This window comes from Amphiura filiformis, chromosome 14 (assembly GCF_039555335.1).
Source record: "Amphiura filiformis chromosome 14, Afil_fr2py, whole genome shotgun sequence".
NCBI classification, from domain to species: Eukaryota; Metazoa; Echinodermata; class Ophiuroidea; order Amphilepidida; family Amphiuridae; genus Amphiura; species Amphiura filiformis.
Genome location: NC_092641.1, coordinates 33714862 through 33773918, shown reverse-complemented (window position 1 = coordinate 33773918; position 59057 = coordinate 33714862). Strand labels below are relative to the sequence as shown.

Genomic DNA, 59057 nt, shown 5'->3' with positions numbered 1-59057 from the left:
CCTGAAATTATGTGTCCTGCTTGTAAGCTACACCATGCTTCAAATGGTGTTGATCAAATCTGGCTCTCAAAATGTCTGACCATCCCTAACTTTTGACCTTTCATAATGACATGTGTTATTCTACCAATACCCCACAGAACAGAGACTGTGACTATGAGGTTGATATCATGACATTGCTAAATATGACACATCAGCAGTTGAAGCATGTGCTGACACACACCACTCCACGCCATACATAAATTCTCCCAGTCACATTTCCCCAATATGAAATTTAAAAAAGTAAAATTTAAATTTTGCTTCTTTTAAAATTTGGCAGAGGCGGGGTTCGAACTCACGGCGCCGCTTATAATGCTCTATGAGCCTAGCGCCTTAGACCACTCGACCACTTGTCTTCATGGAATTCATTTGAAACTTATTTGAAGATATAATCGCAACTTCAATATAGGCATACCACGTGACAAGCAAAAGCAGAAAACGTACCATATTTTGGAATTTTATTTGCCTAAATACATTAATGTGTATTAATAGCGCTCAATTGTTGTTAATCCGACCATAAACATGATAAATGCGGCGTCTATATGGACAATATACATGATATCGATTTTGACACGTGCTCTCACGGTGTCAGTACATTTCCATGGTCAGTAAAATACTATAAGCTACTATAATAATAGAGGAACCTACCATTTTTCTTGTATACACGTTCGATGTTTTTATCAATTACATAAAAATTCCATTTTAGACCCCAAATGTTTTTTCAGGAAATAAAAGATTAGATTACCATAAAAACGAAACAGTAATCTTTTGCCGGGTCTAATGTAATATTCACATAGGATTTTCAACGTTTTTCTATCCTTATTCTTGCTCAATTAAAAAATTTTTTACGTATATAAAATTGAAATAAAATTCTCTGCCTCTTAAACGGCATCAAATGCGCCATAATTGGGTATCACGAATCGTTATATATGATGTGCAGTTAATATTCATATTTTCTTTTATACAGAGGATGCTTCAGTTTTGACAGGAAAAATATTTTCTTGAAAACCCTCTCACTTTCGGTTATTTTAAAAGGTAACCACGCTTCCTAGAATGTGCAATAAATTAGCATTAAAATTTTTCTTATTCTAACAGCAAGCGTTTCTAGAATGTATTTTGGCGAAATGTGGTGTGGTGCTGACATGTGCAGGTGAATGAACATGTGGACTCTCAACCAGTCTCTTGTTCAACATGAATTGGGCTAGTGACTGCACATTGGCAGTGCATGTGTCTAAGGTCTGAAAGGTTATGATTTTGGGTCATGTTGTGAACATATACAATGGACATGTACAGCTGAATTTGTCATGTGGATATTTAGACTTTTATCAATAAAGTAAATTGGGGATCATATTTTTCAGATATGGAATAAGGACTTTGAGTGCATTTTAAAAGTGGTATGTGTGTGGGAATTTTTATAACTGGTGCAGTTATCATGTTTTGAAATATACACTCTTTGACAGCTCTATCCGTGCCTGTTTGAATGCATGGTTATACCATGTACCCATACACTAGGTATGGGTACATGGAGACCAGGTATACAATATATTCAAGTAATTCAGATTCACAGAAAATAATGCAAAATTTCTCTCTCCTCGCTCCCCTTACACTGCTTAGCACGTACAGATATAGTGTATAGCGCCTTCTCGTGGTTAGGAAGTCACGTAAAGCCGTTGGTCCCGTGTAGGCCTACAGGAGGGCTCTCGATCATCCCTGTGCATGTAAAAGTGTCAGAGCTATTCGGAAAGAGTAGGGGATCACCCCGGTTCCAGTTCTTGGCGCCAGGAAATTTTTTTCGGGGTGGGCATTAGGGGGCAAAGTGAATTTCAGGGGGGCAAAATCAACAAAGTTTGCATGCAAAATTACCGTAAAAAGTGGAAATTTTCAGTAATTTGGGTTTTTTCGGGGGCAACAGGGGAAGAGTTCTGACTGGGGCGACATTTGCCCCCATGCCCCCGTGGCACCGCCACTGCCCGGTTCTGGTATCTGTACCCCCTTCCCCTAGGTTCCAGGGCAGTAGTAGTTGTGTGTACAGTGATGGTAATAGGTGTGTTTGGGTGATTCTCTGAAAAGGTGAACTTTTAAGTCCCGCGACTTTCGGCGCTCATAAAAGTTTTAAAAGCGGATTTTTCTTTTCTTTTTTGGCTTAGTCATGGACTTTTGTATGTATAAAAATAGTTAAGAACATCCAAGTGGGGAAAAATTAATTTCTTGGAGTCAAAAAATTCTTCAATATCTGACGACCCCCCTGAAAACCCCATGTCCCGATGTCACGCACCGAATTTGAGTGATTTTGTAGTATTTTTGTGAGCAAGTGTGGGAAGTGAAAATTACCACTGACTGGGGTAAATATCATGTCTAAGAAGGTTTAAATGCTTAAAACCACTTCTAAAGTCAATTTTATGGAATAATTCAAAAATTTGTGTCAAAAAATTGCTGTCCCTTAGTTTTGCATCATTGCCGTCACATTGGCATCAAAACGGCTGGAGGTGAAGACCAAATATCAGAGTTCAATAATTTTACCCTGTGCGCTGCCGTTTACAGACGACGAAAAACATCAACCCGAAATAGCTGCACATTGGCACTCTTTTCCTGCCAATTTTGAGGGTATCTTCAAGTATACAGGCGCGTACCTTTATTCAATATCATCTCCAAACGTTTCTGATCAATTTGATATAAGTGTTATTGTTGAATTTTCCCGGAAAATAATGATGGTTGAATATGTCCCACAAGCTGTTGTGGTGATATCCCGGGGCACTCACATGTTAAGGTGGTACAGGTATGTGCGGCGCTCAAGGGTCCCTTTTTCCCCGGCCTTTTTCAGGCTCTCCGGCAGTTCCTTAAGCCCCACATTTGGATCTGCTCTAGTTCTTTGAGCCTCAAACATTGACAATTGTAGCTCTTTAAGCTCAAATTTGGAAATAATTTAGACATTTTTAGCTCAACAGCCTATAATTTGGCCCTAATTTAAGTTCTTCAAGCCCCTATTTTGCCTGAAAATCAGTTCTTAGTTCCCAAAGTTCGGCGCGGAGCGCCGCACACCCCTACCAAAATTGAAGTTGAGTGCCCCCCCGGGGGTGATATGTAACACGCTGGGTAAGCTTTACCCTGCTATTAACCGTAAGCAATGTCTGAACCATCATCTCCGCTACATCAGTTGGCGTCACAATTTGCCGTGGCAGAGATGATTCTCTATAGGAATTTGTGTAGAAATATCATCTCCGTCACATCACCAATCACCATCATCTCCATCACAGCACCGGATCTTGAGTCTTGAGATACAGCGAAGTCCAGTTTAGTTTATCAGAAAATGCTTACCAATTCTAAACCTTCTCATCTGTATGAATTTCATTTTCAAGTAGTGTGAAAACATTACTGAAATCAAATTTATCGGTGCAATTATGATGGAGATGATTCTCTATAGGAATTTGTGTAGAAATATCATCTCCGTCACATCACCATCATCTCCATCACAGCAATGTCATCTCCATCATAATTGTTGTTGACCTTTATTTGACCTTTGACCCAGACAACATGGAATTTACTATTTGGAAATGTAATTGATATTGTATGTGTTTACTATGTCAATAGAAATTTATTTAGTTATTTCAAGCAAAATTATGAATATACTGAAGTTTGTATAAAAAAAATACCAACAGACATGACTTTTTCCGTACAGCCTGCCTCTCATTGTCCCAACTAAATGACAAAAGTACAAAATCATATTTTATTTAAATGAAAAAAGCAAACATGAATCAAGCAACTTGCAAGTTATCCATAAAACTCATAATTAAGAGTTTTAACAATTTTTTTGTCCTTTTTTCCTTTTTGGCCTAAATGTGACGGAGATGATGCTCACCTTGCACAACCTGCAGATTACGCCCTCTATAATATAGAGGGCGCCCCTAAAGATTGCGCCAAATGTTGTTTTCATGCACTAGAGACTTACATCCTTACAGATATGTAAAGGAAACATTTTATAATCATTTTCAAATTCATATTTGCCTATCTTCCAATAGTACACCTTTTCAGAGAAATACCCATTTATGTAATGTTGTGAAATGGTGATATATACATGTAAAAAAAAAATCGAATTCGAAAATTACACTGCCGTTGCAGTGACGCGTGAATTGTCGAATTTATACTGCCGTTGCAGTGGTGCGCCTGAAAAAAAATAGGCGGGATTTCCTTGAATTATTAATTATTATTATTACTAGCATGACTTCGTTTTTAATAGCATGACTAGTAAAGCATATCATTATACCAAACATGTTGACGTAGATGAATCCAATGATTTTGATGGGAATCATGGGATGGTCCACACAATCAGCCCCAGCCCCCAACTCAACACAAAAGTTGACAACCATGAGTCAAATCTTTCAAAGACCTTTGCAATGATTTTTCATCATATTTACCCCTTTTTCATGCAAAATCGAGGACAAAATTTGGCCAAAAACAACCCCTTTTTTGTGGTTTTCAATGACTAGAATTTCAAACACCCTTTTTCAATGACTATAATTTCAAACACCCCTTTTCAATGACACTATAAAATATTGACATAAAATTACTGGATTTTCTCAAGTACCGTACCCATTTTATCCAAATTTCGCAGACAGTACAAATTTAATACCCCCTATTGTGTTGATTTCACAATTAAAATTTTGCAGACAGTCCAATTTAAATACCTCCTATTTTGCCAATTTCCAATGGCATGCCAAAAAAAATGCAAACATGAAACAAACAAAAAAATGCTTGCCCCAGGCGCCCCACTCTGGCAAAAATTGCTTTCCCCCTTTCTTGGCCTGCCAAAAAATCTTTGCCCCCCCCCCCTTTTGCATATATATGCAAAATTTTTGGGATCCCAATTTGCAAACCTATAGGCCTACTTGTTATAGGCCTCAAAAGCTGGACTCCATAGGCTCAGCCTAGTGCATGTCTGTAAACATGTTGGTTATTTAGGGGCCTATCATTTACGGTCCCAAATTTACAAAAAGTCGGCATCAATAAAATAGCGACCCACCGATACACCTTACCCCATAAACAGGCTAAAATTGTATTGAAATTGGTCTTTTTGTATAAAATAAATACGCTATCTGTGATCATCTTGTGCCTCCCTACATTTTGGTTATCAAACATTTTATGACACCCCTCATCTATTTTTCTTTCCAAAAATATATGACCCCCGGTATATTTGGGACCCCTTCCAAAGAAAATTACAGCCCCCTGTGGTTGGTGGTGTCACTTGTATTCAGAGTATATCAACTACGTACAAAAAAACAAGGAAAAGGGGTCTTTTATGATGGCTAGACACGATTCAGAAGGGTAGCAAAAAAGGGCACCGTAATCACACAGTTGATACTCAAAAAGGGTGCTTCAAGTTCAATGCAAAAAAAAAAATTTAGTTGATAATTATGTAAAATTCAAGGTGAAATTCCACTCACAAACTGAAAACTTAGAAATTGCTTTTTTGGCCTGGCTCTCATTGTTTTCTTTCCGATGCAATTGGGCCATGCATTGACTGGTCCTTTTTTGGGGGGGTATAAATGTTAGGAAAATACTTGCTTAGGGTAGGAAAACAACTGCAAATTTCTTGCTTTGGGTCCATTTTACACAAAGGAAAAAGGCAACTTGACTAAGTATTGTTGTAGATGTAGATGAAAGGAGAGTCCTTGTACAGTATGCAGGTGATATACAACTCTGTTAGTGGTGCTGGGTGTTTAGGACCTCCGACCAAGTCAAGTCCGTGACATGTATGCAGTGTTGCCAGTGGAAAGATGTAACCACTTTAACATCACACGACGTGTTGCCACACGTTGCAATTTCTCAACATATGAATTGGGTGGATAAAACATGATGTTGCATTTCAACTTTTTTTGTTGCTGATTTGAGGGGTTATATAAAGTAAAATTGTGTCTATTGTTTTAGAAAGCAATATTACGGTAGCTCTTTATTTTGATACTGTTGAAATTATGGTTTCCTTTGAGGGTCCCTTAAAGAATAATGATAAGTAAATATAAAAGTATACATTTTCACAAAGGAAATGATGCATGGAGTCAAACTAGCATGGCACTGAGATTTCTGCAAAGGGGCAATTGTCTCACCTGAACAATGTTCAGAATAAGACTTTGTAATCGATGTATGTCGGGATGTGTCCGACTGTCCATCTGTGTTTCCAGCTGGAGCTTTATATTTTTACCGCAAAATATGGTACCGGTAATGAAGTTGGTCAGTTGCTAGGGCCGAATTTACCTTTTGGGGGGCCCTGGGCCAGGTCAGAATTTGGAGGCCCCCAAACTCACCGTGAGGAAGGCATGTGCACTCAAGTGGCCAACTTTTGGTTTAGTGGCGGTTACGAGCATATTTTGTTTCGATTTTACTCCCGGATTTTACTAGGATGTTTGCGCGAAAAATTTCAATTTTAGACTATTTTAGCCCAAAGATGAAGGTGAATTTTGCTATGTAATCCGCAGCGTTCGAAATTTTGGTTGTCCGGTTGCCCGGGACAACTAAAAAAGTCACCGGACAACCAAAAATACTGATTCGGTTGTCCGCCGGACAACCATAAATCTAGCCAAAAGTCACATTTGTAGGCCTACGGACAACCAAAAACTTAGACGGACAACCAGAAATTGTAATCTGGTTGGCCGTGGGACAACCATTTATTTTTCCTAAATTCGAACACTGGTAATCCGCTATATAGTGGGGGCCCCCAAATGTTGGGGGCCCTGGGCCCGTGCCCATCTGGCCCAATGGTAAATCTGGCCCTGTCAGTTGCATAATTTATGTGCACATATCTCTGAATCTCATATTTGGCATATATTTTAATTCTCTCTTAATCACACTGCATGTCAGGGGTGTAGCCAGCATTTTGGTCAGGAGGGGCAAAAAGAGAAAATTGGGGCACTGATGAAAAAAAATTCCCGGTTGCATAATTTGGACCTGGTATTATCAGTTTTTGAGTTTGCGAAAAGGCTTTAATGGGACAATGTTCGTGTGTAGCGTGCCAAAATTGTGCATTTTACACAATTTTTGCCCACGATCTGGGTGAAAATGGCTTTATTGTGACAATGTGCGGGAATTAATGGATATTTTACACTATTTTGGCCCATGGGCGGGGGTGAATTTTGGGGGAAAATTTGCCCCCTTTTCTTTTCTTTTGCCTTCCCGATTTTCTCTTTCATTTTTTGTCAGAGGGGCACTTTTCTCTTTCATTTTTTGTCAGCCCCCTCGCTGGCTATGCTACTGCTGCATGTAGAAAGGGCCAAACTTGCAGGGATGTAAATCTTCCAGAAATAACCGGAAATTTGGCCATAAAAAAAAATCTGGAACTGTAAAATTTTTTTTTTTTTTTTGCATTTCCGGAACTATACATGTAGATGATGATAATTCGATGATGACAATAGCCAAAAACACTTTTTAGGAGAGGGTGATACCCTGCAGCGTATTCCCTGGACAAACCCCTCTTTAACTGTATTATAATACTGGACACAAGCTTGTGGCCACCTCTCCCAGGACCAGATGGATTTTCAGGAAATGGATAGAAAGAATTTTTCTTGTTTGGAAACTTGGAAGTGACAGGTCATAAATTTCTGCCAGTTTTGTGACCATTGAGATAAACGTTAAACAGATGGGGTCCAGGGCCCCTGTTAGGGCCCCTGGTAGCGTCCAGGGGGAAAGGCCCCAGCAGAGATGCAGGGAGTAGCGCCCCCTGAAGCTCCAGGATTTTAGAACTTTTCAAAACTTATGTCAAATCAACCATGCAGGTGTCCCCATCAGGTGGCCCTCTCAGATTTGGATGAAATTCCATCAGAATAATAATGAACCCATACAAAAATTTGGCCTCATAGGCCATGTCGTTTTTGAGAGTTTGGCCCGGACCCTCCTTTTTGGCACTCGCGAGTGTCATTGGTGATTTTTACTAACTTTGGTAGCTCATAACTTTCTGTTCTGAACAGATATTGAGCTGCAAATATGCATTCTAGCTAACCTGATGTCATATTTTCAGAATCTGGCTCTAAATTCCAGATATCTGCTTTCCTTTTTAAGTTATGAGCACTCAAAGTTGGTAATTTATTCAACCGCAAGTGTGATTTTGTCATTTTGGGGGCCCCCTGGTTATCTATTATTGATTTAAAAATGCATTGGCTTTGTACACATTTCTATATTTAAAATATTAGTGGGTTCAGGTGTGATGTAGGTTGCGGTAAGGTGTGCTACTTATAGGGTGGGTTAGGGTGTGGTGGAAGGGTTGCGTGAGGGGTAGAGTGGGCGAGGTGGGTCAATTTGGTGTCATCTGGGGTCAAATCACTACAATGTATATTGTTGCAGGTATATGAAATTTGGTAGGAACAACCAGTGAAGTGAGACAAAAATGTCACGGTCACTTTGGGGTCATCCATGGTCAAATCACTAATATATTGTTGCAGGTTTATGAAATAACTACTGAGCAACCACTGAAGTGAGACAAAAAGTGTCAAGGTCACTTTGGAGTCACGGGTCATCCAGGGTGAAATCGCCATATATTGTTGCATGCTCATGAAATTTGTTATGAACAACCACCGAAGCAAGACAAAAAATGTCAAGGTAACTATAACAGGATGAGACGGATGGATTGCGGGAGATGGACTCAGATGGTTAAGATACAAGATGTTATTATTAGGGATATCGTCATGATCACATATTCATGTACAGCGCCATATTTGTTACAAAGCCTCATGGGATACCGGTGTTGGGCGGTATCTCTACAGTAACTTTGGGGTCATCCAGGGTCAAATTGCCATATATTAATTATTACAGGTTCATGAAATTTGGTGGGAACGACCAACGAAGCAAGACGAAAATATTATCAAGGTTATCTTGGGTTCATTCGGGGCCATGCCGGGTCAAATAGCCGTAGATTGTCACAGGTTCCTGATATTTGGTGGAGTGACCACCGAAGTGAGACCCAAAATGTCAAGATCATTTTGGGGTCATGCGGGGCGAAATTGCAAAAGATTGTTGCATTCAAAATCAAGTTCAGCACTTTTCCCAAAAACTGCTTACTTTTTCAGAAATCTGCCATGTTAGTTTGATTCCTTTCATTATTTCCTTTCTGAAAATGTATACTTTCATGTACTTATCATTAGTGCTTTTAAAAGATACAGTACAAAACAATGTCTAAAATGTCACATTTAGAGTGATTGTGCTCCTAAGAAGAAACAAAAGAGAATACCAATTAATGTTCAACCATTGAACTTTTTGGATAAAACTATAATAAAATGCAAGGTAAGGCTCTAAAAGGGCTCAGGAAAACAATACAGAAATGTTAAAATATGCAAAATGTCCTGCATGCTACGCTCTTATTATTTAGACCATATCAGGTTTGCAGATTGAGTTCCCAAAAATTTGGCATGTACAAAGGTGAAGGGGGGGGGGGCAACGATTTTGTGACAGGCTGAGGGGGGCAACAGTGGCGTAACAAGGGGGAAGGGGGGGCAACGTGTCCCGGGCACCACCCTTAGGGGAGTGCCAAATTGACCAATTCAGCATCAGTTCTGCGCCCCTCCAAGCGATGAAAGTCAAAATTTTTGTGCGCATTTCAGCACAAATTCAATTGAACATTTTAGGAACGATATTCAAATTCTAGTAACCAAAATGAATAGTGGTAGGCCTTATTTGTCTTTCGCGGGCTCTGTGCGCAATTCTTTCAATAATTGAAAATTCTCGGTCGGTTGGGGGGTATGGGTGCCAAATTTGTTTCTTGCCCCGGGCGCAAAAAAATCAGATTTTTAAAAATTTAAATCGGATTTTTTTTATTTAAATCGATTTTTTAATTTTTTTTTTTTTATTCCAAGAACTGCTATACCCATGATAAAGTCAAAAGAGTACCAGTGGAATGCTAGTCGAATGCACAATCCTACCAGGTATTTACAAAAATTCAAAACATGTTTTTACATGCCAACTTGAAAGAAAAAATTTGGTAAAATCATGGGGAACAAACCTGTTGAATTCTGCACCTTGAAGATGAATTTTTAGCAATAGATGAAGTGACATCATAGAGGTATTTTAAAAGAATGAAGTAAAACAGTCAATTGAAGTACGAAATTAACTTACATTTATCAAAAATGGTAAAAAATGGAAAAAGTTGATTTAAATCAGTTTAAAAAAAATCAATTAAGTGATTTAAATCGTGATTTAAATCAATGATTTAAATCAGCGTGATTTAAATCAAACAACCCTGAAACAAACACCTGGATTTACAGTGTAGGGGTTGTATAGCCCTACATGTATTAGCTTTAAAAAGAAACTGGGGATGTCCCTGTTTTACACCATTTTACACGTATATATATGCACCCCCACATTGTACACAAATGGTAATACTTTGTATTTGATCTCTATTCATCAGCTAGGATAGGGAAAGATGGCAGACTCTGATTATGCATCTCCAACTGAAGGCACACCAGGAACCAGTGAACATCAAGATGAAATACCAGGAACCAGTCAACATCAAGATGAAATACCAGGAACCAGTCAACATCAATATGAAATACCAGGAACCAGTCAGCATCAAGGTGAAATGCAAGCAACTGAAATTAAACCAAAGAAATTAAGAAAGAGTAAAAAAGGAAAACACAAATCAAAAGAATCCAAACGGAAATCTAGAAAAAGTAAAACAAAAGAAAATAAGTTGGCAGAATTTGAAGACAAATCAACAAAACGTAAGCGCAAAGAACAGAAATTAGACAAATCAGATGAAGAGAAATCAAGAAAGAGGAAGAAGGAACAGAAATTGCCAGACTTTGATCAGAACTCAAAAGAACGCAAAGAACACAAGTCATCAAAATCGGAAAAGAAATCATGGAAAAGAAAAGGCGAAGAACAGGATTCACCGCATCTACCAAAATCACAATGTTGTAAAAGGAGATGCATACATAACATTGAATTGAACATAAGGGAAACCCTTCTCCGAGAATATCATGAGCAGCAGAACATTAGTGTAAAAAATGGACAAACATATCTTTGTAGGTACATTTCTCATAGTGAAGCAAGGAAAATTAATGGAAAGCAGAGAAATTCAACATATTATTACAACATTCCAGCAGGTGATGGTGGAGAAATGAGATATATTTGTCAGAAAGCATTTAGACAAATCTTTGATATGGACACTGATTGTGCGTTGCGATATGCAAGAAGGCAACTTGGTAAGTCTCATCATTTTACCTCTTCTTAACATGTACTTTTCTTTGCTTTTACATTGTTATTCAATGTTATTTGAATGCAGATTAAGAAAAGAAGTAAATGCTGTTGTCTACCAGCTGATGTTTATTAGTGAGCCCAGTTGGGGGTTTGAACACCAGTTTTATATTTTGGCACCAAAAGATCACAAATTGAAAACAGCATTTCACATCTCTTAAGAAATATCCCCATATTTTAGGTACCACATCTTTATTTGGTGCAAGTGTCAATTATTATCCTTTTAAAATTCATTACATCACCAGGGTATGAAAAAAAGAGTCATCGGTACCTAACTGGACACCAATAGTGCTATAAGACCAAATAAGGGGTGGTGCCTTACCCATGTATTATAAATTTACCCCCTCCTTGAGTCAGCCCACACTTTAGGGAGAGCTATATGAGCTCATTTTATTTTAATTATCTCAAAGAACCAAAATCCACCCTCATTTTTTCTTCCTCTGCTCTCAGTCACAAAAACCCTAAATTTATATGGCCCTACTACATGTATCTCACCCATCCAAAAGCACTACAACAACTTAAAAAGATATTGATCATTCATTTGATTGCATCTCTGTCAAAAGCAGTTAAGAAACTAATTTTGCCTACAATGTTGCAAATGATTAATTCTTCTTCCGCAGATGGTAGCAAAATCAAGCAAGAACCAGAGGAGGAGGAGGATGTAATCCTTATTGAGACAGTCCCCAGGTCTTCAGATAGCAACAGGTGTCATTGCATCAATTCAACTCCAGTACATTTCAATGCTCCTGCTTGTATGTATTATTTTTCTTAATCCAATATTCTTAAAACTTAACACCTTTTTTTTTTTTTTCCACATTATGAGATTGTCCAAGGGTCATGGGTTCGTCTGACAAGTCATCAGATAAGGCGGGGGGGCACACCCCCATTTGCAGAATACAATCTACAGATTTGAATTTGTTGGCCTGATGTAGATTCTGTTTTGAAGACAAATCACATAGTAGCTGTTTTTGATTTAAACTTGATCCAAACACAAGGAATTAATTCCTACCTCGGATTTTTCAGATGGTACTCCATCTTTCATCAGCGATTGAGTGACTGTATCAGATCACAATCTTTTTGACCTTTGACCTGATAACAGACTCGTAGAATCCTGTTAGTTTGATCCGGCCCCTGTCTTTGTTGAGAGATGATTGACTTTGATGTGAACTGCTTTTTTGACTCCCATGTTGGAACCACCTGCTGTCCTCCCTGTCGAGTATGTGAACTTTGTCCAAGTTCACGAAATGTCCAGGAGACTTGATGTGAATGTAGTTTGAGACCTCTGATGATGTACTACTGGGCCCAGCGTTCGAAATAGGGCCGGTCAGCCGGCCATTGGCCTGTAACTTTTTGGCTTGGCCGGTAACTTTTCTGACTAGCAGTGTATAGTTGCAGGCCCGGCTGGCCGGTAACTTTTTAGTTACAGGCCCAGCTGGCCTGTAACTTTTTGAGGCATATTTCAAACAATGACTGGGCCTCCTATGTTCATAAAAACATGTTTTCAAAGAGCGCTCGACAGCTTCACCAATATCATAGGCTTCTTTGCACTGGTGGTTACAGTTTTGCCCCGACATGTAATGTCCTTCTTATCTCTCTTGTCATTGTGCTACACAAGGGTTTGTCTTAGTGTGCAGGTTGGTTCAGTTATTTTTGTTTGGTGTGGGCATGGAAGTACTAGACTAGTGTCTAGTACTTCCTTGGTGTGGGCCACCATAGTGTTGATACCTTGCAAGTTTTGCATTAGGTTGTTAATACACATTTTTCTCTGTTATGTCAGGTAACACATTGCAAGAATTCCAGAGAATGACCAACTGGTACTTGTACAGGATTACAGGAGACACATTACAAGCTCTTTTTGATCAACGGTACAACTCTGTTATATCACTCCAATCAATAGCAGAGGAAGACCTCCAAAGTTTTGTTCATCTGCACAGGGCCCAGATATCATTACTAAGACGATTCATGCAATCCCTCAACTGTCAACAGCATCCACCAGTCTATCCAAGACCAAGATCAGAAGTGCCAGTGGAAGTCCCAGGTGTTCCCTTGTCAACAGCAACAAGAAGACCTGCTGCTGCCACCATTTCAACACTCCCCTCAGAACCACTTAATGGTAATTTGAGAGACAGTGTGAATCCATCCAGAGTTGCCATAGAAACCACAAGACAAAACCAAAAAATGCCTGGTAAGATAGTTCTGCGTGTTCTTTTTTCCTAGCATAAAATGATATTTATACGCACACATTAATGTTTTCACATGCTATAATTACGCTGAAATCGCATATTGTAATCTGCTGTTTACATTGAAACTATTAGTTTCTCGTCCCAAAATTGATGCTTTTAACCAAGCAGATGACAAGAATCTTAAGATTTGGAAACAAAACAAATATTGACTGCTTTTTATTTGGTGCATGGTTAAAATTATAGGCCTGTGGTGATCTCAAACCCATGACTATGCCCCGAGGCATACCATGCACCTCAAAGCAGTCAAATTTGCATAACATGGCATAAAGAGGTAATGCTATTACCATTAAGTGGTTCTGAGGGGAGCCTAGTGCTATAGATTGATGATGAAGTCTTGCTGACTTTGGCGACAAAAGTTCATGGGCTCAAGGCAAGTGTATTGGCGAACCTGCAATGATTTTACCAGGCTTTTGGCCAAAGGGATCACTTTACTCCTGCTGAATATCTTTTTCAAATAATTGCAGTAATTTTAAAGTTATTTTCAATTGGTTACCAACATGCCTTATCACAAATAATTTTCATAATTTAAAAGAATATTTTATATTCAACAGACAGAATAAGATTCAAAGCTTTTCCAAATATATAAATATTTGCAAATAATTATAAATTAAATCTTGAGCTCTGCCAAATTGTTGCATGTTTTTTTTGGACGCACTGTAAAGCTACAGCCTAGGTCCTCTATCCCCTGGTAGAACTGGACTCTATATGGGTAGAACTGGACAAAAAGATACATATTATCACAATAGCAAAGAATGCACTTTGACAACTTATATGCGCAAAATAATTGAAAATCCATTTTTATATTAAATTTTCTGATTCAATTCCTACCACAAACAGGAGAAGATTCATCACAGATATCAGAATCTGCGATGTCACCAGTTGATATGCAAGTACATCCATCACCACCTGTGTCTGCAATTACTGAGCCAAACATCCAACCAGTAGAGCCGCTGGATGGTGAGTCTCAACCTTACCAGCCATCGTATGTACAACCACAACATCCTGAATCACCATGTGATTACTTGAATGTGGAGTCTCCATATGCATGTTATTTATTAAAAATGTATTCATCACCATCACCTTCACAGGCTCCAGAGTCTCCTTCTACAGCTGCTCAAAGTCAACAGAAAAATGGTGAGATCAACTTTACATTAGCAAATGCATGATCATGTTTTCTTGTATAGAGAAAAAATAAACACATAAGCAATGGTCAAATAAACATATTTATACTCACAATTTTTTGAACATGATTAAAATGAATGACAATTGACAATTAAAGACGGTTGGTCAATGACATATGGGAAGATAAACTTGGTAAAGGGCAGTTAACTTGGCCAAAAAAAATATGTATAATTATCATTGTATGGTGATGATATGCCAATAAATGAGTTTGTGGAGCAGGTAGGCAAAATATGTAGAATGTCATATGTTTTTGTCTCTTTTTCACTTCAAACTCATGTACTTTCTAATACGAAATGGATCCAAAATTGAGGCATCTCTGACTGCAGATGTTTCCTGTTCCTTTTTCCTAACAGGTCAAATTGTCTCTGAGACATTACCAGTACTTTCCCCAGGTGGTCTTACCGAGATACTGGATGGCTCTCCAAAGCCTAATTCACAACAACAGCAGCCTTATGGCAGAGAAGATGAGATCTTCTTCTCTGCTTATGGTAAGGATTTAATTACCCATGTTGGCATCAATAGTTAATGGTATGTGACATGTATGAAATAGCACTTTTATTATCAACTTTTTTTATTCATTTACTATGTGTCCCAACAGTGACAAAATGATTAGACCAAGGACATATATATCACAATCATTTCAAAGACACCTCTAGGCTCAATATTAGAACAATATTCAAGTTCATGATTGAGTTTAGTTTCAATTTTACAGCAAAGATTCATCTTAATAATTTGTACAGGTGTAAGTTAATCTAATCATGTTGATGATCAAGTAGAACTCAAAAATATGCCATGGAAATTGTTATAAAAATTGATACTTTGTAGGAAACCTTGTGCGAGAGTGCCTAGGGACCGTTCACAAACACTTGTTAGAGGGGCCTGAGGACTGCTGTAAAAAGAAAAATTTAAATTTTTTTTTCAGGGCCCCCTTTTGGCCTTAAAAATTATATGTACGTCAACCCCAGAGAAAATGTGTAAAATCACATTCTACAAGATAAAATTAAGGCCCCCTTCAGAGTTATACAAATTTCAGGGCCCCCTTTTTGCATCCCCCCGTTTCAAAGGCTTGTGAACGATCCCCTACTTTCTGGCGCATGTATGGGGTCCCTTGTTCAGTCATGGCTCTGAATATCCATATTAATACTGTATAATTATTAGGCCCTTTATCGATTGTCGAAAGTATCGATAGTCGGAAAATTCATAGACTTTCGACATGTTGGTACACTCAATGGTAGTATATCGATAGATAAACAATATGGCACACATGCTTTATAGATTATCCCAAATTACCGTCTCTCAATTCTAAGTAGACTACTCTGTAGTCCACTTGACCATTGTGCATACTCTGGATATTGTATTTAAGCTTAAAACTCTGATTTAATTAATCTGTGCACAATTGATAGATTTTCACAACTGATCTTTTCAGTCACCGTACCCCCTCTGTTTGTTAGCTTCCCAAGTGGACTACTGACTTTGGATTGCGGTTAGCATTTTTAACACGGGACTCTATGGAGAGTTAGGCCAATTTCTGGCCTAACTAAAATTGGTCATGATGTAATGCATCTTTAAATGAATCTGGCTTGTGATTGGTCGCCCAGATCTCGTTATTGTTTAAATCCTCCCGACACATACCATTACCATTAACTATACATGGTACACAACTATCTATGGAATGCGGCACTTTTGTGCTGGCGCGAAAGTTGGTGGATGAAGGTACGCATCCAGCGCGTATTGTGCCACCACGCTTAGTCTTGTGGTTAGATTTGATGATAAACAAGTATGAGTGACAGTGTGTTTTAGAGAACGAAGTCCCGGGTAAAGTTCTGCTTAAAAGTGAAAGTCCATAGTCGATTTTTAACTCCGGACTTTCGTGATTAATACTGGTAGATTCTAAAAGCAGAATTGTTCAGTATTGAAGTGCCAATATAATTATGACATTATGATATGTTGTATTCAATAATATAAGCCTACGTACACTTTACTTTACTTTACTGTCACTAATATAATTATATAAACTTTTTCATAACAATTTATACTAGTATTTTGATGTAATAAATATCAGTATAATTTCGAGTTCAACTGAATGCTTTCATCATGATTAATAACATGCTTTTATTTATCAAAAATGGACTATGGCATAGTCTAAATTCTAAGTTGAGCCATCATGTCATCTCAAACCCCTCCAGAAGATCCAAAAAAAGACTATACACATGTTGTTTTGTTATATAGGGGGCATATTCTGTTGTATAATAAACATTGATTGAAGAAACATAAATTGCATCTTGAAAATGTGTCAATATATTGTGATGTGCCCTGAGTAATTTGATTTAATTATTTAACTTTGTTTACAAGCTGAAAGTATTTCATGAGATAGGAAACCCCCTTGCACTTGCAAGAGTTTGTGTATTATGTCATGTTCTGTGGTGAATTCCCTTTCATTCATCAAGTGATCAAAACAAACTGAATCAGAGTTATTAATATCATAGGGGATTTTCCATATTACTCAATATTCAGTGCATATAGTTGCACCATCAGGGGAATCCCTGATAACAGATTGTGAAATGGACATGTGGAAACCCCCCAGGAAGTGATGTAATGTGAAAGGTTAATGTGTATAATTAATCTTGGGAAATCCCAAGATTGCAGCAATCTGTTGTGAAAATGTGATGGAAGTAATGGCTTATTAATAGATGATGGGTTTTGCATGAGTACTGGTCAGAGGAGGCTTAAAGGCATTCCTACAATGCACTATGATTGGGAAATTTGATCAATATAACCTAATTTTAAAGGCAAAGTCCCCATTGCCACACACACAAAATGGTCATTTTAAAACTGCTGCTTAACGAGCTAATAGTTGAGACTTAGGACTGATATTTGATTTTCTTACAGGAAACATTCATATTGTCCCACTGCATTAATTTTATTCCTAAGTCTCGATGTTATGAATGTTAAATAATAGGATGAAAACCCCAGATATTTGCACACAATTCCAATGCAAGGCATGATCAACTGTACCATATGTGTACAAAAGCCAGACATACAAGGTCAGAAACCCCATTGGGTTATGGGAATGTCTTTAAACATCCTCTGAGTACTGGTATAAAAGCTGGAGGCTTTTGTTTGGACTTTACATAATGTCATGGCAGATTGTGAAACTCCACATGTGTGTGATTGTGATGGTCTTCATGCTTCAAAAACGAAGTACCGTATTCATAAGCACCCAGGGCGCTTAACAAAGTCATTTTGGGTGGGCGCTTGTTTTTTACCTGGTTTACCTAATTTTTTTGTTAGGGGCGTTTATTAGAGAAAAATTTATGTATATACATGTAAATGGGTCTTGAGACGTTCTAGTAGCTGTTCTAGTAGCTTTTCTGATGTAGAAAATGTATTGGAAGTTTACACAGGACTTCCAGTCCTCCAGCTATTTTACTGTATCGACGTCTATCCGTCACTTCAACATTGATGGTACCCTTTAGCAAATTGAAAATACCCTGGGTGGCGCTTATTGGGGCATGGGCGCTTATTGGAATGAATATGGTACATTTTAACCAGTTTACATAGCCAATAATTGAGCTATTTTAATACAGCAACGAAGGAGATTGCGAGTACACAAATGTGCTCTTCCTCATCAAAGGATTAAAGTTCTTCTATCAAATTGCTGGAGTTTGCTGGGTTTATGAAAACCACACATCTGTCAAATACAGCGGAGCTGTGCTAAAGAAACCTGTTCCCTGGAGAAAGAGTGATTGGTGAAAGAAACACCATTTTTGGAGAAAGCAGCGCAAGGAGATGAATATTTGGAGAAAGCAGTGCAAGGAGATATATTTTGGAGAAAGCAGCGCAAGAAGATAAGTGATTGGAGAAAGCAGCATCATTTTCGTGTGAGGATTTCATACGCAAGGATATTTATAAACGCAAGTGTACACTGGACTTCGCTGATTTTCCGGGACAAGTGAATAAAGATATATTACATCAGTCATCCAGAACATTGCAAGAACTCTAGGATCACCAACAAGAAAACCGCTGGTTAAGTACTGATAGAATAAAACTGTGATTGTGTGATTTTATTATATGCAATTGTTGTTATATGTACCAGTCATACTTTGTTTTCAATTAAAGACTTAGATTTTGTTAGCTTAATCAAACAGTGTATTTGTGTTGTGCATTTGTGTGAGTTCGGGTAAAAGGTGATTTTGGCCTTGAGTCAAGTACGACTCATAACAATATCGATACTGTATCGATATGTTGCATAATTTGCTTCCGATGTATCGACTTCAAAAAACTGTATCGATAACAGGCCTACTCTTTCCATAGTCCGATCTGCTAAAATCATTTCAATAATAATATAATTATACAGCAGCCAAAAAGTTATCACTTGAAAAAATATAAAATAAATAAATAGACATACCAATTAATGTACAATAAAAACATCTTGGTACTAAATACCATAAGGCCAAAAAAGAAAAATGGTTTGTCTCAAAGCTCACAAGTGGTTTGAAAACAAATGCGAAATGCGATTTATTTCCCCAACATTTTGGCCCCCAAATGTGATTTTTGGTCAAAAATCACATTTTTGACCAAAAATCATGTTTTTTACTAAAAATCATGTTTCTGACCAAAAAAAGATTCTGAAGACATATAATAATGATAAAATTGGATGGATAATTTTGCATGATACCTGAATTTATCAGTCTCGCTAGAGTTTTCAAATATCACGCTCGACTTCGTCTCGCATGATATTTGAAAACTCTAGCTCGACCGATAAATTCAGGTATCACACTCAATCCATCCAATTTTCTATCAAACTTGGTTTGGTGATTGGATATGGTGGCCTGATAAGCTGTATAGTTTTGTGTCATGTTATTTGCATATTTATGAATATTGATGAGCTGATTTGCATATTTTGCCTACATTCTCATCAATCCACTCTGCAGCTTAAATGCAACAACGGATCATCTTCTAACTTGGTCTTGTAACTCTTGTGATACATGTAGTACATGGTGGCCTGATGTGCTGGATAGTTTTGTGTCATGTTATTTGCATATTTATTAATATTAATGAACTTATTAATATTGCATATTATTTGTACATACAAACCTTTGTTGTTTACACACCTTTGTGTGGGGCCACCTTAATTACGAACCGTGTAATTCTAGTTTTGTGGTATTTTGAGAAAAAAAGTCAGATTTTCAGCTTTAATTTTTCCAGAAAAAATAAAAAACTTTCTTTTTTTTAAATAAAAAATTTCCGCATTTCTTTTTTGTCAAATCGCGCGATTTTACAAATGCGCGCGCAACCTTTTTTTTGGCCTTATTATTAAAGAGTAAAGTATAGTTTGATGTATATAGTTTCTATTAAAGAAATGATTATGTTTTATATTTCAAAATTATCTAACAAAAAACAAACAAAAATATGTTTTTAGAAATATTAATATTGTTTTAACTCATAATTCTCAAAACAAATGTTTTGTCAAAAGAAGTTCATGCTTAAATGTAGATTTCCTACTCACTGGGCCGTGCACTTTAGTTGCACAGTGACCCATCCTCTTGCAAGCATCAGATTTTTGATGATTATTCAGATTTTTTGATTTAGCAAATTGGTGATAGTGACAAGTTACATTAGAAGACGAGTTACATTAGTCATGTTTTTTAGCATGGAGAAAAAACAAACACCAATGGTCAAAACAATGGTTAAATAAACATTTATTCATAACATTCTTTGCATATATGAACAAACGACAATGAAACAATATTATGACTTGAATTGGCCAAAAAACTTTCTTGGCAAAATATGTACAATATCTTTAATTTTGTCCATGATTTTTAACAAACCAGGATTCAAGCTCATCTTTCTATAACAGACAAAGATCTTTGGTGTAAGATATTCATGAGTTAGACTAATACATTACAAAGACTCCACTTTGAGGAATTAAGCAGCTTACAGAATAAAGCTGTATCATGATAAAATTTATGTGATAGGCTAATTCTGTGCAGTTTACACAAAGAATAAACCCAAAGTTGAGGCAATCATTTTCTTTTTTCTTAAGGTCAAGTTAAGAATGTTGTGTCTGAGATATTACCAGTTCTTTCCCCATGTGGTCTATCAAAGACTCTTGGTGGCTCTCCAAAGCCCAATTCACCACGAAAGCCCTATGATGAGGATTTACGTATGGTGGCATTACTAAATAATGGTAAGCAAAATGCATGAAATGGGAAATTTTAATTATCATATTGCTGCCCTTTTTATTCATTACAGGGTCCTAAAATAAGTATACTGTATGTCACATCCCTTTAGTTTTCAAAGACATCTCCATATCAGTATAACACAAAAGTTCAATGTCCAATATAGAGTTTACAGGAAAGATGGTTATTTGTATTAGTGAAGGGAAAGATATTGTTATCTAAAGCCTGTTGATGGTCAAGTAGAACTGCAAAATACCATAGAAGGTGTCACATGAGTATTCTTTTTCTTGTGCTAGATTGTCTGGTGAATCTATGGGTTTAAGTGACCATTAACTTGACACTGCATACCTGCCAACTCAACTACTCCGATTTTCGCGGAGTTACTCCGATTTCCTGAGTTTTAATATTTTTTTTTAAATTTCTTTTCCAAAGTTTTGAGACTTTGGAGAACCACTGGACCTATTCTGAAGTGCTAGGATCATTCACAGATGATTTGAAAACAATTGGAAAAAATTACAAAAAAATTACAGTTTGTTATCCTTAATATGCAAACCACTAACTGATGTTTACCTCTTCATCTAGCACATATTATAAAATGCATGGAAAACCAATGCATGTATAATATTGTGATAGATGAAGAGGTAAACATTAGTTGGTGGTTTGCATATTAAAGATAACAAACTGTAATTTTTTTGTAATGTTTTCCAATTTTTTTTTTCAAATCATCTGTGAATGATCCTAGCACTTCAGAATACGTCTAGTGTTTCTCCAAAGTCAACAAAAACTTTGACATGTTTTTTGTTAAATGTTTTTTTTTCTGAATTTTTAACTTTGTATTGTGCATCATATCAGTGTCCTATCAGTCACGTAGGCCCTGTTATAAAGCCGAAAAAATCGCTTCAACGAATGATCGTTATGTACAAAAGTATAGGAAACTGCATTTTTAAAAGCACATTTTCTATGTGAAGGAAGCATATTTTTCAAACTTGTAAAAACAAGTCCCAGAATGTTTTTTCACATTTTTTCAAAGGTTGCAGTCATCAAATATGTGTTGAAATTGTTGCCAGATATGGAGTATAAATCCCTCCTCAAATGCAACCTTCAGAATAGGTCTAGAGGTTCTCAAGTTGCCAAAAACTTTGAAAAAATTAAGAAAAAATGGATTTTTTTAAAAAATTTCACCTTTGTATTGTGCATCATATCAATGTCCTATCAGTCACGTAGGCCTTGTTATATAGCCAAAATATTGCTTCAACTGATGATCGTTATGTACAAAAGTATAGGAAACTGCATTTTTAAAAGCACATTTTCTGTGTGAAGGAAGCATATTTTTCAAACTTATAAAAACAGGTCCCAGAATGTTTTTTCACCTTTTTTTCAAAGGTTGTAGTCATCAAATATGTGTTGAAATTGTTGCTAGATATGGAGTATAAATCCCTCCTCAAAGTGTATAAAAGCCTAGGGCTTCATTTTCACCTTGTTGTTTTTCTATAAAATGTGTCTAATGTGAAGGGGCTTATATGGGTTTTTACAGTGTAGAAACCCTCTAGCTTTGGGGGGCTTTGCCCCTGGACCCCACCAAGGGCCCTTAAGCGGGCCCCTGGACCCCCCCATCAGAGGCGATACTACGGGCGCTTCGCGCCCTACGTTCGCCATGTACTCTGTTTTCTAGGTTTTCAATGTTGGCAGGTATGTGACAGTCATCTCAAAATGAGGTTCCGCCCAAAAAAGTGTGTTTTTGCGTGCGCCTACATCTTTCATAGTTATGCATGCTTTGTCAAATTACATTTACGCTTTGCCCGGGGGAGCACTTATATTTTTAGTTGTATATCACCCGCGACCCGCATACAAAAAAGCAAGTAAAAGGGTCTTTTTTCACAGTCGGGCGTGATACACGAATATCTCGCTTAGGGTATAAAAAAAATATGAGGAAAAGGGTACCTTAATTGCAATTACTAGAAAAGGGTAGCTGAACTCGACATCAAGATGCCAACAAAAATGAGTTGAAATGAAAGTATAATCTGGGTGTAATTGTACTCAAAAACTCCTCAAAATGTGTGCTTTTTCGTTAGTTTAATTTTCTTCAAGCCTCTAGACTGATTACTATATACATTTCCTTTGGAGGCCTGCGGATCGAGGATTACGTAATGGTCAATTCAGCGGTATGCATGAATTGTGTACAGCGTGGTGTGATCAAGGCATTGATTGTTGCCAGCACAGAGGGCTACGGACGTCAAATTTTCTGTAGGCTTATCAAAACTTGTGTTCAGTTATCTCTTTTTGGATTGTGTCCAACATGTCCAATGGCGGTATGGCCTAGGCCCTATGGGACCTGCTTGATGATAATTGTGATAGCTTGGGTTATATCTGATCCATGCCACAGTCCGTCCAGTAATTTGGGTAGATGGGAGATGCTCAGAATTCAGATAATTCGAATCCTCTGATTGTTAGGACTTTGGTTCCTCAGGGCTAAAGAATTGTTATTCGCAGCATTTGGCCATGATGTTCACTTAGCATGGCATAGCTTTATTGTTTAAGTTTAGGTTATACTAAACACAAGTGACGTAAATGTTTTCTGTTCTCTGCATAGAAATATTATCTATGTTGACAGGCGTTATATGGCTTAAGGCTAGGCCTATATTAGGCCTTTTTCTATGAAGAAATGATTTCTTGAGCAGAGCATAGTGAAGGATAATTTGGACCTATATACATGTAGGTCTTGTTATATTATTCTTTATGAATCTCAGACCTATCAGTAGGTCTTCTAGCTTCTTACGAAGGTTTAGGCGGGTCTGACCGTCTCGATGTCTGTCCGTAGTTCAATATTCCCCTGGTAAGATAAACTGTATCATTGTGTGTTTGTTTTGCAAGTTGATAGATCCTAGAGAAGTAGGTGCAATTGGAAATGATTTATTTCCGATTGAGCTTGCAAATTAGGAAATAATAGCAATTTAGGTGTGTTTATCATGACCCATAACAGCAAAATACTTGCTTAGGGTAGGAAAACAACCACATAGTATTTAATTTTGCTTTGGGTCCATTTTACACCAATGAAAAATACTTGCTTTGGATACTTTTTGAAAGTCCTTGTATGTGGGTGATATGTAACTTGAAATACAAGTGGCGCACCCGAGATGCTTTGCAAAAAGCCTTCTGACACATTGCTAGAAAAGTGAGAAAAATAAAAATGCACCAAAAATTGTCCCATGCAAAGGGTCAATTGCAGTATTTAAAACAAAGATATGCCATGGTTGGCATCATTCCTTACACTGATTGGGTCAGAAGACATGAATTTGTTAAAAGTTTTTGATCAATGTGTTTTCATTGTATATTTTAATTTATTTGTATCCATATGTTTATTTATTTATTTTACACATATTTTTTCCAACTGAAATTCTCTTAAAACTTTTTGGCTACTTTATTATAGTATTATTGAAATAATTTAGCAAACCTGACCAAGAAAAGAGTTAAGTGTAGCTCATGTACATGTATAGTTTCTGTGACAGAAATTATGAACACAAAACTAGTTTGTAATTTTGTTCGGAAATATATATTTTGTTTTAACCCATAATTCACAAAACATGAAATATGTTTTGACATTGGCATGTCAGGATAAAAAGTTGATTCTCCGATCAATTCTCATTGGGACATGCACTTGTGTCTTTTCCCCCTCATTGTATTTCTGCAGAGAATATACCAAGAATACCAAGTGTCTCCCTGACCCCAATTTCAAGACCAGCATCTGCATCATCAACAAAGTCTTTATTGCCACAAGACCTTCAGAATACATCACCAAGAGAACATTTGAATTCACCATCCCCGGGGGTCATGTCTCAAAGTTTATCACCAAGAATTATGCTAAGCTCTCCCTCTCCAGCTCCGAGACTTGAATCGGCATCCTCAATTAGGTCCCTGCATACTCCAGACCTTCAATGTGTGTCACCAGGCACCAATGGTAAGTACAGAAATTGATTAGATTTACAAGTTGTTTATTAAGAAAACCAACAACAGACAAACAAATGTTATATTTACATGTAAACACCAATTTAAAGCCATATGTGAGAAGAGTATGATATTACCTCTATGGTGCTATATAGTTTTGTTTCATGTTATCAGCATATTTATGCAAAGAGGTTATTTGTTTATTTTGACCTAAATCCATTCTGCTGTTTAAACGCAACAGGCAATGAACTTCAAATGTGGTTGGGTAATAGAATAAGATGACCTCGGTTATGTGATGTATAGTTACATGTTACATTATCTGCAAGCTACAATCCAGGAAAAAAAGGTTGGCACACTTTGCCTGTCTTTTGGTATATCTCTGCCCCCGCTCCCCCAATTTGATGTTGGACCAAGCCATGTTGTCAACAGGTCTGTGAGACCCTCCAACATTGAAAGATGGGGAGTGGGAAAGGGGGGAGTCTGTACTTCACATATATTGCATGCACTTGCCTCTCCCATTTTGATAGGGCAAGCATTTCAATTGTTTAGTGCAAGTGTGCCAACTATTTTTTCCTGTATTGTAGCTTATTTGCTTATTTTAACTGCAATCATATTTACTAACTGGACTGCTATAATGAAAGTGATATAATTATGTTGAATATAAATTAGATTAAATTAAGACTGTTCAACTGGACTCACGGTTTTTGAGAGGCAACAGTTTCACACCTTATCCTAGGTGCATCTTCAGGCCGTCTGTTGGTCTCTCGGCAATTGGTCACTGACCACTGGCGAGATGGTGTTGCCAGAGTTTGTAGATTTAGAGCCAAACTTCTTCGGAATGTTCTTAATAACGGAATTGTAGGCCCCCGCCAAGTTGTGACGCAGGCCGCCTCCTCTGTTGAGTGAAGGCTGTTCTTTCTTGACATAGATCGCTTCCTTTACTCCCCTTTCATACCACCTGCGCTCTCTGTCTAAGATCACAACATCTTTGTTGTCAAAGGTGTGATTCGTGCTGTCCAAATGTGTATATACCGCAGAATCCCCACAGCTGGTGCTGGCACGTCTGTGTTGGTACATACGCTTAGCCAAGGTCTGTTTTGTTTCACCAATATACAAGTCCTGGCAATTGTTGACCTTGCATTCAATAGCATAAACAATATTGCTCTGTTTGTCTTTGGGTGGCTTGTATTTTGGGTGAACCAGCTTTTGTCTCAAAGTGTTGGTAGTTTTGAAAGAGACGAAGATCTGATGTTGGCTGAAGATCCTACAAAGTTTCTCCAATAGATCTGACACATATGGGATGGTAATGTTCTTGCGCTGAACCGGCGTGTCGTCGTTTGGCATGTCGCGAGTGTCAGCGTCGTTGGAAGCACGTTCCTTAGCAGGAAGCGCTTTGTCCCTGGCTGAAATTTGATATACTTTTGATACACCACTTTTGATACGTATGAAAAATGTATGAAATAAAAAGTATTTGAATTGGAACCCTCATTTCATACACTTTTATGTATCAAAACTGTATCAAATTAACATTGCATACACATTTTATACATATCAAAAGTGTATCAAATGCCAAGATAATGTATCAAAAAAGTATCAAATGAAATGTATCATTTCATTTCATACATATTTGATACATAATTATATCAAAAGTGTATCAAATTTGTAACTGTATCAAATCAGGGTTCCAATTTAAACTGTATCAAATTAGCATTGAAATTTTTATCCTTTCATTTCATACACATTTCATACATAATTTATATCAAAAGTGTATCGAATATGTTACTGTATCAAATCAGGGTTCCAATTTAAACTGTATCAAATTAGCATTGAAATTTTTATCCTTTCATTTCATACACATTTCATACATTTCATACATAATTATATCAAAAGTGTATGAAATATGTAACTGTATCAAATCAGGGTTCCAATTTAAACTGTATCAAATTAGCATTGAAATTTTTATCCTTTCATTTCATACATAATTATATCAAAAGTGTATGGAATATGTAACTGTATCAAATCAGCGTTCCAATTTAAACTGTATCAAATTAGCGTTCAAATTTTTATTCTTTCATTTCATACACATTCCATACATAATTATATCAAAAGTGTATCAAATATGTAACTGTATCAAATCAGGGTTCCAATTTAAACTGTATCAAATTAGTGTTGAAATTTTTATCCTTTCATTTTATACACATTTCATACATAATTTATATCAAAAGTGTATGAAATATGTAACTGTATCAAATCAGGGTTCCAATTTAAACTGTATCAAATTAGCGTTGAAATTTTTATCCTTTCATTTGATACACATTTTATACATAATTTATATCAAAAGTGTATGAAATATGTAACTGTATCAAATCAGGGTTCCAATTTAAACTGTATCAAATTAGATTTGAAATTTTTATCCTTTCATTTCATACACATTTAATACATAATTATATCAAATGTTTATGAAATATGTAACTGTATCAAATCAGGGTTCCAATTTAAACTGTATCAAATTAGCGTTGAAATTCTTATCCTTTCATTCCCATACATATTTGATACATAATTATATCAAAAGTGTATCAAATATGCCACTGTATCAAATCAGCGTTCCAATTTAAACTGTATCAAATTAGCATTGAAATTCTTATCCTTTCATTTCATACACATTTAATACATAATTATATCAAAAGTGTATCAAATATGTCACTGTATCAAATCAGCGTTCCAATTCTAATGCTGGCCAGCGGGACCGCCCTATTTTTGATACATGCCGTTTGATACGCTTTTGATAGGTCTGTCACACTACGACGGACTGGATCAACGTACATCACCGAATACAAAAATATTTTATTCGTGGAAAAATCACCAGTCCGGCAGAAGATTTGGTGGTTTTTTGGGTCCGATTCCCGTTCGTCTCTCTATGCGTTGTGGCGCTAATAATCCTGCAGGCGTCTTATATCCGATCGTTCAACGTCCGACAAATGACCGGATTTGGGGTCCGATTCCCGTTCGTTTCTCTATGCGTTGTGGCCGCTAATAATCCTGCAGGCGTCTTATATTCGATCGTTCAACGTCCGACAAATGACCGGATTTGGGGTCCGATTCCGTTCGTCTCTCTATGCGTTGTGGCCGCTAATAATCCTGCAGGCGTTTTATATTCAATCGTTCAACGTCCGACAAATGACCGGCGAATCCGTGGCATGTGGCACCAACAGGGACGCCCACCCTATCAGAAAAGTGGGGAGGAGAGGGTGTTTGAGAGGGTTTTGACCCCTTAGAGGCAGTGAGGTAGCAAGCACTTTTTTCAGAGGGTGAAAAAAGTGGGGAAAGCCAACTTTTAAGGGGGAAAACTTTGACGAAAATGGTCAAATATTGGCTAATAAGTACAAAAGGGCTACAAATCTGATATATCAGGGCAACCAGCGTCCGGGGGCAATAGACGTGAGAAACCTTTGGACAATGAAGGCCCAATTGAAGCCATTTGTCATTTTTTGGAACAATTTTAGCACTATTATTGGGTACTATTTTAGTTTGAAACAGCCGCAAATTGGTGAAACGAAAGCCTAATTGAAGCCGTTGAAAAGTTTTCACCATTATGATTATTGTATAATATAAACAATTATTTTAAAAATAACACGTGGATGTCCATAGCAGAAGCAAAAAGGAAGACTTGTCCATTTTTCAAAATGAAGGTGCAATTGAAACCATTTGCATGGGCACTGTAGGGCCTATTTACATTATTAGGCCTAGGCCTATTGTGTAGAAATTTAGTTTTAAAATGGAAAATTTGGAAAATTGTTTTTGGTGCATCATTTTTACACTATTATTGCCTTAAACAAAAAAACAAAGAAGGCCCGAACTGAATTTGCAAAATTTAAAATGTTACACTGATCCACTGACATCACTTAGATAAGACTTCAGACTCGTAATTTCAGGTAATACATGCATGGATTGATATGTTAAAGTCAGTTATAGACCTAAGTCCGTCTTAATACTGATTTTTGTGACAAAATGTCACGGGCCCTACATATCGACGGGCCGGCAGTATTTTTTCACAGGCTTTTGGACCAAGGAACCACATTTAAGCACTGCCTATATAATAATCACAGGCCTATACTTAGGCTTACTATATACTATCCTGGGCCTACTCAATAACGTACAATTTAACCTTTTCCATGTTTTCTCTTCTTTTTTCTTTCTTGTCAATCACTAAAACTGGTAGGAATTTGATATTGCGCCCTCTACCCTTCAGAAAGTGCCCCTCCCTCAATACTACTTACATGCATGGTCCTACTAAATTACGTGCAATTTAACTTTTTCTCTTCTCTTCTCTCTTCAATTTTTCTCACTTTCTTTCTTTTTTCTCTCCTTTCCCCCTTTTTTCTTCTTGTCAGTCACTAAAGTACTGGGGCAATATGATACTCGTCACACACCCTTCAGAAAGTCCCCCCATGATCGATGCACATGTTCGCCATAGGCCTACATCCGGCACAAGCGCCTGCGAAACCTTGCAAACACCTGCGGTATATAAGCGAAAGAATAACGAACAATCCCAGGGTATTATACAGAACAGTACGAACACACATCGGACAACTTCCGAACATGTGTATTCGGCACACTCCGTTCAAGTTTTTTGCATGCACAAAACTTGAAACGTATTGTCGACGGACTAAACAAACATCACCTAACACGAAACGCATTTGGCGGATAATAGCAGGACATATGAAGAACATAAAACGAACATTGACGAACACTAACGGATTTGCTAAAATACCATCCGTTTTTTATACGGAAGACCGATCCGGTGTAGTGTGACACTAACACGGTCTGGGTCAACGTACATCACCGAATGCAAAAATATGCTATCCGGTGGTGAAGGCCTCACAGGAACGTATTTACAACGAACACGGGCCGAGTGCAAAAGTAACGAACAAAGAACAAACATGAACGAAAGGAGAACGAACAAACTCCGCAATATGCGGCACCATACGAACACACATCGGATAAATACCGAACATGTGTATTCGGTACACTCCGTTCAAGTTTTGTGCATGCAAAACTTACCGACGGACTTAACGAACATCACCTAACACGAAACGCATTTGGCGGATGATAGCAGGACATAAAAAAGAACATAAAAGCGATCATTGACGAACAACAACGGATTTACTAAAATACCATCCGTTTCTTGTATGCGGAAGACCTATTCGGTGTAGTGTGACAGAAGCATGATAGTTTTTTGATACACTTTTGATACAGTTTTTTATACACTTTTGATACAGTTTTTTATACACTTTTGATACAGCTTTTTATACACTTTTGATACAGTTTTTATATACTTTTGATACAGTTTTTTATACACTTTTGATATAGTTTTTCAAATTTCAAAATTGGTCCAATCAAGCTCAAATTCAACAAGAATTATCATTACATGATCTAAACATATTTGCAAACATTAATGACCCCAAAGCTTAAAGTGAAGGGGTCAAAGGTCAAATTTTGAAATTAGTCTAATCAAGCTCAAATTCAACACTGCCCTCTACTGGCAATGCTGACTTCTAGCACTTTCCCCCATCACGGAGCAGCTCAATGCACTTTCCCTATCAACGTTCAAAATTACAATAATAGGACAAATTGCAAAAAGAAGCAAAACCCAACCAAAATGGAACATACATACATCAGAGGGCCTGCTTGGAAAGCAGTGCTTGTCACTGAAGTTGTTACCCTCAATAAAGAGACAAAAGGCTACCAATAACAAAAAGATTCAGCAGGGTTTTTTACTATACAGGCATGTGCTATATTCATGCTTAATAATATATACATATAGAGGCCCTATATAATATACATGTATAGTAAGCTTACCTTATCAGAACAAAGTCAATAAAATATCCTCTTTAATCACAGTCCCTGATTACAACTACATTGTAACCTAATGTGCAGTCTACAAGCATGTTTGTATCTTCATTATGATAAATAAAACACCATAATTTGCTCTAAAATACAGTACATTTCCAAATGCAAATCCTGGTGTTAACTGCATGCATGCCACATGGGCAAATTTGAAAATGATGAGTCATTATCTAGACATGTGATCAGTAATTGATACAGTTTTGATACACTACAAAAGGTCAGTTTGATACACTTTTGATATAGCTCTAGCCACTTTTGATACATTTTTGATACAGTTAGGTGGTATTTGATACAGTTTTGATACCCTATATTTTCAGTTGATACATTTTCAATACACCCTTTGTATATCAAAACTGTATCAAATACCACCTAACTGTATCAAAAATGTATCAAAAGTGTATCGAATTTGAACTTAGTTAATTTTGGTCATGCTTGTGGTGTATCAAAAGTGTATCAAATTGGACTTTGCAGTTTTTTAGTGTATGTAAAGTGTATCAAAATGAACTTAGTTCATTTTTGGTGCTAGATGTATATCAAAAGTGTATCAAATTGGACTTAGTCAAATTCTGGCTGCATACAGTGTATCAAAAGTGTATTAAATTGGACTTTGCCTGTTTTTTAGTGTATGTAAAGTGTATCAAATTGAACTTAGTTAATTTTTGGTGGCTAGAGCTATATCAAAAGTGTATCAAATTGGACTTAGTCAAATTCTGGCTGCCTACAGTGTATCAAAAGCGTATTAAATTGGACTTAGTTTATTTTGGGTGGCTAGAGGTATATCAAAAGTGTATCAAATTGGGCTTTCATAAACTGACCTTTTGTAGTGTATCAAAACTGTATCAATTACTGATCACATGTCTAGATAATGACTCATCATTTTCAAATTTGCCCAGTGGCATGCATGCAGTTAACATTTGGAAATGTACTGTATTTTAGAGCAAATTATGGTGTTTTATTTATCATAATGAAGATACAAACATGCTTGTAGACTGCACATTAGGTTACAATGTAGTTGTAATCAGGGACTGTGATTAAAGAGGATATTTTATTGACTTTGTTCTGATAAGGTAAGCTTACTATACATGTATATTATATAGGGCCTCTATATGTATATATTATTAAGCATGAATATAGCACATGCCTGTATAGTAAAAAAAACCCTGCTGAATCTTTTTGTTATTGGTAGCCTTTTGTCTCTTTATTGAGGGTAACAACTTCAGTGACAAGCACTGCTTTCCAAGCAGGCCCTCTGATGTATGTATGTTCCATTTTGGTTGGGTTTTGCTTCTTTTTGCAATTTGTCCTATTATGCTGTAATTTTGAACGTTGATAGGGAAAGTGCATTGAGCTGCTCCGTGATGGGGGAAGTGCTAGAAGTCAGCATTGCCAGTAGAGGGCAGTGTTGAATTTGAGCTTGATTAGACTAATTTCAAAATTTGACCTTTGACCCCTTCACTTTAAGCTTTGGGGTCATTAATGTTTGCAAATATGTTTAGATCATGTAATGATAATTCTTGTTGAATTTGAGCTTGATTTGACCAATTTTGAAATTTGAAAAACTATATCAAAAGTGTATAAAAAACTGTATCAAAAGTGTATAAAAACTGTATCAAAAGTGTATAAAAAACTGTATCAAAAGTGTATCAAAAACTGTATCAAAAGTGTATCAAAAACTATATCAAAAGTGTATCAAAAAACTATCAAAAGCGTATCAAACGGCATGTATCAAAAATAGGGCGGTCCCGCTGGCCAGCATTAGAATTGGAACGCTGATTTGATACAGTGACATATTTGATACACTTTTGATATAATTATGTATTAAATGTGTATGAAAGGAAAGGATAAGAATTTCAACGCTAATTTGATACAGTTTAAATTGGAACGCTGATTTGATACAGTGGCATATTTCATACACTTTTGATATAAATTATGTATGAAATGTGTATAAAATGAAAGGATAACAATTTCAACGCTAATTTGATACAGTTTAAATTGGAACCCTGATTTGATACAGTTACATATTTGATACACTTTTGATATAATTATGTATGGAATGTGTATGAAATGAAAGAATAAAAATTTGAACACAAATTTGATACAGTTTAAATTGGAACGCTGATTTGATACAGTTACATATTCCATACACTTTTGATATAATTATGTATGAAATGTGTATGAAATGAAAGGATAAAAATTTCAATGCTAATTTGATACAGTTTAAATTGGAACCCTGATTTGATACAGTTACATATTTCATACACTTTTTGATATAATTAAGTATGAAATGTGTATAAAATGAAAGGATAAAAAATTCAACGCTAATTTGATACAGTTTAAATTGGAACCCTGATTTGATACAGTAACATATTCGATACACTTTTGATATAATTATGTATGAAATGTGTATGAAATGAAAGGATAAAATTTCAATGCTAATTTGATATAGTTTAAATTGGAACCCTGATTTGATACAGTAACTTATTCGATACACTTTTGATATAAATTATGTATGAAATGTGTATGAAATGAAAGGATAAAAATTTCAATGCTAATTTGATACAGTTTAAATTGGAACCCTGATTTGATACAGTTACATATTTCATACACTTTTGATATAAATTATGTATGAAATGTGTATAAAATGAAAGGATAAAAATTTCAACACTAATTTGATACAGTTTAAATTGGAACCCTGATTTGATACAGTTACATATTTGATACACTTTTGATATAATTATGTATGGAATGTGTATGAAATGAAAGAATAAAAATTTGAACGCTAATTTGATACAGTTTAAATTGGAACGCTGATTTGATACAGTTACATATTCCATACACTTTTGATATAATTATGTATGAAATGTGTATGAAATGAAAGGATAAAAATTTCAATGCTAATTTGATACAGTTTAAATTGGAACCCTGATTTGATACAGTTACATATTTCATACACTTTTGATATAATTAAGTATGAAATGTGTATAAAATGAAAGGATAAAAAATTCAACGCTAATTTGATACAGTTTAAATTGGAACCCTGATTTGATACAGTAACATATTCGATACACTTTTGATATAAATTATGTATGAAATGTGTATGAAATGAAAGGATAAAAATTTCAATGCTAATTTGATATAGTTTAAATTGGAACCCTGATTTGATACAGTAACTTATTCGATACACTTTTGATATAAATTATGTATGAAATGTGTATGAAATGAAAGGATAAAAATTTCAATGCTAATTTGATACAGTTTAAATTGGAACCCTGATTTGATACAGTTACAAATTTGATACACTTTTGATATAATTATGTATCAAATATGTATGAAATGAAATGATACATTTCATTTGATACTTTTTTGATACATTATCTTGGCATTTGATACACTTTTGATATGTATAAAATGTGTATGCAATGTTAATTTGATACAGTTTTGATACATAAAAGTGTATGAAATGAGGGTTCCAATTCAAATACTTTTTATTTCATACATTTTTCATACGTATCAAATGTGGTGTATCAAAAGTATATCAAATTTCAGCCAGGGAATACACCATCCTTATTCCTCCAATTGTAATCACAGTCCGCTCACGATCCATCTCACCAGTGGTCAGTGACCAATTGCCGACAGACCAACAGACGGCCTGAAGATAAGGTGTGAAACTGTTGCCTCTCAAAAACCGTGAGTCCAGTTGAACAGTCTTAATTTAATCTAATTTTATATTTGATTATACCTGGATGAATGACAACCTTCACAAACGTATAATTATGTTGAGCTATGTTAAGCCATATGAATTTTCACTTTCAGATACAAATGGGCATTCATATTTGAGTAGATGTAAAGTAAACTGAATTTATTATTCAGGATTAAACAACACCGTGGTATATTAGAGTCATGCGGTAGCATGACCAGCAAGTTTAAAAAAAAACGACTGATAAAGAAGAATAAACAGATGCACCATGAGACTATATTTACACGGAACAAAACGCTATTGTTCTATGATATTTTTCGCTGGGTACAAAATATATCTAAAACCATGCTAAATCGTATTTACTGTCCAAAGTGTCATATTTTAACAACTCTTTATTTCAAATAGTTACACCAATCTTACAGTCAATCCGATTGTTTGATAATAAACAAACATTCTTGCTTTATTTCACGCGGTATTTCATAGCCAAAATTAGTGGCAAATCATGGCTAATCATACTGATATCCACAATCTTTAAGTCACTGCTACAGCCATACATGGCTGTCACTGTCGCACTAATTTTTCAGATTCACTTTCAAATATACCCAGGCATTTTCCTGGATACCCTACATACAAATTCTGGACCCCATTCGCCAAAAAATCAAGTTTTTCACAATTCTTTTATTCTTTCCGGACCACAGCATATATTCATATTAATAAATACTCCACTTTCACACAGCGTAATAACGGGACGTTCCCGTGGCGAAGTGGTTAAGGCCATGGACTTCTAATCCATTCATGCATTTTTGCTCAAGTTCAAACTTCCCACCACTTTTTTTAAATGTTTTATTAATCAATTTATTGTCGTAAATCAAGAATAACACCATTTCGAACATCCATTGCTATTGTGATATTATATTTTTTTTTACATGTTTGATTTTTTATTCACATTTAGTCCTATAGGCCTAGGGCCTACTTTCACCATCCAGATGTTATCACCATGCCTGACTATCATGGCATGGCATCTTCGTCATTTAAAACACATTTATCAGTGGCTCTGTTCACAGCTCAGACTGAAATTATATTTGATATAAATATTATAAATTAAAATCACAAACCGCGAAAGATCGCCAACAACTGCCGCTGAATATTGATATCCAACTAGATTTCCCCACAGGGCTATAAAGAACCACAAACCTTGAAATTTGGATATCCAACTACATTGCCTCGCAGGGCTACAAAGAATCACACTCCACGAAATATGGATATCCAACAAGCTTAAACTATAAATTAAGCTCCCGATACAGGGCAGGACTTAATAAGGGGAATTAAAAGAACAAACCGCGAAAGATCGCCGACAACCGCCGCTTAATAGGGGTATCCAACTAGATTGCCCTGCCGGGCTACAAAGAATTACAAACCGCGAAATTTGGATATCCAACCAGATTGCCCGCAGGCCTATTGATTATAAAGAACCACAAACCGCGAAATATGGATATCCAACAAATTAAGACCACAAACCGCGAAAGATCGCCAACAACTGCCGCTCAATATTGATATCCAAGTAGATTGCCCCACGGGGCTATAAAGAACCACAAACCGCGAAATTTGGATATGGAACTATTGCCCCACAGGGCTTCAAAGAACCACAAACCACGAAATATGGATATCCAACAAGCTTAAACTACAAATTAGCTCCCGATAGAGAGCAGGACTTGATGAGGGAAATTAAAACCACAAAACACGAAAGATTACAAAGAACCACAAACCGGGAAAGACTAGATTGCCCGCAGGCCTAGCGATTATAAAGAATCACAAACCACGAAATACGGATATCCAACAAGCTTAGACTATAAATTAGCTCCCGATAGAGGGAAATTAAAATCGCAAACCACGATATTCAACTATATTGGCCCGCTGGGCTACAAAATTTTGGATATCCAATTAGATTGCCCGCAGGCCTATCGATTATAAAGAACCACAAACCGCGAAAGATCAACAACAACTGCCGCTCAATATTGATACCAACTAGATTGCCCATGGGCTATAAAAGCCACAAACCGCGAAATTTGGATATGCAACTAGATTGCCCCACAGGGCTACAAAGAACCACAAACCACGAAATATGGATATTCAACAAGCTTAAACTATAAATTAGCTCCCGATAGAGTGCAGGGCTGGATGAAAACCACAAACCACGAAAGATTGCCGACAACCGCCGCTTAATAGGAATATTCAACTAGGTTGCCCGAAGGGCTACAAAGAACCAGAAACCGCGAAATTCGGATAGCCAAGTAGATTGCCCCGCAGGGCTACAAAGAACCACAAACATTAAAACACGATTATCTGGGGCATTTAGACGCTTCCGTAGTATAGGCTTAAACATAATGCGCATTTACCAGTTCCGACATGAAGTAGGCCTAAATCGGATTTACTCTATGTGTGTCTCTCTGGCATTGTCAGCATTGGGTGTGTGTTGTTCATATTTACATTTTCTTTACATATTTACGTAGCCTTGAATAATTAAAGTATATTAAAATGTTTATTGATCATTGTGTACGCCTCTGAACATTACAGTCACGCGTGATTTGAGCAAGTAGTTTTAAAATAAACAACTGATAAAGTTTTGTTTAATTATTTATTGTCATGAATCAAGAATAGCAACTTCAAACATCCATTTTTCGTTTTATTCGCTTTATGGTGCACTTCGTAACCTGATGACTTTCCAAGCTTGGAGCTGCTTGGCTACATTCATAAAAAAGAAAAGAAATCTACCAAAAAAACGTTGACAACGTAAAGAAATCAGCAAGTTTAAAAAACCCACCTCGGCTCACTTTTTGAAACTTGGTCCCATTTGTAAAAGTTACTGATTTAAACTTTATCATATTTATATCAATTTAAAACATTTCCAGAAGTGTTAGGTATCTTTAATGTGCAGATGCGATATTAATTTGTAAGCTTTCTGGAACGACCTGAAAGGTTATTATCTTGTTCTTGCATGGTAAGCCAATATCCTATTGAGTTTTGTTTTATAATAATCATGATTAACATGATTAATGATTGAATTAAACGAATAACAAGTAGGCTTGTAATCTTGTTGGAAACGCTGTATTCTGTTGAAATAAAATAAAAACACTGATTTGCTGTTGGTGTTCAAAATGGGACCAAGTTTCAAAAAGTGAGCCGAGGTGGGTTTTTTAAACTTGCTGATTTCTTTACGTTGTCAACGCTTTTTTGGTAGATAAATACTTAACAAGAAACATGAAATTCTACATATTTCTAAAACAATTTTTCTGAAGTCAATAGAATTGTTAAAAACAATAATGGCATTAATATTTTCTACTTACAGCAAAGCAACGAATAAAAACCACTGCAAGAAAAGTTGGACCCTGCGCACCAAGAAGAGTACTTGCACATATTTGCGGATATAGAAGCAAGTTGATAGGAATAAGTAAGTTAACAATGGATATAGGCTTTTGTTTGAGCAATAAGAAAATAGACAATGTGCAGGGCTGCAAGCAGCCCTATATTTTAAAGATTTTTCTATATTTCCCTATATAATTTTTAAAAGCCTTATAGTCCCTATATTTTGTCATCAGATTTTAAATAGTTTTGCAGAAGGTCTTATTTATTGAGTGTAAATGCCTTTTTGACACCATTTTGTACTCCAAATTCATAATTTCAGGTTACATTTTTGCCCTTCAATTTCAGTAAATTCACAGAACTTCTTGGGCCTTTGCCATATGAACCCACACTACTTCCCATTCCAGAAAAATACAGCACTAATTTTTTGGGGATTGACATAATATTATCAATTTCTGTCAAATGAAACATAGCTCAATTCTAATCATTCACTAACTGGAGATAAAAGAAAAAGTTCATTATTTTACTAATTTCTTGAAAAAGCCAAAAACATGCATTTTCAAAAATCAAAAACTTGGAACAAATCTAAGCATTAACAATCTTGAGTATGTGCTGAAATTGTTTGTGTTACTTTAATAAAATAATTAAGTTATAAGAATGAAACATGTTTTCCAAAAATTAGAATGCGTAAATTGAAATTACATACAAGTCTTTAGACTTGATTGTCACAGCATGTGAAAAACACCCTAAAAATACATGTTTTTGACTAGTGAAATTTTAATTTTAATTGCCAGTTACTGTCTGTTCAATTAGCTTAGATTCTTGAATTTTTAAGATATTTGAAAAAACAAAACATTGTGGTCATAGTCATCAAAGAAAAGTGTTAGCACAGCCTTAGACCTAACGTAATTTATACTTTTCAAATTCTAAAGTTCAATTTAAAACCCCATTTCTTTTCAATTTTGGTCTTATTTTCCCGCGATATTTTCATAAAAAGCCATAGAACGTCGGGTACCATAAACTTTCTTGAATCAATCCATTTAGAGCAATGGGGACGAATGTCACAATGCGCAGAGATAGTATTTATTCGATCATCCGCATCAGGAAGTATTGTCCAGCAAAATGCAAGTATGCCTAATTTGTGTTGAAACATTACGTTATTATATATGAACTAAGGTTTTCTAATATGTGTCCATCCATATCAAAACGATGCACTTGTCGGCTGCTACATGTGTCTCATTTCACATAATAGCTAGGAATAAATACCAGACTCATTTCAAGTGGAGGTCACTTTGAATCATCCCCAAGTCACATGGTTAAGGAATGTTCTCTGTATACCTAAACCATTTTATTTGGAATGATATAAAGTGACCCCCACTTGAAATGAGTCTGGTATTTATTCCTAGCTATTATGTGAAATGAGACACATGTAGCAGCCATAACAAGTGCATCGCTTTTGATATGGATGAACACATATAGGAATTCCTTATGTATTTATTTATTTATTTATTTATTTTTATTTATTTATTTATTTATTTATTTATTGTTTGTGCGAATGGGTCTGAGAAGGTGTAGGCCTGTAGGTTTATTATAAAACTACACATTTATTTTCAATTTGTTATATTTCGTTTTGTTTGTTGAATACAAACTGAAAAAACTGTGAAATAAAAGAACTTTTGTATATACAAGAAAATATTATTTAAAACAATCAGGTCACAGAAAACAATTCTTGTAAAGTCACTGTATCTGAAAATGTCAAGCAAATGCTGATATTCTTGGGAAGGAATGGTGGTATTAAACAAAACTCAATTTACATTGTAAACTAGTTGAAATAAGAACGAAATCCATAATTTTACTGTCATTGTTTAGGGGAAAAAATGCTCAGAATAATGTTATGCATAAAATATAATCGCACCATATAATTTCGTGTAACAAAAACCGGTGGACCATCATCACCTATAGAACCTATCCAATAACCGGAACGGTATAACAATTGAAATGGCAGGACAGATTGGTGGACAGATTGTTTTGCTAAATTGGATAGAGTCTATGCCCTAAATTGAGGATGGACCGTCCCACTCGATTTGTAAAAAGGTCGCGAAGCCTTTTGGTGGACCCAAGTAACTGCCTAAAATGAGGCAAAATTGAAAAGAAATGGGGTTTTAAATTGAACTTTGGAATTTGAAAAGTATAAATCATGTTAGGTCTAAGGCTGTGCTAACACATTTCTTTGACAACTTTGGCCACAATTTTGTATTTTTTCAAATATCTAGAATCTAAGCTAGTTGAACAGACAGTAGTGCTAAATGAACAGTAGGGGTTGATCTGTGTTTTTGGCAGAAGTTGATAATATTTTTTTAATCTAAAAAAATTGTATTGTATTTTTCTGGATTCTGGGGAGTAGACCTTTTCACAGTTCATGTTGAGTTTTTGCATCTGAAGTTAATCCCATTCATCCTGATGCCCACATAGCATTCACATAAGCACTACTCTGACATTTAACACAACCTTGCGCCAGGTGTAAAACCCTGTGTCTGAACACAGCTAATATTAACTTCAATTCTTCAACATGCATTTTGCGAGATAAATTTTGACATTGATATAATGCTGTATGAACAAAACTGTTACAAACAATGAGTATTTTTTGTTTTACATCTGTTACATCTGTTGCAAATGTTTAAAATTCCTATACATGTATGCCTAATGTTGCCCTTTTCCCCTATATTGGCCCTATATTTTTTTTTTAAACTTATATTTATCCCTATATTTTTTTTGCAAGTGGGCACTTGCAGCCATGAGTGTGTTTAATAATATACAACGTGCAATATCATCAACAGGGGGCATTATATATTGTGGGATAGACTTTTACGACAGGAGTTCATAACAATTAGTGGGTTTGCTTTGGACAAGTTTAAAACTGTCAATTTCCCTAACATCAGACAGTTTAAACTTGTCCGACGGCAAAACTAATTGTTATGTTTCATGTGTGGGTCACACATTTTTAAATAGGTACCGGAGGTGAACACTTCTTGATGAGCACACTTAATTCTGTGTGTACATGGCCAGGGTTTTCTTTAATCATTTTGCTGAAGGGGTATTTTCTATTTTTTTGGACTCTTTCAATTGTGAATTTTTCCTTGAAGGGGTCCAAAACATTGCCCAAGGGGTAATTTTATAATAATATTATTTTGAAGACATTTTTAACAATGTGTGAGTGTTTGGAGCGGTGGCGGATCTAGAGCAGTCAGAAGGTGCAATTTTAGAAGAAAATAATAAAATATAAAAAATACCCCCTGAGAAGTAAGAAACTTTTGCAAAATGAAAATCTAATTGAAGTGATTTGATGGACCATTTGTAAAATATTTGTTTAAAAAGCCAAAAAACTGTGAAATGGGCAGTCCATGAATCCTTTCGTGGACGGCAAGTTTTCCCTATTATTGTAAGCCTATACATTGTGTTAAAGCCATATTATAACATTTGCCGAGGAGGACGCCCTCACTGATTTTTTAAAATTCATTTTTTTACATGATTATATTGTACTTTATTAAACCAATATACCCTGCAAAAATCAAGACTATGTGCTGTAGTTTTGTCAAAATCCGAGATTTTAAATAAAACGCCGGAATCGGCGTTTTATTATTACGATGGAATTATTAGTCGAACGCATGCACGATGTTCATAACACACAGTACGTACACGGCGTGCAGGAGGGTGAGCTACACAACAAAGGGTCATACCATAACGTGACCGAAGGAGTGGTACGTATTGGCGACATATGCGCTGGTAGTAAATTCCAATTTTCTTTGCTTTGATGTAGTTGTTCGGCTCAAAAATAAAATTAACATTTTATGGCAAAGAAATGCTAATCTATTTTGTATGAAAATGTTATAATATGGCATTAAACATAAAAATTATTGGCAAATGTCGAAAGCAGAAGTGAAAGTGGCCATTTGTTTATTCACTACGCAGAGGGATATTCCCCCTAATCAGAACGTGGAAAATTTTGCAACTATGAAGACCTAATTGAAGCAATTTGGTGGACCATTTTGGCACTATTGCTGTGTAAAATTTAAGTTTGAACAGTTGAAAAAGCCGAAAATTTGTGAAACAACGGTCCATGAAGCCTTTCGAGGGCACTTTTTCGGGCCCTGCATATCGGGAGTAGGTAAATGCCAAAAGCCGAGAATAAATGCACAATGTCGGGTGTTCTCTATTCAAATCTTTCAATATTTGAACGAGTACGTTTTCAAGATTTTGTACTCGTTGGACTTTGGATTTGAAGGGGTCCGCAATGTGCCTGAACGCGTAAATATGTGTGTTTTGTGCGTTAAAGTAAACCCTGTACATGTACATGGCTATATTTTTATTGCAATATAAAGGTTACTATTCTTATAGCATGCGAAGGAAAAGACATAGTTGTCTTTTCAGTGTTAAATTGTTGTTCTCTTAATCTAGTTTTTATGTCTTTCAATGGCTGATACAGTACCATATTAAAGTTATTGGATAGTATAACTACCGGGTGTCCCCAAAAAAGTTACATGTAGATTTTTGAAAATAATCTAAGTTAATGTTAACAATTTTAAATATCCTTTTCATGACATAATCTATGTACCCTCTACTAGTACCCCTGTGAATGTCAAGTTCACAACCTACGTACTTAATCCGCATTCCACAAATTCCTGAGCAAGCTCTTTATGTGACATAATGCAACACAAGGTTCATTATACCACCATCACAGCCACCGTGCATTTGGCGGGGCACTTGAGTAGGCCCAGCCATAGCATGGCAAATGCATTATTTTATTCTGATGAACAAAGAATAAAACTTGTTCACTTTTATTTCTATGACATTAGATACAGCGTGCAGAATTGCTTTCACCAAAATTGTGTTCTTCTCTAATGACCACCTTACTTTATTTATAACCACCAAGAGTCAAGAAGTTCTAAAACTATTTTATTTCAGTGTACAATATTTTATTTTTCAATATGTTTCTTTTGTTCAATAAGTTCAACAATGAAAAATAAGAGAAACATAAAGAACAAAGAACAAATCTGAAAACAAAGGTGAGCGTGTGTTCAACTTTCGTTGTGCAATATTTTGATGGTTAGCCACTCTTGACACCCCTGTCATCTTGCACTCATAAGTTAAGTTGCTTTTAAGATACGGAATTGACATTGGCAAAAGCTGTATTTGTTCTCAAATGGGCTGACGATTTACATTTTTATTTTTTCAGATGACTTGACCTTTTGAGGTCATGGAGGGTGATCTCGAACCAAAGTTTTAAAACACTTGTGGAAATCATTGTAGTGACTTTTTGTGAGTGGGAAAATGGCCTTTGTTTCGTTCAAATTGGGCATTTTGTCCCCTGGACATGGCTTCTTAAGTTTTCCTGTTTTTGCCCATTTTAGTGTATTGTAAGGTATAGTGTTGTCACACAGGTTAGCTGATAATAGTTTATGGGTGGCTTCAAAACTCAACCGCCGGTTGACCGGCAGTTAGTGGCAGTTGAACCGTGTTCCATATTGTTTAAAACAATACAAACCGGGCCTAACCGGGTAGAACCGGGCGGAACTGGTGAGCAACCGTCGGATAAATTATGTGATTTAACTCAGCGGGCTGCAACGTTCATTGTTCTATTGTGTCCGATTAGAGCGCTGACATATTGGAAAATGTTGCCAATCAATATTCATGAGAGTGTACATTCAACATCCAGTTTTCGAAATTGGGTGACTTGTGCTTGGCAGGTGCGAAATACATCTGACTAGGCATTTTAATTACATAACGCATAATGGCATTGATGTCATCAAATGGCTGCTTAGTGCTATTATGCGTTTAGTTTCTATAATAATTATTATTACATTTATTTTCCTTTCTTTTTATCTATGCCCGTACAACGGGGCATAGATATTGTATTTGTTGTGTTTAGTCTTCGGCTTCTCGTTCTCCTTCTCCTCCTCCTTCTCCTCCTCCTCCTCCTCCTTCTCCTCCTCCTAAAGACTACTTCTTTGCACTCCTCTAGCTCAAGAACCAAAGTAGCCTTGGGGCCCATATTTGGTATACTGATGGCTCATGACCCCTAGCAACATCCTAGGGTACCCCTGACCCTAGAGGTCAACGGTCATGGGCTACAGGGGGCAATATGTGTAAAATTTCCAACAGCTCTAGCTCAAGAACTAGCTCAAGAACTACAGCACCCACAGGGTTCATACTTGGTACAATGATGACCCATGACCCTTAGATATTTCTGTGATAGCCTCGATTCCAGAGATCAAAGGTAATGGGCTACAGGGAGCAATATATGTACAATTAGCTAATTAGCATAAAAATACTCAAATTTTGTCCAAAGTGTATCGTCATTGGTACCAAAATGTGGAAAATTTCATATGCAACAACATATAGGCGATTTAGTTTTTCATTGGACGCTTCTGTTTTGAGTTATATGCAAATTAGCTAATTGGCATAAAAATGCTCAAATTTTGTCCAAAGTGTATTGTCATTGGTACCAAAATGTGGCAAATTTCATGAGCAACAACATATAGGAGCTTTTTTTTTTCAATGGCCGCTTCTGTTATGAGTTTTATGCAAATTACCTAATTAGCATAAAAATGGTCAAAATCTTGCCCTAAGGTAACATTGGGTAGGGGTGTTACGCTGCCTTAAGGGGATGTCATGGTGGATCGGGGTGTCATGGTGGTTTAAGAAGTATCAGGGTATGTTTAGGTGGTGAAGGGGTGCTAGGGTTGACTAATGAGTGTCATGGTGGGTTAAGGTTTGTTAGGGTGGAAAACACAGGCATAGATATTCGTGTTTGCTCAAACACAACTGTGCCATCTAGTCTTTCTCTGTACTTATTCTTTCCTAGGCCTACACTAACTTTATCACTCCCTCGCTCATCCTTCTCTCTCTTCCCTTCTTCCCCTCTCTTTCTTTCTTTTTGTCCTCTCTCACTCTCCCTGTCATTCCAATAATATGTCCTTATCTTTCTATAATTTTATTTACTTCTCATTATTTCTTTTTCTTCATTTTTCCTCTTTCTCCCTTACTGTGGGCCCCTCTCATTCTCCATATCCCCTCCTCCCCTCTTCCTCCCTCATCCCCTCGCAAGACTTCTCACAGGGGTGTATCTGCCCCTCCTCCCTTTTGGGTACACCACTATATTTCGATGCCAATCTCCTTCTTAAAATGAAATTAAATGGACATTGTGAAAAAAACCCTTTATAGGCCTATACTTATACTTGTATATGCAGCGATTACCATTATAGAGTACTATAGAAATGTGGACGGCATGGCAGCCTTAATACATTCTGATGTGTAATCGATCAGCAGGGCATTCAATTTATTTAAATGAAGCGCCTAAAGTCAGGTGGGTAATAAAAGGATTACATTGTCAACAAAAGCCTCCTTTATAGACTTCAGACCCACATGAGAACAATGGTACCACTTTACACATGACTGTATTGTGGTCACTTATTGATACTCGCCTGTTGTGTAAAGCGTTTATATGATGCCGTATCAGTGACCAATTTAATGGCGGAACCCCTTTGTTCGAAACAATGGTACCACTTTCATGAATAGCCTACCGGAAAATCTAATCGGCATCAAAGGAACAAAGCATTACGTAATCTATTTCTTGATTTAACTTAAAATAATCATTTTCAGTGCTCTCAGACTAATGATTTTAACAAGAATCAGCATTTATAAAAAATAATTGAACAAAACTTTGTTACTGATGGAATATTCAGAGATGTTTTATGGTTTAATCTCTATAACTATAGTTTAGCTGAAATGTGGTGGGAAAACATCTTGGCTCCCTAATCCAACCCCTTCCACAACAGTATTATTAAACATTTCCTAATTGAAGAAAATCAGTGTAGCAGGGATTTTTTTCCAGGGGGGCAAGCCTGTATGGGGCGGGGGCCCAAATCCACCAAATTTCCCTGCACTGGGGGGCCCTAATTGACAATTTGTGCCAGGCTTATTGATAATAATCGTATGGTATTGCATATCGTATGGATTCCCCATCTCTCTGCCCCTCCTCTCCCTCTCCCCCTCTCCCTCTCTTTTTTCCTCTCTCTCCCTCCTTTTTCCTCTTTTTTTCCTTGCACTAGGGGGCGGGGGCCCAAATAGGCCATTTTTGCCAGGGGGTGCAATTGCCCCCCATCCCCCAGCAGCTACGTCACTGCAGTGTAGGGAATCATTGGTAGTGTGCAATTATGTCATGATCTTGCAAAAAAATGATTTGATGTAAACTAAAAATGGCCTGCTGGCGGGGAGGGGTGGATGTAACTTACACGTGCATGATTTGGCATATTTTCCCTACACCTTTTTAGGGCATAATATAGACACAGTGCCAGTCTGCCAAAAAATCATTGCTACCCTCTACAATTGACCCTGGGGGTACACATAATTATTGCACCACCCTTTATACCATGTGGTGGAAAAAACAAAAAGCATTGCGTACCACCTTCCATGCGTATTGGTGCAACCCACAAATATGGCATCTATATTATGATGTCATTGTGATGTCAAATGAGGGTGTTGGAGATTTAAAAAAATTTTTGGATAGCAAAGGAATGAAAATACTCTCCGATATATATTGATACCATTTTGTAAAGTTATTTACAAAAATAACATGGAAATAATATGGTTAACCTTGTGCTGAAACATGCAAAAAAGCTCAATATCTTCAGACCCCATGTCCTGGGGGGTAAAATAACCGAATCGGATTTTGCCACTAACACAATGCCACTACAACTATTTCCACAAGTTTTGAAATAAACCTCACAAAGTGGTTCAGAGATCACTCCCTTGGTAAGCAAGTCACTTGCTTACCAGTCGTTTTTGTTATGCTAACTTGAAAACATTGAAAAGTTAACTTAGACATATGTGGTCCAAAAATTCTTGCCGCACCTTTTTTGGTTCATTTACATGCATGTTTCAGCTGGGACTGTTACGTTTGTACATCGGTATATGTATGACCACTTTCGGTTGTATATACAAGTTCCTTGTACCTTATAGACGAATCCAAATACACACATTCCTACACCTGACTAGCAGCCTTTAGTTGGGTCCCTGTCGGCTACAATGCATCCAAAATGTGAAATGATTCAGCCTTGGCGGAAATTTTAAACTGCATTCTATCACCCGTTTTATACCTTCCGCGAAAACACAAGTAGACAAAAGAATGATTTACAACACAATACAGTTCCAACAGTTGTGTAAATAAAAGCCGCCTTACACCTAGAGAAGGTCGAGGAAGGTTAATAGAATAATACAATAGAATAATATATACAATAGAGGTAATCCCGTCGCATCTATTCATAGATGTACAAATGGATGAACAAAAGGACTATGTATGAATAGATGCGACAGGATTACCTCTATTGTATATATTATTCTATTAACCCTCCTCGTCTTTGCATCTTCTCTAGGTGTTAGGCGGCTTTTATTTGCACAATAGGGCGCTCAAAACACCAGGTTGGTGCTAGCGGGAAACCAAAGATGGCCGACCAAATCGTGACCATGACTTGGCTCGTTGGATTCGTCTATACATTAAATTTAATATCAATGCATTGTTATGTTAATTCAAACAACATTCAAGGTTGAATCATTATAATTGAAAATCCTAAAAATCCATTTTTGTTATCAGCTCTGGAATATTATTGTAATAAATATCAATGTTTGTGGTCTGCATGAAATGGAAAAAAATTGGTCACAATACCCAAATGAGAATAAAATAAAATCTTTGCATATATCCTGTCATATTTTTGAGATGCATGGTATTGAATAAGATTGCTTTGTCTTTCCCCAGTAATTGACATTCACTTACACATATCATTACTTTTCAGATAAAACACTTTGTATAGCATGCATAACAGGTAATATTACTGAAGTATCCAAATGTCTGCACCAAAGAGCTGATATCAATTCCAAATATGACTGGGTATGTTTGAAAGCATCAATAAAATAAAATAACTTAAGTTTATAGTGCATTTGCAAAGAATTTGCTGTGTGAAACTGTTGTAGTAGTTTGCATGAAATAACATGAGAGTACACTTTTAATGTTGATTTTTTTATCTTCATAATAACTGAAACATCACTTTTTGCCCTGCTAGAGTATCAGGACAGTATAAGTTTTTGAATGGTAAAATCAATGTTTGTACATGTAACATGATTTCTTTTCTCAACATTTTCAAATAGATAAATAAATATCTTCATACTGATCTATGATTGAAATGACTTCACTTAAATTAAATTCCAGAGATGAGTCATACTGGCTAATTTTGATGTATAAAAATGGATTAAGTTGATTGACAAAAAGAGTTAGTTTTTGCTATTATAAACACTGGCAGGGAAAGGTATATATGGAAAGGCAGCAAATGCACAGAGCATTGGTGAAATGTTGCTCTATTCAAATGATGATGTAGGTATGAGGTTCCGTAGTCGGGTGGCTGCAGCGTAGAAGGCCTTGTCACCGTCGTTTCTGTAGGTTCATGGATTGCGTAAAAGGAGGCTATCATCACTGGAATGCAAGTTTGGTCTACCACATGAATATCTCTAAAGAACTTTGGTGAGGTAAGGTGGAATGAGGCCATGGACTCCTTTGAAGGTGATAAGCAAGATTTTAAATTTGATTCGCTGTTCAATTGGCAGCCAGTGAAGGTGTTTGAGTAGCGGTGCTGATGGATGTAGTCTTTCGGTAGGGTGCATCAAACGCCCCTCATGTCAATCAAATTTTTTGTACCTAGTTTTAAAATGTGCCACTTGTTAGAATATTAACCTCCGCAAAATTTAAATTCATTCCGAAGTCGTCTATGGGGTCCACCAGGGTCCCAAAGTTTAGGCGAGAACTTTACAGTAAACACCGCAATTATACATAAGGCAGCAATTTTAAGTTTTGTTATTTACAGTTTTACAATGATGGCTGCCATATGCATTGTTGCATTAAATAATGGTATTTATAGCTATATTGGATCATTTTTACAGTTCCTAGGCATTTAATAAGGGATTGAAAGGTGTTATGAGAAAATTACTGTTTAAAAATATAATAGCTGCCATATGTATCAACAGGCTTAATTACAAATTTTGCTGCTATATATCAATTTACAATATATTTTGAGAACTAAGTTTGGGCTGCCTCTTAGAAATCTGAGCTCAGCATGAACTCTCCACATTCTGCAGCATCATTCAACAAATTGATGGCACTAACATTGACTAATGAGGACTTTAGGTTGAGACCAAGTGTAAACATTGTCTGCCCAGAATGAATGGTCAATCTGCAGGATTTCCATTGTGAACCAAGAGTCCTTGCCTGCCAAATTGGCCAGACTTGTTGATTCAGTGATGTTCTTAGGGAACTCCAGCTTTCCAAAGCCTTTACCAATAGTGAATACTTGACTTGACCATTGCTTCATCAGGTTTGACAGCTAAGACAGCTACTAGTACTAGCCAGGGCTTGTCTTTATCTATGCCCGTGCAACGGGGCATAGATATTGTATTTGTTGTGTTTAGTCTTCTCCTTCGTCTTCGCCTTCTTCTCCTCCTTCTCCTTAAGACCACTTCTTTGCACTCCTCTAGCTCAAGAACTAAAGTAGCCTCGGGGCCCATACTTGGTAAAATGATGGCCCATGACCCCTGAAAATTTCCTAGGGTACCCCCGACACCAGAGGTCAAAGGTCACGGGCTACAGGGGGCAATATGTGTAAAATTTCAAACAGCTCTAGCTCAAGAACTATAGCGCCCTCAGGGTTCATACTTAGTATAATGATGACCCATGACCCCTAATGTAACCTATGGTAACCACGACCCCAGAGGTCAAAGGTCATAGGCTACAGGGAGCAATATGTGTAAACTTTTAAAACAGCTTTAGCTCAAGAACTATAGCGCCTCAGGGTTCATACTGGTACAACGATGGCCCATGACCCTTAGATATTTTCTGCAGTAACATCGACCCCAGAGGTCAAAGGTCATGGGCTACAGGGGGCAATATGTGTAAAATTTCAAACAGCTCTAGCTCAGGAACTACAGCGCCCTCAGGGTTCATACTTGGTACAATGATGACCCATGACCCTAGATGTATTCTATGTTAGCCGCATCCCCAGAGGTCAAAGTCTAAAGGGTTTAAAAAGCAAAATAGGTACGACTTATTAACACAGTGTAGCGCAATAGGTAGTATTTTGTCAGCCACCTGTGTTTGCAATGATAAAGGTCTGAATCGTACATCAAGGAAATTGATCACTTGACAAAAACTCCCTTAAAAGGGAATGTGTAGGCATTTTGATTTTTGATTTTGGACCACCTCAAAAGGTTGTCATGATGGGACAAGGGGTGTGGTTGATTATGGGATGGGATATTAGAGAGAGTGTGGTCCAGTCTGGTGGTGTTTTAGAGAGTGTGAGGGCCTGATGGGGTATAAGAGAGAGTGAAGGCTTGGTAGGGTTTTAGAGAGAGTGCGTGCCAGTCTGGTGGTGTTTTAGAGCGAGTGAGTGTCTGGTGGAGTATAAGAGAGAGTGAGGGTCTGGTGATGTTTTAGAGCGAGTGAGTGTCTGATGGAGTATAAGAGAGAGTGAAGGCTTGATGGGGTATTAGATTAGAGAGAGTATGGGTCAGTCTGGTGATGTTTTAGAGCGAGTGAGTGTCTGATGGGGTATAAGAGAGAGTGAGTGTCTGGTGGGGTATTAGAGAGAGTGAGGGTCTGGTGGGTATTAGAGAGAGTGTGGTCCAGTCTTGTGGTGTTTCAGAGAGAGTGATGGTCTGGTGGAGTATAAGAGAGATTGAGGGTTCTGATGGGGTATAAGAGAGATTGTGGTCCAGTCTGGTGGTGTTTTAGAGAGAGTGGTGGTCTGATGGGGGTATAAATGAGAGTGAAGGCTTGGTAGGGTATTAGAGAGAGTGTGGGCCAGTCCAGTGTAATGAGCATTACATGTATATCAAATGAAAGCTTAAAACAAGTGCTTTCACATGGTGCTCACCAATTTTTCGTTTATTTAGGGGAAGGGGTTAGGTGTGGTCACGGGCATAGATATTCGTGTTTGGTAAAACACATTACTGTGGCATCTAGTTCTTGTTGTGGTACATTTGCACATTTTGGTGAGATGCCACAAATGTTGTTCAGGGCTGTGACTGCACTTGCAGCAATAACATAATTGATATCTGCATACTTCAGTAGATGTTACAAGATGAGGTCGTTCCAAGGCGCATCAGCAGCACAAGAACATGTCTTCTACCAGAACTGTGCATGATGGTTACAAATGTGACAAAATCCTATATCTTGGGCAGCTGATGTCTAGTTGTCACTGTGGAAGCTGCTCAAAGTGATGCTGCATCTTGGAAATCTTCAACAGAATAACAGTTTGGCCATCCATCTTTGCCTTGTGAAATGCCCCTGGTTGTTTGAGTATGATGGAGGGCTGACAACCAAGGAAGAACATGCACAGTTCAATAAATTCACGATAATCATCTTGTACACATGATCTATTTTGGATCTTAAGACATTTCCAGTGTCTGCTTTCCAATGCGCCAACAAAGTCTGTTTTGCCCTGCTGAACTCAAAAAGGTCTAAAAGTGCAAGAGGCTGATCACTATTATGTGGCAGCAGGTTAAAGTTTGTATGAAATCTTGAAAAAAGAGCATGTGATATCAGTTGACCTGGAACTTGAAGTCTCTAATTGCAGATCATTGAATACATGCGCGACTATGTGGCATCTACACCCAGACCACAAGAGAGGTTTTTGCAGTCTGTTCTGTATTGCCACACATGTTGCAGACAAATATTGGAAACAGTTGTGTCAAATACATACCATCTTGATTTATATGGAACCATCATAATTCCAAAATTCCACTTACTACTGCTCACTCTGTGCTTGTTTTATTATCAAATTATTGCTGCAGTGCATAATAATTAGTATTGATAATACGGCAGCTATTATTGTAGCCATTACTTGGCTTAGTATAAAGCTGCCTTTAGCTAGATTTCTTTTGTGACAGGGATTGTCTGGGTTACCTTCATGTCATGGTTTTATACCAACCACAAGTAGTTTATAACATGAGGCAGCTAATACTGTGTACTGTAAATATCTAATTTATAATAGCTGCCTTAAGGGACGCAAGCAGTCTGATACAGGATTTCATGCCTAAACTTTAGGCCCACGGTGGACCCCATAGACAACTTCGGAATGAATTACAATTTTGTGCAGGTTAATATTTTAATAAGTGGCACATTTTAAGACGGTACAAAAAATTTGGTTGACATGAGGGGCGTTTGATGCACCCTATCTTTCGGCTCTAAAAACAATTCTTGCGGCCCTGTTTTGGACCTTCTGCAACTGCTTACGGTCTTTGATCGAAATCCCAAACATCAGAGCATTGGCATAGTCGAGCCGGGACAGAATCGGAGCACAGACAAGATGATGGTAACTTTCTGTGGTAATGTAACGGCGAATCCGGTAAATGTTTTTGGGCCTTTTGCATTTTTGGGGGGAGGGGCCTGCTCAAACAGCTTGATTTTTGTTTCGATTGGCAGGGATGGGCTTCTCCAAAGGCGTTCCAGTTTTCAGAAAGCTGCCCAGGCTAGTGCTTTTTTTCTTTTTAGGTCTCCAACACTCGAGCCCATCTTGGAACCAAGTCTGTGACATGATTGATGATACTACGTACCATAGAACTTCAAGTGCTGCTTGGGCGTTACAGTTTGCAGTAAGTCTTAGGTGCGCTGATGACAAGGCCTAGATCTGCTGCAGTTGCAGTCCTAGTAAGCTGTGACTGGGCCCAGGCTATGGAAGATTCCAACAGGGCAATATCATCAGGAAAATCCAGGTCATTCAGCATCCTAGCAGGATACCTGCTTGACCGACGTGGGTAGGTAACAATTCCAGAAGTTGATTTCTTCAGAAAGTAGTCTACCAGGATATGAACAGGAATGGTGCCAACACATCATCACCATGCAGTCACTCCAATTTTTACTTGGTAAGGCTCCGAGATACTTCCATCTACCATAATGGCACTATTGGAGTCCTTGTAGAGCACCTGGATGGCATTGACACCACCTTTGGTATTCCATAATGCGGCAGCACTGAAAACATGACGGACCTGTTGATGGAGGCGAAGGTTTTTTTGAAGTCCACAAAAGTGACTGTCAAGGGAAGTTGGTACTCCTTGAAGCCTTCATGATCCTCCTCAAAATGTGTATTTGCTGAGCACAGCTGCGACCTGATCTAAGGCCAGTACGCTTCTCAGTAAAGGATCAATGTGAGGCCGGATCCTGTTCAAAAGGATCTTGTTGTACACTTTTGCAATGGACATAAGTGAAATACCACGGTAGATTGTCATGAGAGAGAGGTCGCCTTTCTTTGGTAGAGGAATTATTACATTTGTGACCCATTGACGTGGCGGTGAATACTTCCAGCTAATAAAAGTTCTTTGCCGAGACCAAAGGAAAAACTTATGTTTTTCTGCTGACAGTTTCGCCAGAAACCTTCTGGCTTTCTCAAAGCGATTGATGTTGTCATTGATCCATCTGCTTGGAGCGGGAATCACGGCTGGATGTTGTTGTTTTACCGGAAGTACTCCTGTCTCCAACGTTGGTCTTTAGCAGACATTCTTGCTCCAATTGTCGGCATGTCTATCCATCATGTCAATAACTCCCATCATTTGGCTCAAGATCTAGGTGAAGTAATCCTTGAAGAGGGGGAGATTTTTGTGTCACACAACATAGTTTCTTTGTTTACAAATACCCCGGTCTCCAAAATGCTTGAGATAATAAGAGAATTGCCTTTCTCACAACACAGACCTTAAGAATAGAACATTACTTGAAGTTGATGACATCATGGACTTAATGAGATTTGTTCTTACAACTATGTACTTTAAATTTAGTTGTGTCATTTACAAGCAGAAATTCGGTGTAGCAATGGGATCCCAGGTAAGCCCGATCGCGGTTAACATGTTTATGGAGTGGCTGGAAAATCAAGCCATCCATACTGCCCCTTTAGAATGTAGGCCACGCATATGGAAGAGATATGTCGACGACATTCTTGAAATCGTGAAGGAGGGAGCTACGGAAAGACTTACTGAACACCTAAACCAAGTTGATCCCACGGAGAACATAAGATTCACATATGAGGAACAATAGGAGGGAAAAATCCCATTCCTGGATACCATGATCGTCAGAAAGCCGGACAATACCATGAAATTACTAGTGTATAGAAAAAAGACCCACACGGATCAATATCTGTCATACACTTCGCACCACCCCTTGCATCAAAAATTAGGTGTTATACGCATGCTGCTTGATAGAGGTGAGAAAATAATCACAGGAAGACGATAAGATCGCTGAAGAAAATCATATCAGGAAAGCGCTAGCATGGTGCGGTTACCCTAACTGGACCATAGACGTAAAATCACAAAGAGCTAATAAGACCAAAAACAAGCCAAATTAAGAAAGACAAATCTAACATGGACAAGAGCAAAGGTAGCATTGTAATTCCTTATGTGGCGGGAGTCTCTGAAATAATTAGTCGTATTATGAGAAAACACAACGTCTCTACGGCCACGAAACCCCACACCACCATCAGAAATGTGCTCGTTCATCCAAAGGACAAACAAGACAAAGAAAAAACGGTGAACTGTGTATATGAAATACCATGCAAAAACTGCCCCCAATCATACATTGGTGAGACAAAAAGACAGTTCGGTGTCCGCATGAATGAACACAAAAGGAAGCGGAGAAAGCTAGCCAACTTAAATACACAAGATCTAAGAGAAAGGAATCGCTCACCGAAATGAACAAATCAGCCATCACAGATCACGTGTCAAGGGCCAATCATTTAATAGACTGGGACAGCTCATCAATCCTTGATAGGGAAGAAAACCGCAGGGTAAGATGGGTCAAGGAATCAATGGATTCGCAAGAGAGGAGACAACACCATGAACAGAGACGAGGGGACATTCTTTCTAAGCCACATCTTTGATCCTCTGCTCAAGACCAACGTTGGAGACAGGAGTACTTCCGGTAAAACAACAACATCCGGCCATGATTCCCGCTCCAAGCAGATGGATCAATAACAACATCAATCGCTTTGAGAAAGCCAGAAGGTTTCTGGCGAAACTGTCAGCAGAAAAACATAAGTTTTTCCTTTGGTCTTGGCAAAGAACTTTTATTAGCTGTTTAATCAACAGACCTGATGAACCTCTTCAGTCAGGTGAATACTTCCATTTACCCAAATATGGTTTATAGTTTTACAATTTTTTTCCAAGTGAAGGATAGTTTTTTGGTGCAGTATATAATGTATTCAACATTTTAAATATTACATGTGTGATTCTATTTTCAATATATTGTAGGATGGAAATCCTCCACTTCACCTGGCTGCCATGTATGGACATCAAGAAGTATGTGATGTGTTACTGAAAGCTGGTGCAGATGTACATGGCAAAAACAATGTATGTATTACTAAACCATAAATATAAATAAAAGATCTTGTGAGTATTTTGTTTAACTTCATAATTATTATATTCATATTCATATTTTATTATCAAAAGGTGACCCGAAGGTCAAATTACATGATAAATTTACAAAGATAAAAACAACAAACATTCAAAAATATTTTTTTAAAGAATAACATCTATAAAACACATAAAATGGCATAAAATTTCATTTACAGAAACTAATATTGCACTTTTAAAATAGTATCATTAAATATTAATAAATAAAAAGAAAAGGAAAGAAACACATTGCAAAATACACTTCAGAAAAGGGGGGTGATTGCATGGCCATTGTGCATGCAGGATACAATGAGCACATGAATTAAAAAGAAAAATTACACATTACTTGTTTAGCAGGTCCACAAAGTATGGTATGGGACTATTTTGGAAGCGAGAGGTTCTGAACCGCAGTTGGGTGAATTTATGCGCATTGCGAAAGTTGCGACCATGAGCACTTTGTCTAGATGGAGGAAGAAGATCTTTGGTACGGTCTGAGTCGGCAAGCCCTTCGGCTAATCTTCGACAATGATCTTCTCTTCTATCTGACAAGCACTCAAGGTCGCAAGCTTGCACCGCCTCAGCATATGAGGTAAATCTCTGGCCTAAAATGATCCTGCATGCACGTCTTTGGAGTTGTTCAAGTGACTTTGTCTGATTTGTTGTTAACGAGGAGTGCCAGGTGACATCTGCGTACTCAAGAATAGGGCGCACATAACCTTTGTACATAGTAATTAGTTCTTCGTCATTGAAACCAAATTTTTTTAGCAGTTTAAGCATATACAACTTCTGGTTGGACTATTTATTTCTATACAATTAATTAGTAGTCACCATCAATTTCAATCATAATACAATTATAATCTATTCAACATTCAAAATAGTACATGTGTGATTCTGTTGTCAATGTATTGTAGGGTGGGAAAACTCCACTTCACCTAGCATCCTTGGATGGACATCAAGAAGTGTGTGATGTGTTACTGAAAGCTGGTGCAGATGTACATAGCAAAAACAATGTATGTATCACAAACCATGTAGATAGAAATAAAATAAAATACAAGTATCTGCTAAACTTATTAATTAGCAGAGATGTAGACTTGAGTCGTGTGACTTGGACTCGAGTCTGACTCAAGTCACTATTTTTGTGACTTGTGACTTGACTTGCAACTTTTGCAAAATGACTTGACTTACTTGTGACTTACAAAATGACGTGGACTTGGACTTGACAAAAATGACTTGTTACCAACCCAAGTCTGAGGTTACTTTCCTGTAAATTGAAATTTATGGATGTACCGTAGAATTTATAAATATTAGTGGGCCTACAATTACATTTCAGAATTATCTGCTGGCGGGCCTCGTGTCCGGCATAACCTGAACTGGAAATAAATAAATACATAAATAAATAGTGCCCTCAATAATCAGCGACACGGGCGCGGGATCGGCGTGGGAAGTTAAAGTATGTCGAGTTGCAAACTCGGAGTCCTGTAGGCCCTACTGTAGACAAATTCCAATCAGCCGTCTACACTGCGCATGTACTGTTTTATGCTTCTATGTTACATTCTAAAATCAAACCATAGTCAAGTTGTATAGAAATAAATAGCTAAGCGTTCTGGTAAATAATCTGTTTTTTATTCAAGATCAATTTACTATATTTTGGCTATTGCTGCATAAATTTGTCCAAAAATGCTAAAAAGATGTTGGGGTCAGGCTATGCAATCATTTGTTGAGTTAAATATGTTTTGAAAAATGAAAACACATTTGCTGGTTCATTTTGAGTGAGCTTGAACAGGGTGAACACCAGATCAGAGCTGGTGAGCACTGCACAGCTCTTTGCAGAACAAAATTACAGCACAGTTGGGCCTGGTGCCAAAAATATTTGAAATTTGGGCGAAAATTTTTTTATGATTTTTTGGAAAATTGAGCATTTTTGACCATTTTTGGTGCAAATTTCTCAAAGTTGGTCAAAATTCAAAAAAAATAAAAAAACGGTTCCTAGATATTTTTATCTTGTTTTTTTTTTTTTAATTAAAGAAAAAAATTTTTAGCCCAATAATCTTTTTGTTACGTTGAACGAAAAAGAAGTGGGCCAAAAAACCGTTTAAAATTGTTTTTGTTTTTGTTTTTTTGGATTTTGGACCAAAATGAGCATTTTTAAAACCAACCTTAAAGTAAAATTTTACACACTAATAGTGCCAAATTGGGCGACCAAATCGCTTCAATTAGGTATTCATTTTAAGTTTCTTACTTCTGAGGGCCCCTCAGACACCCCCTTCGCGGCCATTTTTTAGTGTGTCCCACGCTCTCAAAAACGCCCTTGCAAGTGACTTGTGACAAATTGTGACTTACTTGTGACTTGACTTGTGATTTGATGACTTGTGCCTTGACTTGACTTGCAACTTTTTCAAAATGACTTGACTTACTTGGGACTTGGACAAAAGGACTTGTGACTTGGACTTGACTTGCAAAAAATGACTTGTTGACATCTCTGTAATAATTAGTCATCAATTTCAATCATAACACAATGAAAATATATTCAACATTTAAAATATTACATGTGTGATTCTGTTTTCAATGTATTGTAGGATGAGGATACTCCACTTCACGGTGCTGCCATGAGGGGACATGAAGAAGTGTGTGATGTGTTACTGAAAGCTCTTGCAGATGTACATAGCAAAAACAATGTATGTATCACTAAGTATATAGATAGATATAAAATACCTCGTAAAAGTATCTGCTAAACTTTATTAGCAGTCACCAATTACAATCAAAATACAATTAAAATATATTCAACATTTAAAACATTACATGTGTGATTCTGTTTTCAATGTATTGTAGTATGGGGTGACTCCACTTCACATAGCTGCCTGGAATGGACATCATGAAGTGTGTGATGTATTACTGAAAGCTGGTGCAGATGTGCATAGCAAAGACAATGTATGTATCACTAACCATGTAGATAGAAATAAAATAAAAGTATCTGCTAAACTTTATCAGTAGTCACCAATTTCAATCATAACACAATTATAATACATTCAACATTTTAAATATTACATGTGTGATGCTGTTTTCAATGTATTGTAGGATGGGGAGACTCCACTTAACCTAGCATCCTTGGATGGACATCAAGAAGTGTGTGATGTGTTACTGAAAGCTGGTGCAGATGTACATAGCAAAAACAATGTATGTATTACTAACCATGTAGATAGAAATAAAAGACATTTTAAAAGTATTTGCTTAACTTTATTATTAGTCACCAATTACAATCATAATTACATGTGTGATTCTGTTTTCAATGTATTGTACAGGGTGTTCCAAAACAGAAGCCTCATTGTGTCCCTTGTTTTCTCTTATTTGAGAAAAATTGATTCCCATAAATCTATTTTCTACCTTAAAAACTTTTTCCAGATTTCAAAGATTTAATATGTGACACAATCTGGTCCATGGGGGCCAAAGGAGGCATTTTTGAAAATTGAGTTACTATAATTTTTGCATTATACATAGGCTATCATTTACTGAAAAAACCAAAGGTCTAGCATACTTGGTTCTCAAGTTATGAAGTTTTTTTATGTCTATTTTGTTATGTATTTTATTGTTTTTTTATTCCATATTTTTACCTTTATCTCAGTTTCAAATTTGCCGCCTTTGGCCCCCATGGACCAGATCGTGTCACATATGGTCGGTGGAGGACAACCAAGTTTATTTTTTTAGTCCTTACATCTGTGTTGCTGACTGTAGGCATGGCTTGTTGATTAAGGTATTTAGGAACTTTTTGTACTGTGGAGGTAAATACACCTGAGTGCATCACAAGTTTTG

The 59057-nt window shown here is 36.9% G+C and overlaps 1 protein-coding gene across 1 annotated transcript; it reads left to right on the top strand.

Moving 5' to 3' along the window:
• The first annotated feature begins 10421 nt into the window (after positions 1-10421).
• On the top strand, positions 10422-58664 carry LOC140169372 (uncharacterized). The gene is made up of 13 exons (XM_072192630.1): positions 10422-11213; positions 11886-12017; positions 13043-13450; positions 14346-14642; positions 15044-15178; positions 24561-24827; positions 37765-37866; positions 47627-47721; positions 55110-55208; positions 56162-56260; positions 57827-57925; positions 58080-58178; positions 58326-58664. The coding sequence occupies exons 1-13, from the start codon at positions 10433-10435 to the stop codon at positions 58662-58664; spliced, it is 2952 nt and encodes a 983-aa protein (XP_072048731.1). The 5' UTR covers positions 10422-10432.
• The last annotated feature ends 393 nt before the right edge of the window (positions 58665-59057 follow it).

Excerpts from the sequence above, each read along its gene's own strand:
- LOC140169372 (XM_072192630.1), top strand. The coding sequence starts at position 10,433 with ATGGCAGACTCTGATTATGCATCTCCAACTGAAGGCACACCAGGAACC. Across the intron at positions 15,179-24,560 it reads GATCTTCTTCTCTGCTTATG|AGAATATACCAAGAATACCA; the intron begins GTAAGGATTTAA and ends GTATTTCTGCAG. Across the intron at positions 47,722-55,109 it reads TCAATTCCAAATATGACTGG|GATGGAAATCCTCCACTTCA; the intron begins GTATGTTTGAAA and ends AATATATTGTAG.